This window comes from Schistocerca gregaria, chromosome X (assembly GCF_023897955.1).
Source record: "Schistocerca gregaria isolate iqSchGreg1 chromosome X, iqSchGreg1.2, whole genome shotgun sequence".
Taxonomy (NCBI): Eukaryota; Metazoa; Arthropoda; class Insecta; order Orthoptera; family Acrididae; genus Schistocerca; species Schistocerca gregaria.
In genome coordinates, this window is record NC_064931.1 from 281,226,630 (window position 1) to 281,298,718 (window position 72,089).

The window sequence follows — 72,089 nt, forward strand, 5'->3', positions numbered from 1 at the left end:
ACAGTATTTCTGTTTACCATGACTACCGCCTATGTCATTTCCCAACGTAAACCGGCTCTGCCCAATTGATAATGAAGGAATGTGATGTTTAATGCGGATTCTGGATTATAACGTCTTTCTCTTGAGGTTACCAGAGGTAAAGTAAATCTGTTTGTGCCTCTTAAGAGTAAATGCCTGAACCCACGCAATGCACCTGTGATAGTTCGTTCCACCAGAACATTGTGGCCACATTTCCCAGCCCCAGGAGTATGCTGTAACGGATGATGTGCTTAGCTTACAAAATTAGTCACGGTGGAAAAAAATGCGAGTCTATTAAATGGTTAAGTAGAAGCAATCTTCTGATGGGCAGGTTATGCTATTCTCATGTCAGCAGAATGTAAAGACACTTCTAGGGAACTTAGCCTCGATGTAAAGCCATTTTGAAATATCCACTAATTCAGCAAAATTCTTAGTTCGATAAAATCCACTGTGAAGCGCGAAGTTACCAGATAATTAGATTATTACCGTCATTGTTACTATCATTTTCTTCATACCGTTGCTGGAACACATGTGCTTGAAGATCATTTAATGTTTATTGGTCATTGTAGAAGAAGTTGCCCAAGAAGAGGTTCTTTCCCTGTCTACGGAGTCCTTTTCATGTTAATATCAAACACCAACAATTAATCGCAGATTACATTAAAACTAAAGTAGTTAATGAAGACGTTACTTGATAACAAAAACGCGCTGCCTTTATTAATTTACTTGGGCCTAGAAATGGCTGTCGAGTACTGCCAAACCAAAAGCCAAGGGATCTTACTGCCTTCCGTTATACGTCGGTGTCAGTTCTTCCACAAGATTTGGTCGACGTGACCTGTTGCAAGTTGTGTATGGCAGAGAATGTACTAGAAAGTCATTTGTTTTCCTTTGCAATAAACAGAAAGATTTTAATTCTAAGCCATCCAAGTTAAAAATTTTCGCATTATTAGTTCTGATTTAATATTCACTTCTATAATTTAGGAAAGTATTTCAGAGTTGCAAAACCCGCATCCGACTCATTGACCTTATACTTTGTCGCTGACCATAAATTCTAGCTCAGAAGTTTAAGTAACTTAATGTAGCGAAGACTGTTTGCCAGTGCTCTTTTTCACCGGAAAGTATACAATTCACTCATTGGGCTCCAATAGTACACTGTAACAGTAATTTCTGTGTGTATGCAATGCATGCGGATTGTGGAATTTAGTGGTGCTCTCTCTTCCACTTCTGTATACAATATGCCTGACCTAAACGGGCCCTTTATCATTACAGGCCCTCGGCAATGCAACATTATACTGAAAACAGTAATGTGCTTATACTGACAGCCTCACTGTTCGTTTTAGCTGATTTTGTAATCATTTAAATAGAACAACATGACCTTCCACTGGGAGATATTTCGTCCCCCTTTTCCTTGTGTGAAATTTGTCAGTAAGCTTTTTGCCTTTCAACCAGCGAAATGCGGCGGAGTACAGCCAGTAAACGATTCACATAACACGATTTAGTGCCGTTAAGACGATTTCTTTAAACATTGTCGTAGCTGAAGGAATTTAGCTTGTTCTTAAATCGTCTTATGCAGCAACGTTCACAGATATCTCAAATAGGAAAAGCTCTTTATCCAGGTACGAAGGTTGTGAGACAAACTTCCCACAGTTTGTGTCAGGTTGATCGTTTCGTCTGGTAGCACTGCATAAATATTTTCTATAAGAGGTATCACAAGTAGTGTTCCTGTAGGTGGGGAAATCATTGGTTGAAAATGAGTTTAACGCCAATGGGGACAGTACTGCTAAATATTCGGAATGATTATCAATCTATCAATCTGTCTGAGTTCATCCACAAACTGAGGCGTATTTATAATACTGTAGCTAGACTGTGTATCGTTGTCTTCCTTGAGTGGGCATTACACACACGCATACAATACTATGAATACTTCGAACGCTATAGCTATCGTTGCTCTCATAAAATAATCTTGTTTTGTTAGTTTTTCTGGGTGTTCAGCGTGCAATATGTGTTGTAAATACAGTCTTAAACAAAAAAATTGTCCGCGAAGTGGGCAATACAAGCGTGCTGCCATCAGAATTCTATGTCCGGCAATATGCTCCATCTGGCTACATTGTAGACTGCGTCACTTCCTGGAGGAAGTCTTGAGTGCAGTCTGAGTGCACCATTTTTCACTGCGACTGTAGTCTTGAGGTAAAACGCAGGACTAGCTTGTACGACATCTGCCAACCGAGAGCACACGTCGACATAATTTTTATCACACCTTTCCTCTCGGTGCTGACGCTATGAGTGTATTTCAAGCGAATCTACAAAATATTTCACTTTCTGTCACATTGGTAATAACAGTTTGGTTCAACAATATTTTAGCGAGAGATTTCTTGGCCGACCATCCGCCTCTGAACACCGCATACGTCTAAGTTCTCTGGGACCTGTTTTCTGCCTACCGGCGGGGGGTGAGGCACCGCGCTGCCTTCTGACGGCAACGTCTGCTCCACTCCTCACTCTCGACTATGTGAAATGCTTTAATGTTGTTGAGTGGTGACCCATAAAATCTGTCTACAATTTGTGTTTCACACTATTGCAACGGAGGCACAAAACTGTTTTTATTTGGTGAGTATTTCATTACACTAGTATGCAATACATCAATGTGGCACATATTTAATTTCATTGTGATAATCAAGAGGTTCATTCCCTTCATACTTATCACCCTGGCATGTGAGTCTTATGTGACGAACAAGATTGAAATTCGTATCATTGACGGTCGATTCGACTTTCTTCAGAGACGCTTGTATTGTGAAGCAGCAGTCGGAAAGCCGAGATCTATGACCATTAACACAACTTACTGGGTCGAGCTACCAAGAGGACTTGAAGTGTAAAGTGTTTTCTTCAAATTTCGTTACAGATCTTTTTCTGGAAATTCGTAGCTCCATAAAATAAATAAGAAAAAAAGCTCGCACACGCTGGCTCCTACCACGGTTAGAACTGACGATTCATTGAGCCGTCGCGACACGAGACACGGGCTGTACCACGGGGCTACGGATACACTACTGCGAGTACTCCACTCTCATCATGGTATTGGTCGCTCAGCCTCATAACACATCGTAAAGATAATAAAGTTGTCACTTATGTGAATAACAGCATTTCTTTAGCCAAAAAAAGGAATTTTCAGTCTCAGTGTCTTAGTTTACATGAGGATTATATAGTACGAGTCATTCAAATGGAAAGGGAATATCAAGCGAATTTAGCGAGTCAGTTCAGTACCACATGTGGACGTGGTTGCACTGTCACAGTGTTGCCAAATGTTTGTGACGGTGTTGCCAATTCTCAGCTGTGCTAGGAACAGCTCTGTAGCGGGATGTGAGGAGAATCCCATGCTCATGTCATAGCATATTACGGAGAGGAGGCGTGTGGTTTGGTTAATATGCAGCGTTTTTTCCTACCAGTTGTGTCAAACATTCAGATGTACAACCTTCCATAACGATTACAGCTTCCCACAAAATATATACAAATAAAACACTTACCTTGTTACTTTGTGACAAAAGATTATTTCAGTACAATAAAAAGTTTTTGGAAATAAACTTTGCCCACCTGTCTCAAAAAGTAAGATAACAAACACTATGCACCTCGAAATCGATTGCATCTATGTGCAGTCTTGTGATCATACAGGTAGAATTTCATGAATTGAACGAGAATGTAGAAAAATGTTGGTGCGAATGAAAGCTGTCAGAAACACAGTTAACTAATTATTCTGTATCATGTAATACTCAATTCATTTGAAAATTCAGAAGAGAAGAAAGTAAAAATCATGCCCATTAAGACAGAAAGTAAAGTGCAGATCTGCGCTTTTTCATCTTCCTATCTATACAAGTAATGTGTACTAACCAGCGTACTCAATGCTTTCGTAATGTTTCCCTCTTGTTTAGTCTTCTAATGATGAACTGGATCCACACCCATGAGTCTGATTGTTTCTTTGTATCCTTCCATCTACTATATTTGTGTGTTACTGCTCGGTGTTCAAAAAGCAAAATATTACGCCTGCTCCCACGAGGTATTAGAAGGAGGTCGCAAGAACGCTAACGAATTATAATCAAAATACACCGAGACTCCAATTTGTCTGTCGTCATGGTGTTAAGTCGACAGAAATAGTGGGATATTATTGCCTGTATCACCGGCATCCCGTTGTCGTCTGCTCTTACTGAGATTTTCATATTACCCTGAACATAAGACGCCGAGAGAAATGTGTACATTCTCAGTGACGAAACATCCCACATTCCATTCATCCTGATCCATTCGTATCGTGCATCGGCGGCAGTGAGTGACAGGAAATCTGTTGTGAGGTGACGAATAACAATGACAATGGTAGTAATAAAAAATCAGTAATCAAAGACGTTTTCTGCATTACAGACGATTATTAAGGATTAACAAAATAACCAAGAAAGACTGAGTGTTTAATTGTCGCACTGCATAGGTCTTCTTACCTCTTTGTTACTGAATACTGTTCTGGTTGTTTGCAGAGAGAAAAGAAAGATCCCTGTAGCCATACATGTCACTAGTACAACGAGATACTACCTATCAACTATCCTTGCTTTACATCACGAGACGAACATGGCGTCACCGAGCTGGTATTTGAAACACATTTCTGTTTTCTGTCTCTGTCTCTCTCCCTCTCTTTATTTTTCTTTTTATTTTCTGAGAAAATCATCGAGAAGCGCGAGTAATAAGGAAGTAAGCATATAATCTATTTACAGTTATTTTCATCAAGATACATAATGCAAAAATACACATTTTAAGTGTATTATTGCGTAATTCCAATTATTGACAGTCTATTCGTGAGCTTGCTCGAATTCAGTGGGCTCAAACCTGTCACAGAAGCAAGCAGAGCACAAATATTTCTTGCACCACGTTACGAATGGATCAGGATGAATGGAATGTGGGATGTTTCGTCACTGAGAATGTACACATTTCTCTCGGCGTCTTATGTTCAGGGTAATATGAAAATCTCAGTAAGAGCAGACGACAACGTGATGCCGGTGATACAGGCAATAATATCCCACCGTTTCTGTCGACTTAACACCATGACGACGGACAAATTGGAGTCTCAGTGTATTCTGATTATAATTCGTTAGCCTTCTTGCGACCTCGTTCTAATACCTCGTGGGAGCAGGCATAATTTATTGCTTTTTGAACACCGAGCAATAACACACAAAGATAGTAGATGAAAGGTTACAAAGACTCATGGGTACGGATCCACTTCATCATTAGAAGACTAAACAAGGGGGAAACATTATGAAAGCAATGCATACGCTGATTTGTATACATTATTTGTATAGATCGGAAGAAGAAAAGGGGCAGATCTGCACAGTGCCCGCATCTGCCCTTTAGTTTCTTTCCACACCCATGAGTCTGATTGTTTCTTTGTATCCTCCCATCTACTAAAATTAGATTTGAGAGCAACGATAGCTATAGCGTTCGAAGTATTCATAGTATTGTATACGTGTGTGTAAATGTCTTCCAATGCCCACACAAAGAAGACAAGGATACACAGTATAGCTACAGTATTATAAATACGCCTCAGTTTGTGGATGAACTCAGACAGGCTGATAATCATTTTGAATATTTGGCAGTACTGTACCCATTGATGTTAAACTCGTTTTCAACCAATGATTCCCACAGCTCTCCCCCGCTAAACTTGGTGCCAGAGAAACGCACGTGCATTCCATGCCTGCGGCGGACAGTGCTCACTTTCACGCAGTAATCATAAAGCTCGGCGCTCGTCTATCGGTCACACACCCTACGTGGACAATACGCCTCCGGAATGCAGGCCGCTGGCCATTGTCCTGCTGAAGACTGCGCCGCCCTTGTGGATCGACTTTATGGGAAGAGGTCACTGCCTCTGCTCACAAACAAAGCAGTGACGCTGTTGTTGAAGCCCGGATGCTGTCCTGGTAGAACCTATGGCTGTTTCCGCCCTGGACATGTCTCCTAACCGTCCTCGCCCACACAGAAAATAATCTAGTGCCACAAATATTATTGCTAGCGGCAAACAAACTGTCATTCCCTGTCATATCTGCAATTACTCGTCCTGATGGCTCGCTTCGTAGCTGCGATGCCTTTGCAGGAACTATATAATTTAACAACGTGTGAAAGATGGCGTGCCCAAATGGTGGCGACCTTTCACTGGCTCCCACTGGCAGACATTTGTCTTGCTTAGTAAGTGTCACACTTACAGAAAGATGACATGGAAAAGGAAAAAAAGATTGAACTGCATAAAGATATTCGTGTTTGTTTTAACTAAAAGGGGAACATGCGGAGAATGCTTCGCCAATCATCTGATTCTTTTAATATCGTAATATCATCCAACATAATTTCACATGCAAGGAGATCAAATCATTCATCACTTTCTAACTTATTCTCTGAACACGTGGACTGAAGGCCATGTAGGAATCTGCGCTGAAGTAATTCATGGACCGCCTGGCCACAATAAGTACTTCGAACAAACATATTTTTATTGACAATCAAAATTAATATGAGCACACAAACGTGTCCAGCAAGACAGGACTCACTTATTGAGGTCAGTGTTGTAATTATTCCAGTACAAAAGTATTACGTTTAGAAGGATACTGAACCTTTTTTGCCAATGATTTCTCTGAAAAATACAGATCAATGCCAAGTTTACCTTTGAGTGAAGGTCCTTTCATTCCAAATACTTCACACAAAGTCACTATTGTAACTTCAGTCACTCCACATTCATACACCTAGAAATATCTTGCAATAAAATAACGAAGAATAGGTGACCAAACAGTGTAAAGAATAGTGAATGCAAGTGAACATCACCTCTGTCTGCCTCGTATGTGAGAAGGAAAGCAGAGACGTGATAGATGAAGAACAAGATTTACATAACAGATAACATGGTTACGTCGCAATTAATACAGACTATTCGAAAAACTGGCACTCGTCGATCCCTGTCACATCATTGCTCTAGAGATGGAGATAAATGTTACCGACACACGAGATTTTCGTCACTCAGACACACGATACACGACACTTGTTTTGTATCTCACTTATTTCCAGCTGTCGAAGAAAGTTGCCACTGGATGCGGTGTCAAAGGGAGAGTACAGATCTCATGGGCAGATGCAGGATCATTTGCAGTTGTGCCACAGAGTGTAAGACATTCGTAAGCAATGTGAGACATCCATCTATGGCCAAAGTTGGGTCGACTGGGCCGTGTGGCTCTCAGCAGAGGCGGGGTTGCGTATGACGTCAGGAAGCAGCGTGGCCGACGATCTGCGATGCCACACGGAAGGCTCAGCATAGGGGCTCTACATCTACATCTAATTACATACTCCGCAATCCACAATACGGTGCGTGGCGGAGTACCACAACTAGCATCTTCTCTCCCTGTTCCACTCCCAAACAGAACGAGGGAACAATGACTGCCTATATGCCTGTGTACGAGCCCTAATCTCTCTTATCTTATCTTTGTGGTCTTTCAGCGAAATGTAAGTTGGCGGCAGTAAAATTGTACTGCAGTCAGCCTCAAATGCTGGTTCTCTAAATTTCCTCAGTGGAGATTCACGAAAAGAACTCCTCCTTTCCTCTAGAGACTCCCACCCGAGTTCCTGAAGCATTTCCGTAACACTCGTGTGATGATCAAATCTGTTGTTGTTGTTGTCTTCAGTCCTAAGACTCGTTTGATGCTGCTCTAGATGCTACTCTGTCCTGTGTAAGTTTCTTCATCTCCCAGTACTTACTGCAACCTACATCCTTCTGAATCTGCTTAGTATATTCATCTCTTGGTCTCCCTTTACGATTTTTACCATCCGTGCTGCCCTCCAATGCTAAATTTGTGATCCCTTGATGCCTCAGAACATGTCCTACAAACCTGTCCCTTCTTCTTGTCAAGTTGTGCCACAAACTCCTCTTCTCCCCAATTCTATTCTGTACCTCCTCTTTAGTTATGTGATCTACCCATCTAATCTTCAGCATTCTTCTGTAGCAACAAATTTCGAAAGCTCCTATTCTCTTCTTGTCCAAACTATTTATCGTCCATGTTTGACTTCCATACAAATACTTGCAGAAACGACTTCCTAACACTTAAATCTATACTCGATGTCAACAAATTTCTCTTCTTCAGAAACGCATTCCTTGCCATTGCCAGTCTACATTTTATATCCTCTCTACTTCGACCATCATCAGTTATTTTGCTCCCCAAATAGCAAAACTCCTTTACTACTTTAAGTGTCTCATTTCCTAATCTAACTCCCTCAGCATCACCAGACTTATTTCGACTACATTGCATTATCCTCGTTTTGCTTTTGTTGATGTTCATCTTATATCCTCCTTTCAAGACATTGTCCATTCCGTTCAACTGCTCTTCCAAGTCCTTTGCTGTCTCTGACAGAATTACAATGTCATCGGCGAACCTCAACGTTTTTATTTCTTCTCCATGAATTTTAATACCTACTCCGAATTTTTCTTTGTTTCCTTTATTGCCTGCTCAATATACAGATTGAATAACATCGGGGACAGGCTACAACCCTGTCTCACTCCCTTCCCAACCGCTGCTTCCCTTTCATGCCCCTCGACTCTTATAACTGCCATATGGTTTCTGTACAAAATGTAAATAGCCTTTCGCTCCCTGTATTTTACCCCTGCCACCTTTAGAATTTGAAAGAGAGTATTCCAGTCAACATTGTCAAAAGCTTTCTCTAAGTCCACAAATGCTAGAAATGTAGGTTTGCCTTTCCTTAGTCTTTCTTCTAAGATAAGTCGTAGGGTCAGTATTGCCTCACGTGTTCCAACATTTTTGCAGAATCCAAACTGATCTTCGCCGAGGTCGGCTTCTACCAGTTTTTCCATTCGTCTGTAAAGAATTCGCGTTAGTATTTTGCAGCTGTGGCTTATTAAACTGATAGTTCGGTAATTTTCACATCTGTCAACAGCTGCTTTCTTTGGGATTGGAATTATTATATTCTTCTTGAAGTCTGAGGGTACTTCGCCTGTCTCATACATCTTGCTCACCAGATGGTAGAGTTCTGTCAGGACTGACTCTCCCAAGGCTATCAGTAGTTCCAATGGAATGTTGTCACCTCCCGGGGCCTTGTTTCGATCCAGATCTTTAGTGCTGTGTCAAACTCTTCACGCAGTATCGTATCTCCCATTTCATCTTCATCTACATCCTCTTCCATTTCCATAATATTGTCCTCAAGTGCATCGCCCTTGTATAGACCCTCTATATACTCCTTCCACCTTTCTGCTTCCCCTTCTTTGCTTAGAACTTGTAAGGTGTCAGGCAAATCCAACACCTTACATGAAAACCCTGATATGATAAGCAAATCCAGTAGTATGTCACATAGCTCCGAATAAATCGTGACATTAAATTAACCAAAGTAATACGAGTAACGAGTGAGCAAATGGAATACCACAGACTAACATAAGAATGCCTAAATGCTTGTCGTACCTTCCCACCGTGAGGCAGACGCAGTTCCGAGGGGAGAAACGAGGACAGAAGCCGAGAGCAGAACCGTGTTAAGCTAGGAGGCCCTACGATAACGGACGGAGTGGACACCCACGCCCCCTGCCTACCTGTACGACTACACAACCCGCAAGTTTTAGCGTGAGGCTTTTTCGCGTCTCAGGTACGTCAAGGACAACCCCCAACCCATGTTAAAAGCTAGAGCCCTCCAGAAAAGCAGTATAGATCTTACGATAACACAAAAAGGGCCACTACCACCCACAAGTTTTAGCGTGAGTATTTTCGCGTGTCTGTTACATTAGGATCACTCCCCAGCCCATGTTAAAAGATAGAGCCCTCCAGAAGAGCAGTATAGATCTTACGATAACGCTAAAAGGACCACACTAGCTGCAGGTTTTAGCGTGAGACTTTTTAGCGTCTCTGTTACGTTGCCAACTTTAAAAACATTGCCCCACCACGAAAAGTATAACGTTTCTCATTGGATAGACAGAATTTTTGTAGGCGGAGCTTAAGGTTAACATTGAGACCCTGATTGGTCAGATGAAAACATAGCCAGATAGTTTTTTTTAACTAACTTGGGTAAATTGTAGTAAGGAGAAGTTCGAGAGTTGGTGCCGAGACGGCGAGCTGGATTGCTGCTGCGCCGGCCGCTGCCGCCCTGACGCTGCTTAAACACCGACAAGGTAATGCACGCACGCGATGCCGCATTTTTGAGCGCATAAGGCTTCACTCAGAAATGCAGAAGTCTCATCTGTTACACCCCCTTTTTGTGTAATACTAGTGTCGATCGTTAATTAAAACGCATGGTGTTCATATTTGCCACTTGAAGTAAAAATCTGAATCGCAATGATTTCTCTGTTATAACTATTAAGAAGCCACATCAGCCACTGTAATTAACGACAAGTTAGATAAGTAATTAAAGATAATTGAGGGTCACTGTAGACCATTTTGATAGTTTTCTCTTTTGTGGAACTTCATTTAAACCTAGATTATAGATGTGATATGGCATAGGTCATCCTTCGATCGATTGTAGAACTTGGAAACCCATTTAGGGAATATTCGTTCACATTTTTGTTGAACGCAGTTGGTTTTTACCATCCTGTATTAAAACATTTCCTTTTATCAATAGTGCAATTTATAAACGATGTTTTGTGAGTAGAATAAAATTTCCAATGGTAAACTTAAATGCTTTTTCGACGTTATTTTACCAGCTAACTAAAAATAGGAAAGCCTTGAACCCTTTCCACTAAATTAAGTTAGTATTAAGATTCTTTTACAGGGAGTGCAGTGGAGCTGACGCTGAGATCATTTAGTATTTGGTTATATCATCGCTAGTCTCACTGAACTCTTCTGAATTCTACATGTCATGTGTGGTCTGGCGTCTCCTTACCAGCAACAGGTCCCAGGTTCAAACTAATTTTCGTTGCGCGAAAGTGGTAGGGAGACACGATATAGTCAAACAGACACCACCATGAATGTTTAGAAAATGGCGACCCTGCCAGGGTGGTAAAATACCATGATTGAAGGTCGACCACATGCCTAAGTAGGTCAGAAAAATATCTTGTTGAAAAATTTTTGTGAAAAAATATTTTTTTTCGTAAAGTTATACATAGTCGAAAACAGTAGCTGCAGCGATACATAGCAAAAGTATTCAAGAGAGACATTCTACCAGAAACAATAGCATAATTAAGTTATGAATTTTGGAAATTGTTAGAATTAAGTTTTCTCTCCAATGCAAGCGCGCAGGTGGCGGATACATCGTTGACAAGTTGGTTCTGACCCAACAAGTAAGTGAATGGATTGTCAGTCTTGGTAGTGTCAAGTCGTGTGAACCAAAAGGTTATGAAACGTGTGAGATCGTATGAGCGCATTTTGACGCGAAGTAGGGAGCGTGAATTGCTTTTAAAACAGAAAATAAGGGATTCGGAAAGATTAGCAATGGCAGACCGAGACCTTGACCGAATTGAGGTAGAGACCCAGCATGAAAATGGACAGAGAATAGAGGACAGTACAACAAACGATGCAGTATCGCGAGAAATAGGACAGATAACGCACCATAACGAGGATAATGTACGTAGAGGCATAGAAAACCTAGGTCAGCATACGACAGAGGAGCAGGAAAGTAGAGAGACAGTCGATGAGGATTCTAACTTGCGTCTTGAATACGTAGAACCCATAGTACAAGTAATCAGAGCTCCCTCACCACAGAGTACAAGGAATGCGAGTAGAAACGTGTCACAGCAGAGGTCAATGCAATCGGTTGCGAACCAACACTTGGGCGAAAACACAGAGCGTAGGACGTCGGAAAAAAAGGCAATAGGACCCACCTATCTGGCAGAATTATTACAACAAATTACGGAAACCATGACAAGGCAGAATAAAGACATTGCGAACCAAATGCAAATTCAGAATGCAGAAACCACGAGACAAATGCGTGAGATTAAAGAACAAAACAAAAAAATTCAGTTACACCTAAGTCATATTGAAGACGAGGCAAAAGAATCTCGAGAAGTGATAGGAAACTTAATAATAGGTCACAATCAATTGAGAACAGACATTGACAAGGTACAAGCGGACGTACAAACATTGCGTAATGACACTGAGGACGAGATCAAAACATTACGTAACAACAGCCAGGCAGAAGTCAAGAAACTAAAGAAACAGATAAACGTAATTACTAGACAAGCAGCAGGCACAGCGCGTGAAATTGTTGAAAACAGTGTGTTACACAAACGTATCACAAAAGCAGCGCTAAAAAGATATGATAACCGCATAGTCAAAATAGAAGCGCAAACGAAGCGACAATTTCAGAAATTGCGAGCAGAGTTGCTGCAAACCATTGAAGAGCGTAGTGAACAGGATCGAACAAGCACAGAGTGTGCAACTACATCCGTATCTGTAACAGCATAGGAAAAACAAGCAATTAACGAAGATATTACGCTTTTTGATTCCAATCACAGGCGGAAAGTAGCATATGTGAAATCAGACAGCCTGCACCGCGGGTACGGAAAAGTTACAGTGGACAATATCCAATGGATCTACCACAACAGGAAAGAACGACGGGAGAAATGATCAGAAACAAAAGTGGCGAAGAATCGCGAATTTCATATGGTACTATGACGAAGTACGACAACGATCATTTCCTCACAGTCAGAAAATTTCAACACTTTCGCGAAGGAAACTCATTACATCCACGAACTTTTATTGATCAATTCCGAGTAGGATTACCAGAACACTGCACGCTAGCACACAAATTAGACTTTATATGGACACACATGTCAGGAACAGTCGCAGAAACCATGCAGGATGTTGCAGCGACATGTCGATCGTACGAAGATTTCAGAGAAAAGTTTCTCTCACGATATTGGTCCAGCGAAGCACAGAACAGAGTGAAGTACGAATTATTACAGAACCCATATTTTGAAAATTCAGGAGAGAAGAGCCCCGTGAAATTTTTCGAAGTAGTGGCAAACAAAAATCAATGCTTAGATGTACCATACAGTGACGGAGAGTTGATTAAATTATGCGCGATGAAGCTACCGTTGAAATACCAGCAATCATTAGTAGGTCGCGGAGGCAATGATGTAGAAGCATTTAAAGGTATTCTAAGGGAACTGGAGTTCATATTTTCGGAAGATGACGCAAGAAAAAAACGAAGCGCACGTGAAAACGAAAGCAAAAAGCAGTGGAATCCACAAGACACAGTACGAAGAAAAAATAATTACGAACCATGTGATAACTTCGCACCAAGAAACGACCATAGATTTCAACAAAGAACCGGTTATGGATTTAGAAGAGAATATGGCAATAACTATAATTCATCAGGAACGGCAACAACTATTACAGAGGGAATAACGACAACCGGAACGGGTACTGGAGAACCAATAGACCGACAAATTATCAACAAAGAAACCACTATCAACAAGCTGAACAAGAAAAGCGAATACAGATAGAAGACGTGGAGGTAAAACCACCAAACCCCAATAAACGTTCGAGTTGACAGCTAAGCGCCCATGCCAAAGAGAATGACGCACCGACCCAGGACAATTGCAGCACCTTGAACAGAGAAGTAAAAATCTTATCACGAGAAGAGAGGAAGGAAGAAACAAATCCGCAGGGACCAGATGAAAACGAAGACAAGAAAATAAGAATATCGTGTTGGGACGAAATTAATTGGGAGAATACTGACGAGGAAGATGAATTTGCCAGAGGCATGCACAACGAATGTAGGAGGAAAGGACGAAGTAATGAGTATTGTAGAGCTATTTGAGATGAAAACCAGGAAAAGCGAATTCAATGAGGATAATGCGCAGTCGACAGAAGTTGAAAATAAGTTACGAGTGGGCACACAAACCAACGTATATAATGAAGGAAGTTATGAAGCGAGAATTAGTGCATTTAGATGCGATTATGTGGAAGTAGCGACGGAGAAGGAGAAGATAGACGAGGATGAGGAAAAAGTAGAGGATGCAGAAGAAAGCGTAAATGAAGGAAGAAATAGAGAAGAGGAAATAAAAGAGAGAGAAGTAGCAGTCGAAGCTTATCCTACAGAAAGTTCGAATTCACAAGGGAAATTCCTAAAAAGACTCATGTATGATTCAGTGGAGGATTCGTTGATGCAAGAAGAAGAAGAACAGAACCAACCCTTTCAAATTCAACCAATTGTGAAGGCCATGGTAAAGCATATGCCAGTCAATATTGTAATTGATAGCGGAAGTGAACTGACTGCGATCTCAGAAAATTTATTCATGCAGTGTAATGCCAATGAGGATTGCCAGTTCTGAAAACACGTAAGATTAAAGTAAGAGGTCCTATTAGAAACAATGCTGCGGAAGTTACGAGACAAACAAGGTTAACTCTTTCGTGCCAAGGTCAAAAGATCGAAGCCAACTTCGTGATTATACCTAAACTAACTGTAGATTTGATTATAGGTGCAGATTTTTTAATTGCGAGACGAGCGATAATAGATATGGGGAAAGGTGGCGTAACATTCCGGAATGTCACACTTCTCTTTGAGCAAAAGCTAAAACTAGAAGAGATACCAGTTATAAACAAAAAATTAAGAATGATGCGAGATAAAGAGGATGAAGAATTAGAATGGTATGCACAAAAGGGGGAATCGCCTCAACTCATGTTAGAAGTCCATAAAGAAATCGACGAAAAATTACAAGAAGTTCAAGGTATTTCGGAACACAGTAAAAGAGAATTAGAGGATATTTTACGAGATAAAGCAGAGGTACATTTACCTAAGGCTGGCAGTATTAAACACTTTCAGTACAAGTTTGAAGATTAATTTTATTACTGGTAAATAATCAGCACGATATTTCAAGATTATGTTGCAGATAAGATCGTCAGGCGAAAGAACAATGAAGAGAGAGGAAGGTGGGAAAAAGAAAGTAGTTTCAATAATAACACCAATAGTACCATAGATTAAGGTGAAGGGATAAAGCGTAGATAATCTAACAGTATGAAATACTAAAATGCTATACACCACGACACAACACAAAAATAAAAAACGAATTTGAGGATTCTTGAGTAGACGTTAAGACTCAAAATATCTTAGAATTGTAACATGGAAAAGGGCGCCGAAATTCGTAAAGCTTTTTAAGAAGGCGTATAACAAGTAGATACTAGACATATGTTAGATGATTATAAGTAAAACTTTTTGTAAGAACCATTGTAAAAACTCCAGCAAGGAAGAGATGCAACGACCCACAAGTTGCAACGCGAGATGTATCAAGAAAGAAAAGGACGTAATTAGCAAGACACGATTCCTACATAGCAGGAGCGTCGAGAGAAGGGAAAGGACGGCGAAAGGCCCTTGTAGCGAAAGTGGGCAATAAATATGCCCGCTAGGAGGAATCCTGCTGGGATGGAACACCGAGCCGCACAGTGACAGACCCCTGCTGAGACGCGGCGGGACGGCGTTGGGACTGCGAACGCCGGAAGGGTCTCCGAGCCCCGAATGAACGGAGCGAGCAAAAAACGGCCCGATGAGAAGACCTCTTGGGCAAGCCACCGCTGGCAAAAAAATATGTGTAAAAGTCACACTACTGCTATTAAACAGCACGCTGATGCACGAAACTGAAGAAGAACTTCCACAAAGTAAAAATGACGCGCCCAAACAATTTATCAAACTGTTACTAGGAGGAGAACTTCAAAGCGACTAGTTATCAATAAATATTTTCATATCCTGCCCAGAGAAGAACCAAGAAGCAAGTAAGAAGCAGAGAAAAAGCGGGAAGAGCAGAAGTTGAAGATTCGGAAGATTAAGACCAAGAAAGAAGATGGGTGAAGAATAGACGACATACCTTCCCAAATCCCTATCCTATTGTAAACTAGTCGTCTGCGAAGTATTACAAACGAAAAACGACCGCATTCAGCGACACATAACGATGACTTTCACGCATACAAAGCCAGTAAACCACGAGATTCTGCACTCACAGCTCCATTCCATTATGGGACCTCCACAACATCGACACACACTTGCAAAGCCAACAAGGAACGACAAACGAAGCTGTACATCAAATACTTGCCCACATCCATCTCGCTCAAGTCCATCACCTTCGTGCAAAAACATTCGCCAACCTCATGCTTGAACATTCATAGGATTGTGTGAATGTGTGAAATCTAATTATGTGACGTAGGAATTGCGCAAAAGAAACGTGTGAAAACTAAATAAGTTAAGCACACTAGACAGCTAATAAACTAAAAAAATAACAGTCATTGACTATGGACTTAAATAAAAAGTAGACTATCGATAAAAATAAGTCATTAGTTCTGAAATGGACAGTATATAAAAAAAACAATACGCCACTTATTTTCTCCTCATAAAAATGAAAGAATAACTATATTGTACTTATTTTCTCGTTACAAAAACAAGGAATAAAAAATTATCTTGTTGGATGTTTTCCCTTTCTTCAACATTTGTACTATTTATTAGGATAATACCTCAATACGTGTGTATGTATATTTCTTTGTCAAAGCAATTTTTTTTAGCATTTGTAAAATTTGTAAGGATAATATCTCAATACTTGTGTATGTATATTTCTTTGTCAAGGCAATTCTTGGAAATAATTCTTATTTGTTAGTGTAACAATGTTGAAATGAGTGTCTAGAAACAAAAACATTTTACTTGTACGTGATATTTAGAAAATGTGTTAGGAATAGATTTTACTTAACTACTACATTTATAAAAACAATATTTCTACGAAAATCGATGTGAAAGACTCCTCACTTTTGATACCAAACTTCTTAAAAAACAAACATCATACTTAAATAAAAAAAAGAAAGTAATTAAAAATTAATAATAGAATAAAAATATTCTTCTCTTGTCATTTTTAACTATAATGTGGAAGAATATAAAAATATAAATTAGTAATACAAACTAGCATAGAACAGAATATCGTGGCTGAACAATATGCAACAAAATTTAGATAAATTAGAAAATTTTTGACTGACTTAGACAACGATTCAATCATTGCCTAAATTCAGTGCAAAGTTCGAAGGGTGGTGATATGTAAGGTGTCAGGCAAATCCAACACCTTACATGAAAACCCTGACATGATAAGCAAATCCAGTAGTATCTCACATAGCTCCGAATAAATCGGGACATTAAATTAACCAAAGTAATACGAGTTACGAGTGAGCAAATGGAATACCACAGACTAACACAAGAATGCCTAAATGCATGTCATACTTTCCCACCGTGAGGCAGACGCAGTTCCGAGGGGAGAAACGAGGACAGAAGCCGAGAGCAGAACCGTGTTAAGCTAGGAGGCCCTACGATAACGGACGGAGTGGACACCCACGCCCCCTGCCTACCTGTACGACTATACAACCCCGCAAGTTTTAGCGTGAGGCTTTTTCGCGTCTCAGGTACGTCAAGGACAACCCCCAACCCATGTTAAAAGCTAGAGCCCTCCAGAAAAGCAGTATAGATCTTACGATAACACAAAAAGGGCCACTACCACCCACAAGTTTTAGCGTGAGTATTTTCGCGTGTCTGTTACATTAGGATCACTCCCCAGCCCATGTTAAAAGATAGAGCCCTCCAGAAGAGCAGTATAGATCTTACGATAACGCTAAAAGGACCACACTAGCTGCAGGTTTTAGCGTGAGACTTTTTAGCGTCTCTGTTACGTTGCCAACTTTAAAAACATTGCCCCACCACGAAAAGTATAACGTTTCTCATTGGATAGACAGAATTTTTGTAGGCGGAGCTTAAGGTTAACATTGAGACCCTGATTGGTCAGATGAAAACATAGCCAGATAGTTTTTTTAACTAACTTGGGTAAATTGTAGTAAGGAGAAGTTCGAGAGTTGGTTCCGAGACGGCGAGCTGGATGGCTGCTGCGCCGGCCGCTGCCGCCCTGACGCTGCTTAAACATCGACAAGGTAATGAACGCACGCGATGCCGCATTTTTGAGCGCATAAGGCTTCACTCAGAACTACAGAAGTCTCATCTGTTACACCCACTTTTTGTGTAATACTAGTGTCGATCGTTAATTAAAACGCATGGTGTTCACATTTGCCACCTGAAGTAAAAATCTGAAACAAGATGATTTCTCTGTTATAACTATTGAGAAGCCACATCAGCCACTGTAGTTAACGACAAGCTAGATAAGTAATTAAAGATAATTGAGGGTCACTGTAGACCATTTTGATAGTTTTCTCTTTTGTGAAACTTAATTTAAACCTAGATTATAGATGTGATATGGCATAGGTCATCCTTCGATCGATTGTAGAACTTGGAAACCCATTTAGGGAATATTCGTTCACATTTTTGTTGAACGCAGTTGTTTTTTACCATCCTGTATTAAAACATTTCCTTTTATCAATAGTGCAATTTATAAACGATGTTTTGTGAGTAGAATAAAATTTCCAATGGTAAACTTAACTGCTTTTTCGACGTTATTTTACCAGCTAACTAAAAATAGGAAAGCCTTGAACCCTTTCCACTAAATTAAGTTAGTATTAAGATTCTTTTACAGGAAGTGCAGTGGAGCTGACGCTGAGATCATTTAGTATTTGGTTATATCATCGCTAGTCTCACTGAACTCTTCTGAATTCTACATGTCATGTGTGGTCTGGCGTCTCCTTACCAGCAACAGGTCCCAGGTTCAAACTAATTAGTTCCCTAAAAAACACGCTCAGAGCGTCGTTGCGCGAAAGTGCTAGGGAGACACGATATAGTACAAACAGACACCACCATGAATGTTTAGAAACTGGGTTTCCATCTGAGCTCTTGATATTCATACAAGTGGCTCTCTTTTCTCCAAAGGTCTCTTTAATTTTCCTGTAGGCAGTATCTATCTTACCCCTAGTGAGATAAGCCTCTACATCCTTACATTTGTCCTCTAGCCATCCCTGCTTAGCCATTTTGCACTTCCTGTCGATCTCATTTTTGAGACGTTGGTATTCCCTTTTGCCTGCTTCATTTACTGCGTTTTTATATTTTCTCCTTTCATCAATTAAATTCAATATTTCTTCTGTTACCCAAGGATTTGTACTAGCCCTCGTCTTTTTACCTCTGCTCCCTTCACTACTTCATCCCTCAAAGCTACCCATTGTTCTTCTACTATATTTCTTTCCCCCATTCCTGTCAATTGTTCCCTTATGTTCTCCCTGAAACTCTGTGCAACCTCTGGTTTAGTCAGTTTATCCGGGTCCCATCTCCTTAAATTCCCACCTTTTTGCAGTTTCTTCAGTTTTAATATACAGGTCATAACCAATAGATTGTGGTCAGAGTCCACATCTTCCCCTGGAAATGCCTTACAATTTAAAACCTGGTTCCTATTTCTCTGTCTTACCATTATATAATCTATCTGATACCTTCTAGTATCTCCACGATCCTTCCATGTGTACAACCTTCTTTTATGATTCTTGAACCAAATGTTAGCTATGATTAAGTTGTGCTATGTGCAAAATTCTAGCAGACGGCTTCCTCTTTCATTTCTCTCCCCCAATCCATATTCACCCACTATGTTTCCTTCTCTCCCTTTTCCTACTCTCGAATACCAGTCACCCATGACTATTAAATTTTCGTCTCCCTTCACTACCTGAATAATTTCTTTTATCTCATCATACATTTCATCATCTGCAGAGCTAGTTGGCATATAAACTTGTACTACTGTAGTAGGCATAGACTTCGTGTCTATCTTGGCCACAATAATGCATTCACTACGCTGTTGGTATTAGCTTACCCGCACTCCTATTTTTTATTCATTATTAAACCTACTCCTGCATTACCCCTATTTGATTTTGTATTTATAACCCTGTATTCACCTGACCAAAAGTCTTGTTCCTCCTGCCACCGAACTTCACTAATTCCCACTATATCTAACTTCAACCTATCTATTTCCCTATTTAAATTTTCTAACCTACCTGCCCGATTGAGGGATCTGACATTCCACGCTCCGATCCATAGAACGCCAGTTTTCTTTCTCGTGATAACAAATCTAGCAGCCCGCCTCTGAATTGCATCTATGTCCTCCCTCAATTCGACCCGATAGGGATCCCAAACGCTCGAGCAGTACTCAAGAATAGTTCGTGTTAGTGTTTTATAAGCGGTTTCCTTTACAGATGAACAACATCTTCCCAAAATTCTACCAATGAACTGAAGACGACTTTCCGTCTCTTTGACAATGGCGTGACTGAGGGTTTGTTATTTCATGATGGCGTCACTGGCTTTATCTGGAAAATCTGTGTTATTTTCAACTGTCAGATGACAATGAGAAGGAGTAGTTCAAATGGTTGAAATGGCTCTGAGCACTCTGAGACTTAACATCTGAGGTGATCAGTCCCCTAGAACTACTTAAACCTAACTAACCTAAGCATATCACACAATTTCATGCCCGAGGCAGGATTCGAACCTGTGACCGTAGCGGTTGCGCGGTTCCAGACTGAAGCGCCTAGAACCGCTCGTCCACGCCGGCCGGCGAAGGAGTAGTGTACGAGCAGATAGGCAGTGGGTGGCTGGAATAGATCTTGAGGTATCAAGATACTACTAAACAATTTGACAGATGTGTTGATAGTGGTTGTCAAAAAGAACATCATTATGGCTGACAGTAAGGCATTGTTGTCCCAACGAGAAAACTGGATACAATGGAAATTCTATTCCGAGCACAGATCTGTGTAACAGTCGTGGTCTGGCTGAATGATCATTTGCATACACTCTAGGTGTGAGGATGTAATAGTGTGTCTCTATCCATCTCCGTCTAACCGATGTTTCTACAGTGGGCCTTTAGTGGAGAAACCGGTCTACATTAAATCCTTGCCTTGTCGCTGCTCGCAACTCACTCTCGTGGCGAAAGGATCTGCCGGTGAGCCGGTTCGGCACGTGGCTGTGGACGTCCCTGAGTAGGCCCGCCAGGGAGCACCTTGGCCGTCCGCCCTCCAGGAGGGCCGATTGTTGCAGAGGCCTCTGCTTGTCACCACGGCCGTGCCCTATGGGATGCCTGCTCCACTCCGCTCCCCAGGGAACCGGTTGTGTGTTGCCACCTCGTGTCGCCAGCCTCCTGGGAGTCATCGGGACAGATCTTTTGCATGGCGCATAAGTGAATGTTCTCTCACAAATCATACACATAACATAGATGATTACATTGAGATGCACCCACATACCTTGCTCATACTGTGGCATCAAGCAGTGAGGCCTGTAAGATGAGTGGTCTGCCAACCGAGTGGATTCATTCTTATTTATCAAGTAACACGAGCTCTAGTACTCACAACTAAGTTACAAATTATTCTCCTGTTTCAATATTACGCAATGGATAACTCACATCTGACTATTAGTAATTTACACAACCCTGACTGTTCACTACGCACAGGCAATACCACATTTTCTTTCTTACCCAACGGCTTTAATCAACACGTGGCCATCGCACTGAATATGAATGCGGCACACATTATAAATTCTGGATATCACGAAAACATAGTATTCGAAGGAAAAGGCCACCAATCTTTTACTTTTCAGTATCTTTTTCATTCCGATAAATTCTATAACCTAAACACACCATTACATTTTCTACAACAATTACACATGAGAAACTCCGCCCAGAGGGCTTGGCTTTACATTGGTGATTCTGTATCTTATGGTCTCGTAATTATCTAACACTACAGTGCACTTTCTGGATAGGATAGTGGATCTTTTGCTATATCTCACACTTCGACTCTCATACCCATCATCGAAAATTTCCTCCAGACCGAGCGGTACAAAAGGAACATGCATAACCCACTGCCTCTGTACCTATCTTGCTACTCTCCCATGCAAACCACACATACTTAAATTACCTGAAATACATCACACTGGCAACATGGAATACAACACAAGGAATAGTCACAACGTTATAATCACATCACTTTCAGCTTACCCACTTCATTTAGTATTCATCCCAGTTTCACACGACACTGCCCCACTTCGAAACTTTTCTTTCCTACTATGAACTCTGGAGGATATATGCATGTCTTCCGGTGCAATGCAAGCCGAGTGGCGTTGCTGGATAGACGGCTGACTCACCTTGTTTCACTCTCAGAGTATTATAGTTTGGATCAAGCGTCACACGGAAACATAACACGCAAAGTAATATTGAGAACATATTCGTCACACACGCGAGTCCTCAACTGATACCATGGACGAGTACTTCTCTTTATCCTTTGTCTCACACGCAGATTGAGACTCACACAGTACTCACCACGTGGAAGTACTCGTCTCTAATTTCAAGTCCTGCACACGCAAGTCCAACTCATAGTACACACGCCAGTAATTCAGCTTAACTTTAGCACTCGGAAGTCTTTTAACTTATTGCTATACGTGGTTTCATTGTGACCGTTGGTCACTTTCAAAGATTACTACGACCCCTTAATATTACCTGCCTGACATTTAATTCTCCCCACAAAAGTTCCTGAAATAGAGAAATTATTATTCCAAACTACTACATGCATACCATTCTATCCACTCTTTTGTCTTTACGGAGCACACCTAAGACAGGTCTTACCAACAGAAGATCCAGCGCCAGAATGCTGAAACATGGCCGATCTCGCACCTCCGCCAAGGTGGGGGAGCACCATGCTACCGTATTTTTCAGCCACATTTCAGGCGCTCAAAGCTCAGGTAAATTTCATCTCTTTGGTTCCACCAAATGTGACCAAAGGACCGGCTCAAAGATGATCATATATTGCACATTCACTATCTGCAGTTAGCAGATGACCATACATTCATTCATTTCGCAGATCTCACCAAATTGGATGTAGGGATTTATTTTGTGGGAGTGCACATGTAATGAATTAAATAAATAAATTGTCATTCTTTCCTACACTCCGGCTTCGCTGTATTAATTGAAATTGAGTTATTATTAGAAAAAATATGTTGTTCTGACAAGAATAACGAAGTATGTTGTACCTATTTTCAATGTCGGGCGGTACTGTACCCTTTCAACACGTCAAATACTGACAAATAAATTCCTTAAGGGAAAATCAAATTCATTCTTCCATGGTTATTCCTAGTTGTAATTATACGGTTAAACTGGTGCACAAGTGAAAGCTTTAAGTCATAAGAATAATAATACTAAAAGTAAAATGCGATGTGGGATAACTGTGTGTGGTATAAGAATTCGATAGTCGGTTAGTCCTAACTACGCTATCCACTAGTCCAATGTGGGTCAAAATGACCCCAGTTTCACATGCCAACATCCTAACCATCACCGTTGAAGCATTAGTGCCTTCATCATGAGTAGAAAAAATGTAGAAGAATGACAACTTAGCTTAATACGCACAAAATCAACTAAACGTAATATTAACTGGGATCTCAATGACGCACGTTTCCCCTCTTTCCACCAACTCATTGTTGTCTTCCTTGGGCAAGCCCAGGTGATTGCCTTGGTCCCCCTGCGAACAAGATAGAGCACAAAAAAAAGCAAACGAAATTGTTAATCCACATGTCATAACAGACCTCGAATGGCCTGGTCAACGTTCTACTCCTAGATCTTACTCGTCAGTGCATATTTACCGACTAAGGTGGGTGTATCATGTGCCTTGGGGTTGACTGTGGTGTGGCTACACCAGTGAAGTGTCAACTTGTATATAAGTTGACGATTTCCTCCTCATGGTACCCTCCCCCCTCTCTATTTATTAGTTTCTGAAATTCACAAGGGTACGTTAATCAGATGCTTCACATTTATAATTCAATAAGATAAAACACAGCGGTCAGACATTACATGCATAACGTTGTTCATTTGTGCGATACAGTAAATGCTGCGCGTTCCAAGCGAACCAAACCGTCGTATTCCTCCTGTTGATCGACCTATTTTTCAGTTCTTTGTTTCGTGCAGTCGGAACTAATGCCATCCTGCAGCCATAGTGCGATAAACGACGTCTGTAGCGAGAGAGACAGAGAGAGAGAGAGAGAGAGAGAGAGAGAGAGAGAGCGCCACAGTGCGATCGGCTTGCACACGTACTGCCGTGATGTTATTCTTGTAGGGACCAAGCCCTTTAGGCTCACCTCGAGTAATATCCGCTCCTATGGCAACCACTGTGACTATCAGCAAAGAACAACGAAATCTAGCCGTTTGGGCTCATCTCGCCTATTACGCTCATCCCTGGCGCACACACAACCGACGACGCCCGCGAAAATCTAAAGCACAACGCTTCAGTGACGTGGCGAAACACAACGACGCAAAAGGAACACAACGGTATCCCTAAGCGGAAAGACAAGTAAGTCATGGAGCCTAAACAGCTTGGAACACGGAATGCGAATCAGGGCAACAAATTCCCTTGTATAACACGCAGTGCAACTAGAATGTACTGGTCCACCTCACTTTCCTGAATCATCTCTCGAGAAAAGTAACAATAATGACTCCTGATTCTGATTTCAGCAACTTGACTGTTTATTTTCTCTGCATACAATGGAAAACCTATTTATCCACAATTCACGACTTCCGTGCTGATATTAATCACTTGACACACAAAATTTATTACTGAAACAATAACACACTGTCATCCATAATGCTCCAAAGAGAAACCTCAATTTTTTTTATCCCACACAAGCTTCTTAAACAATAATCTACACTACAACATACCCAAAAATTATTCTATCCACCATAATAACCAAAAATCCCACCTTTCTCCTTCTCCCTTATTCGATGAAATGTTTGTGGGGCTAATATGGTGGGCGCCGATCGACTTTCTAGATTTTAATGTTTCAGCTTCAACAGCATTGTGGTGGGCAATTCTTTTGATGATTACTGGTCGACTGTAGACAGTAAAGAATTTGTGACACAGCTGCTTCTGTTTGTTGGAGAGGCGAAACGCTTTAAGCAAAACTTTTTGTCCGATGAAAAATTCTCGCTCTCGGGCTTTCCTGTCAGAACGTTTCTTCCTTCTCCTTCCTGCAATCTGTATCTTGTGCAGTGAATCCTTTACTATCATTTTGTGCTGTTCTCGGGTTCTTGGGGGGGGGGGGGGGGATAATCTACTTCTCGTATCATGTCCTTAGGCTGCTGATTCTTAAGTGCAGTAACCGGGGACATCACTGTTATACCATGGGGTACCTCGTTCATAATATCTCGAAAATCTTTCTGGATGACATCACACATTGTGTGCTGTTCTGCGCAAAATATCTAACATAGACCGCCCAATTCCTACATCACGCGTTCCGCCAGGTTTCAGCTCAGATGATGTGATGATACACTCCTGGAAATGGAAAAAAGAACACATTGACAAAGGTGTGTCAGACCCACCATACTTGCTCCGGACACTGCGAGAGGGCTGTACAAGCAATGATCACACGCACGGCACAGCGGACACACCAGGAACCGCGGTGTTGGCCGTCGAATGGCGCTAGCTGCGCAGCATTTGTGCACCGCCGCCGTCAGTGTCAGCCAGTTTGCCGTGGCATACGGAGCTCCATCGCAGTCTTTAACACTGGTAGCATGCCGTGACAGCGTGGACGTGAACCGTATGTACAGTTGACGGACTTTGAGCGAGGGCGTATAGTGGGCATGCGGGAGGCCGAGTGGACGTACCGCGGAATTGATCAACACGTGGGGCGTGAGGTCTCCACAGTACATCGATGTTGTCGCCAGTGGTCGGCGGAAGGTGCACGTGCCCGTCGACCTGGGACCGGACCGCAGCGACGCACGGATGCACGCCAAGACCGTAGGATCCTACGCAGTGCCGTAGGGGACCGCACCGCCACTTCCCAGCAAATTAGGGACACTGTTGCTCCTGGGGTATCGGCGAGGACCATTCGCAACCGTCTCCATGAAGCTGGGCTACGGTCCCGCACACCGTTAGGCCGTCTTCCGCTCACGCCCCAACATCGTGCAGCCCGCCTCCAGTGGTGTCGCGACAGGCGTGAATGGAGGGACGAATGGAGACGTGTCGTCTTCAGCGATGAGAGTCGCTTCTGCCTTGGTGCCAATGATGGTCGTATGCGTGTTTGGCGCCGTGCAGGTGAGCGCCACAATCAGGACTGCATACGACCGAGGCACACAGGGCCAACACCCGGCATCATGGTGTGGGGAGCGATCTCCTACACTGGCCGTACACCTCTGGTGATCGTCGAGGGGACACTGAATAGTGCACAGTACATCGAAACCGTCATCGAACCCATCGTTCTGCCATTCCTAGACCGGCAAGGGAACTTGCTGTTCCAACAGGACAATGCACATCCGCAAGTATCCCGTGCCACCCAACGTGCTCTAGAAGGTGTAAGTCAACTACCCTGGCCAGCAAGATCTCCGGATCTGTCCCCCATTGAGCATGTTTGGGACTGGATGAAGCGTCGTCTCACGCAGTCTGCATGTCCAGCACGAACGCTGGTCCAACTGAGGCGCCAGGTGGAAATGGCATGGCAAGCCGTTCCACAGGACTACATCCAGCATCTCTACGATCGTCTCCATGGGAGAATAGCAGCCTGCATTGCTGCGAAAGGTGGATATACACTGTACTAGTGCTGACATTGTGCATGCTCTGTTGCCTGTGTCTATGTGCCTGTGGTTCTGTCAGCGTGATCATGTGATGTATCTGACCCCAGGAATGTGTCAATAAAGTTTCCCCTTCCTGGGACAATGAATTCACGGTGTTCTTATTTCAATTTCCAGGAGTATATATAGGACGGGTAGAGGTGATGTTCTTAAGCATCGCCTGCCACGTCTTGGATCGACATTGTGGCCCGTTGCCAGGAATTATACTGCCCACATGTCCTGCCTGACGCAGCGAATCTTTTCTTAAAGCCCTCGCTACCACTCGTCCTCTTTCCATTTTTAGAGTCATTCTGACATACTTTCATGTCAGCTCGACGACTACCACAATGTAGTGGAATCCCCGTCGCGTCTTAGGGTAGGGTCCCATCAAGCCCGTCATGGCTACCTGTTTCAATTTTTTTGGAATTATCAGATACGACGGGGATTTCAACCTCACCGTGGTGTGCTTCGCCTTACGTTTTGACAATACATTTCCTATTCTTCTTTCGATACTGTTAAAATATCATAGAGGCCACAGCTTTAGGTAACACTTTCTTGGGCCGAAATGGCCATAGCTGAGATGCGTATCCCAAATAACTTTGTTTATCAGCTCCTCTGGTATACATAGTCGCTAAACTGACTTATAAACGTTGCTCTGCTGGAACAAAACTCCCTTCCTCAAAAGGTAAAACTGCCGGATGGTGACTTGAGTCTTGTCCTTCCACTTTCGTTGCAAATACGAGAAACACATGGTCTCTGTCCTGTTCCTTCTTAATTTCCTTCATGCTGTTGGTCACATAGTCCTCAAATGCAAATTTCTGCAAATAGTATAAACTAAAATGGTTACTTTTTGCATCATCACTGTCATTTTCAACAAGGTCAACAGGCGAGAGAGATAGCGCATCCGCAAGTAAATTGCTTTTGCCTGGTACATGCGTGATCATAAAGTCGAATTCCTGGAGGACGAGAATCCACCTGGCCAGTCTTCCATGGGTTAATTTAGCAGTAAGAAGAAATTTCAAAGCCCTGTGGCTGGTGTATGATTTTGTTTTCTCTCGAATAAAAAGAATCGTAATTTCTGAAACCTCCACGCGATTGCTAGCGCTTCCAGTTCGTTTTCTGAGTAGTTCATCTCTACTTTGGTCAAAATTGCTACCGGATGCGATCGTTTTCTGTACAATGGTCCGTTCTTCTTCGTATTCTTGGGGTAACACAATTCCAAGCCCCAAATATATGCTGTCCACGACCATACAAAATTCTCAAGAAAAGTAAGGCTGGGTAAGAATCCGTGCATTAACTATCAGAGTTTTGAGAGACTGAAACTCTTGTTCTGTCTCGTTATCCCAGATCCAAGAGGTTTGTTCTCCGTGAGTTGACATAGGCAGGAAACTACTAAAGTGTCGCTACGCGGAATTAGCCGAGCGGTCTGAGGGCGCTACAGTCATGGAATGTGCGGCTGATCCCGGCGGAGGTTCGAGTCCTCCCTCGGGCATGGGTGTGTGTGTTTGTCCTTAGGATAATTTAGGTTAAGTAGTGTATAAGCTTAGGGACTGATGACCTTAGCAGTTAAGTCCCATAAGATTTCACACTCACATTTACTAAAGTGTTAATACTGACGAATCTGACGCGGCAAGTGAACCGAGAAATTTTTGTGTAACGATGCCTTCTTCTTGTCTTACACTCTGTGACTGTGTAAGACAAGACCTACCTACCTCTTACTCAAAGTTACCAAGGAAGTTCGGTCTGCATTCTTCTAACGATGTTCTGTTGAGATGGCTCGCACTGTCGAGCAAGAGTGTCGGTTGATTGGCGACTCCATGGAGAGTTGTGCGCACCACGACCAAATAGTGGATAGAATTCGAAGGTAAATCAGCATTGGCCCTATTTTGTTGTTTTATTGTCAGCAAAATCGATCTCAGTCACTTAGTGACCATCCTCAGTGCTGTAATATTCAATTAAAATTGGTAGGCACTGGTATCAAGCCGGCCGGGGTGGTCGAGCGGCGGTAGGCCCTACAGTCTGGAACCGCGCTACCGCTACGGTCGCAGGTTCGAATCCTGCATCGGGCAAGGATGTGTGTGACGTCCTTAGGTTAGTTAGGTTTAAGTAGTTCTAAGTTCTAGGGGACTGGTGACCTCAGTAGTTAAGTCGCATAATGCTCAGAGCCATTTGATTTGAACCACTGGTATCAAGCTATAACCACAAGCTTAGAGCGATCACATAAACTCATATTACAGCACTGAGGATGGTTACTAAGTGACTGAAAATCGATTTTGCTGACAATAAAAAAAAATACGGCCTATGCTGATTTTCCTTCCAAGAGTGTCGGTGTCGCTTTCTTCCTGACCTAATAAGGGTAATAAAATGTCTATGCTTCCCTACTGGCTGCTGTTGATGCTTCCGCATGATTGAGTAATGCCGCCTATTCGAACTTAATAATAATAATAAATCCATAATTATCCACTAAAATACATGTTAAAGGCTATCAATAAATCGATCATACAGTCGCGTGAAAACTTTCAAAGACTAACTATGTCACAGCAAATAGTGCTGTTTATGGTCAGTAACAAGTTAAAACAGAGCGCCTGTAAATGCATCAGCATGGGGATAGCGTTGAGTCGTAAGTTTCATTCAGCGGTTGTATTCGAAAATTCGTGATATAGCGACTTTGAAGTAATATTTTCACTAAATGAATGGAGTTGTCTATGTAGTATCTCAATAAAGATTCTTGCTTTATTCTATCGTAACACTCTCTCCCCCTCAGCGATACTAGGAGACCGTACTGTCACAGTGAGGGACTTCCCACGAACAATTAAACTGTCCAAAGAGAGATACCGCACTCATTTAAAAGAGCACGTGTTTAGAAATTTAATATATTCCAGTTATGCAGTTCAACATGCTATAGACTATCGACAAAGCTGACAGCCACATGTCTATAGACTCTACGGGAGAATGTGGAACAAAGGTCCTCACCCATCAGAAGAAACCATTGCTCAGCTCTAAGATTCATGTTGCACATCAATGTAAGAAGAAGAGGAATTAAATACAGGCATAGAACTACGATCTTCCTTAATTATCTTCATACACTTTTTTGTATGTAGGAGTTTATGAACAAAAGAAATGTAGCAATAAAGCCCTCTGTATACTAATGTGATTGTGTAATCAACACCATGACTGAGAGGATAAAGTAAACCTAACACAAGAGCCTTGTGTCCATTGACTGGATCTGCAATGTTATTGGGAACCAGTAGAAGACGAGGAATAATTCACTACTATCTGATAATGTGTGTGCTTTGATTGTCGGGCCCTCTGATTGACAGTGGTTACGGTTGAAAGTGTAACACTTTCACACAGTGAATGATGTTTATTATGCGCCATTTACTACTAGATTGCTGTTGTAAAATGGTGTAGCGTGTGTCATGTGATATTATGAGACAATATTGAAGGTGAATTGTTACACGGTACGCGAAATTCAAGTACACTGGCAGTGTGTAGGGTCATCCGTGATCAAAGTGTCAGAAGTGTGCAACTAGGAGCCTTCCAAATTTACTCGATGCACATCTAGTAATCTCGGAATTTCTAGGACCACAGTTCGAAGAATTCCACATGTAGGGAGCAGATGACGAAACTTGTCGAGCAGCTTTTGCAGTTGAGATACTACCATCAGCAATGAAAATCTTTCACTGCGATCGCAGTGGCCTTGATTAGGACATAAACACACCACCGACTCAGATACATAGTCAGTAGCTTCCCACAGCAGCAATGCGACGAATTAGAGAAAAAAATCTTTCGAAATAACTGTCGAAGTATCCGAAATACATGTTTTAAATAGTGCACAGCTGTGGAATACTATCGTAATGGAGGAGGAGGATACTTTGGGGGTGAAGACCAGACAGCGAGGTCATCGGTCTCATCGGATTAGGGAAGGATGGGGAAGGAAGTCGGCGGTGCCCTTTCGAAGGAACCATCCCGGCATTTGCCTGGAGCGATTTAGGGAAATCTTGGAAAACTTAAATCAGGATGGCTGGACGCGGGACTGAACGTGTCGTAATGTTTTCCCTCGTTAAGAAAATAATACTGTGCTGTTGCAATTCTTCATAATACACTCTGCACGATATGTGTGTGTCTGTGAAACACCACACGTAATTCACGTGGCATTGCGATGAGATACCCGACCTGCATGCTGGAGTGATGTACACATCGCACTGTTATTGCTCAACACCATGCTCTACATAGGGAGACAAAAGTAAGTTATCTTTCCGCTGATTAAACATATCTTTTAATATATGTAAGTTACTTTTAGAAATAAATGCTGTACCTATATTTTCTATACTGTTGCGTTAACTTAGTCAAGGCAGACTACAGCATTTTAAAACATTGTCGCGAATAACAACTATTCGAATATCGTACACTATACAGCACATAAGTAAATTACTGAGTGGATGTAAATGCAGTCAGTGTATTTGCTACACAACATGGCTGCTGTACCTGATGTCCAGTACACTACACACAGTAAGTGCTGAAGCACTTGATGTGTAGTATTACGACAAACGATCTATGGAAGAATGTTCTACATCTAAACAAAAACACCACAAGCTAATGCGCTGTGCATGGCGGAGAGAACATCGTACCACTTCTTACAGACAACTGAGGAGCTATGAATTCAGTGCTACTGGTATATAAGGTGCATACACACACGCTTTACTAATGTGGAATTACGATTTATATTACAATATTGTTTTTGTACTTAATTTCGTATACAAAAACAAATACGTCAAAGAGAACGATCTTACAGTTGTTTTCATATGCTAAAATTTCCCTTCGGTGGGGGTGGTGATTTTGAGGGTGGATCTATGTGTATAAATATAAACCCACCAGCTTACCTAGCCGATAGTACGATACAACTGTTCATGAGACTATTCCATCTGAGTGCCTGTGAATCGCAGCGTGTCAATGTCTGCATCTCACTTGACATTCAGTTGTAGCAGTCAATGGTTGAAACTGAGGATGTAGTACGTCGTAGGAAGGCACAAATCACGCAGATGCAATGGTTCCGTTTGAATGATAGACAATTATACATTGAGAGCCAATTAAGTAACGAGTTCAGACAAGATAACGTCAACATCAACATCAATGTCTTCACGACCAGTGAGCCTCTTAGAGCCTAAATAGTAAGTGTTTTCAGAGGCACAACACTCAATCTATTGGTTCGTATGACTACGCACTACGTATTATTAAAAAGAAGCAAAGTGTTACAAACATCCATGTGATACGTAAGTGATACGCTTCAGCGCGTATCAGATTCATCCATTAAGTGATGGTATGACGAATATATTCGATGTTGTTGTGCGAGGTATTATACAACATCGCCTGTTTGTTGGCTCTCAGTTGAGTGATTTCATAGCTGCCTACAGATGAGATTGTGTACATAGTGAATATAGTGTGCATAAAAGACAATTACTCGGTAAATTTTGCTGTATGCTACGTGGTTTTGACAAAGGAGATAAAATATGCATATATTGAAAAAAGTCAGCATAAACGAAAAATTGTAAGAAATTGCTATGGTGTGTTTTATAGAGTTACATTACATGTGTAATTTCCTTCGCTAGTAAACGAACATGCTTTGGAATAGATACATTTTGATATCGGCATTAACGTATAATAACCCAATGGAGATTCCTACAAAAATGCTCTCACTGTAGCTGAAACACATCTGCACACATTACACGCTGAACTACACCATGTTATTAGATATTCTAAAGAACTAAGATTATGATCTATTCAGTCACGTGACATGATGTCATATAGTCTTGTGGTAACCCGACCGTATTGTGATGTATTCTCACCATTAACATATACACATCAAAAAAAGTTTTGCATCACCTCGGTTCCCTGTACATAAAATTGGAATAGAGATCAACATAAACATCATTTGCACCCATTTTATTGCTCATGAAAAATACACATTGCATGTTGTACCACCATACAGTGAAACCTTCAGAGGTGGTGGTCCAGACTGCTGTACACATTAGTACGTCTAATACGCAGTAGCACGTCCTCTTGCATTAATGCATTCCTGTATTCGTCGAGGCACACTATCCACAAGTTCATCAAGGCACTGTTGGTCCAGATTTTCCCACACCTCAACGGCGATTCGGCGTAGTTCCATCAGAGTGGTTGGTCTGTCACGTCGTTAATAAACAGCCCTTTTCAATCTATCCCAGGCATGTTCAATAGGGTTCATGTCTGGAGAACATGCTGGCCACTTTAGTGGAGCGAAGTCGTTATCTTGAAGGAAGTCATTCACAAGATGGGCAAGATGGAGGCGCGAATTGTCGTCCATGAAGACGAATGCCTCGCCAATATGCTGCCGATATAGTTGCACTATAGGTCGAAGGAGGGCATTCACGTATCGTACAGCCGTTACGGCGCCTTCCATGACCACCAGCGGCGTACGTCGGCCCCAAATAACAGCAGGGAACCTCCACCTTGCTGCACTTGCTGGACAGTGTGTCTAAGGCGTTCAGCTTGACCGGGTTGCCTACAAACACATCTCCGGCGATTGTCTGGTTGAGGGCATATGTGACACTCATCGGTGAAGAGAACGTGATGCCAATCCTGAGCGGTCCATTCGGCATGTTGTTGGGCCCATCTGTACCGCGCTGCCTGGTGTCGTTGAAAGGATGGACCTCGCCATGGACGTAGCGACTGAAGTTGTTCATTATGCAGCCTATTGTGCACAGTTTGAATCGTAACACGACGTCCTGTGGGTGTACGAAAAGCATTATTCAACATAGCGGCGTTGCTGTCAGGGTTTCTCCGAGCCATAATCCGTAGGTAGCGGTCATCCACTGCAGTAGTAGCCCTTTGGCGGCATGTCATCGACAGTTCCTGTCTCTGTATCTCCTCCATTTCCGAACAACATCGCTTTGATTCACTCCGAGACACATGGACATTTCGCACAAAGTAACAATGCGGACGCGATCGGACCGTGGTTGAACTACAGACAACACGAGCCGTGTACCTCCTTCCTGGTGGAATGGCTGGAAGTGATCGGCTGTCGGACCTTCTACGTCTAATAGGCGCTGCTCATGCATGGTTGTTTACATCTTTGGGCGGGTTTAGTGACATCTCTGAACAGTCAAAGGGACTGTGTCTGTGCTACAATATCCACAGTCAACGTCTATCTTTAGGGGTTCTGGGAACCGGGATGATGCAAAACTTTTTTTGATGGGCGTAGTTCACCAGATCATCGGATCTAACATCTGCATCAAAACCACCTGTTGTATAAACGCATATCATCGCTTTTTTTAAAATTATTATGGCGATAAATTAACGACAATATGACATTCTACGTAAGGACCCCATTGTATGACTACCTTCCATTTAGATAAATGCTAAATAAATACTGCAGTATCCTCTCTGACACCGTTCAATGATATGACACATCACATTACTTCAATCATTTATTCGGTATGAAAAAATACCATGTTTTTGTCGGCAGCAATTCTTTCCGCTTGAACTATATAATACCTGGAAGAGTAGCTATAATGAATTCTCATAGGCCATTGTCTGTGACACAGCACAGAACAATAAAACCATGTCTACATCGTTCTACAGAACATCCATCTGCAACTCCAAAACTACACAATATATATTTCAGGAGTGTAGTGTGACAGTGTTGAGTCAGTTTTCTTTTAATTAGCTGTCATGGGAAAGTTTATTTGTATACTTGAGAAGAATACATCGCAATTACGCGAATATTGGGCCTAGAGGGGGGAAGCAGGCAAAGCTTTCTTTTGACAGAATTAATATTAATTTTTTGGATGCTGTATAGTTTATGTGATACAGCTTTTGCTACCACATTGATACCTACTCCTGTTGTTGAACATACCCTATGCTGTAATCTCTTAGGATGGGGAGTCCACTGGCGACAGCTTCTGTCAGTTTATGTGAGAGGAAATTTTTTCTTATAGACAATGTGAAAGTACTGACATGTGGTTACTATCGCTGTGGGCGCAGCAACATAAATCGCATTCATACTGTAGTTATTCTGAGTTTTCTGTCGTTACTTTTCAGCCGGAAGTGAAAGTTATGCACATAAGCCCTCTCTCCCCAGCAGCACCCCCACCTAAGGGATACCTTAACATATTAAAGTAAGCACAAGAACGCTATCCTTGACGAATGATTTTTCTCTATATGAAATTAAATAAAAAAGTAATATTGTAATATAAATCACAGTAAGACTCAGTTTTTACAGTTTCTAACTCACAATTCAACAAGAACTGATATTTTGATGACAGAATGGGCACATTATAAGCGAGACGGAACAGTTCAAATTCATAGGCGTTCGGATAGATAGTAAGCTGTTGTGGAAAGCCCATGTTCAGGATCTTGTTCAGAAACTGAATGCTGCTTTATTTACCATTAGAACAGTATCTGAAATATGTGACACTTCAACACGAAAAGTAGTCTACTTCGCATATATTCATACGGTTATGTCGCATGGTATTATTTTTTGGGGTAATTCTTCTGATTCAAAAAGGGTATTTTTGTCTCAAAAACGGGCTGTTCGAGCTATATGTGTTGTAAGTTCGAGAACCTCTTGTCGACCCCTATTCAATAGTCTGGGAATTCTGACATTACCCTCACAGTATATATTTTCTTTAATGTCGTTTCTTGTTAGCAATATTAGCCTATTCCTAAGAGTTAGCAGCTTTCACTCAGTTAATACTAGGCAGAAATCAAATCTGCATGTGGAATGCACTTCCTTGACTCTTGTGCACAAACGAGTGCAGTATTCTGCTGCATCCATTTTCAATAAGCTACCACAAGAACTCAAAAATCTTAGCAGTAGCCCAAACTCTTTTAAGTCTAAACTGAAGAGTTTTCTCATGGCTCACTCCTTCTGTTCTGTAGAGGAGCTCCTGGAAGAGCTAAAAAATTAAGCAAATTCTAGTGTTACATTGTTGATTTTCCTTATTTAAACTTATTCTGGAGGACGACAGTTCAATCCCGTCTTCAGCCATCCTGATTTAGGTTTTCCGTGATTTCCCTAAATCGTTTCAGGCAAATGCCGGGATGGCTCCTTTGAAAGGGCACGGGGGATTTCCTTCCCACTCCTTTCCTATACCGAGCTTGCGCTCCGTCTCTAATGACCTCGTTGTCGACGGGACGTTGAACACTAACCACCACCACCACCACCTTATTTAAACTTACGACTTGTGGCCTAAATATGTTTTTTATATTTCATTTTATCTGTTTCTACTATCGTGTTATAATTTCATGTATTGACTGGCTCCATGACCATGGAGACTTCTCCTTAATTTGGTACCACGGAACAATAAATAGATAAATAAAAATAAATAAATAAGTAACTCCACATTAGTAAAAAAATGGCTCTGAGCACTATGGGACTTAACTTCTGAGGTCATCAGTCCCCTAGAACTTAGAACTACTTAAACCTAACTAACGTAAGGATATCATACACATCCACGCCCGAGGCAGGATTCGAACCTGCGACCGTAGCGGTCGCGCGGTTCCAGACTGTAGCGCCTAGAACCGCTCGGCCACTCCAGCTGGCCCACATTAGTACAGCGTGTGTGTATGCACCTTTTCTTCCTGTAACAGTGAATTCACAGCTCCTCAGTTGACTGCAACAAGTGGTACGATGTACCTTCCGCCATGCACAGTCCGTCAGCTTGTGGGTTTTTTGTTTAGATGTAGGACATTCTTCTATATATCGTTGGTCGTAATACTACGCATCAAGTGCTTCAGCACTTACTGTTTGTAGCGTACTGGACATATGGTACAGCAGCTGAGTTTTGTAGGAAATACACTGACTGCAATTCCATCCACACAGTAATTTAGCTATGTGCTGGATGGTTTCCAATATTCGAACAATTGTTATTCGTGACAATTTTTCTAAATGCTGTACTATGCTTTGATTAAATTAGCGCTACAATATAGGAAATTTATGTACGGCATTTCTCCATTAAAAATCTTTTCTTTTGATACTGAGTAATGTCAAAAGATATGTTTAATTGTTTCATTGTTCGCTAGGAGAATTTTTTCCTGTGGGAGCATAGAGTAGAACAAGAACAGTGCGATGAGTTTGTCACTCCATCATCCCGACACTTCGCCTGAAGATGATGGAGACGCGTTCCATCGAAACGTTGCTACGAGACGACGATGCTACTCGGCTGACAACCCGTGAAGACTTCATATGTATAATTACATGTGTTCTGCCTCAGGTAATGTCTGGACTAGCTGATAATGCAAAGATAGTTCATGGTGATCCTTGGGCTCCAGGCAATGCCATCAAAATGCATGCAAGTTTATTTTATGTTGTTACTCATCTTAATGATCAGGACAATTTTTTTGGCTATTGGTCGGACCGCGTCGATAATGCGATGCCAAGAACAGCGTCTTGGTGTGTTCATGAAATCATACGCCGGCGGCCTGATGCAACTCTTAATGAAAAATGATAGCTCGTGGGTTATGCTCTCTCTCCCTCTTTCTGTCTCTGCCTCTCTCTCTTTCTCTCTTTCTTTCTTTCTTTCTCTCTCTCTCTCTGCATACGACAGATGTCAGTCGGCAAGCACCGTAAGCGCGACCGCCGAGGACAGAGTTTGGATTTGTGTTCGCAAAAAGAGTGCGCCGGCTGTGCGACGCTAGGCTCGCTGAAAAATCACTACGTGTGTGTGTGTGTGTGTGTGTGTGTGTGTGTGTGTGTGGCGAGGCCACGCATGGCGAACGCTTTCGCAAACTAGCGCGCCAGCTGCTTATAGTATTGGTGTGGCGTCATGTCCGCATCTGAAAGCAACATTGGGCAGGGGAGAGGAGGGAGGAGAGGTGGGAGTGGGCTCAGTTCAAATTGGACACCTACCTCTCCGCCCCCTCCCTCTCCTCCCCGACACTCCCCAACCCTTCATTGTAGAGCAGCAGAGCAAAAATGATGACACAACATTGACATACAGCCAAAGGAATGCAATGGAATCTTGACAGAGACCCGCACCACCGTACTAAGCAAGGTCCTCCATAGGCGGTTTGCCGTTGCCTTCCTCCGATCGTAATGGGGATTAATAATGATGATGAAGACGACACAACAACGCCCAGTCATCTCGTGGCAGGTGAACATCCTTACGCCGCCGGGAATCGAACCCTGGATCCCGTGCTCGGGAAGCGAGAACGCTACCGTGAGACCACGAGCTGCGGACTGTGAAAGGACTACAGGACCTGATATCAAACCCGGGAGGATGCCTGATTCTACCTATCTTTGTGACTTTATGGTGATAGACGTAACGCATTGTTGGCAAGACATCAGGCGAGATATAGAAGCTGCTAAGCTTGGCAAGTAAAATGTCGAAACCGACAGTATCAAAGGCACTGCTAAAAATCTAAGAAGTAAATGGTAGTTACTTTATGAAGGCAGATGTTGTGCTGTGGTCTTTACAGAAACCTGGTAGGTATTCATCTAGTAGGTTGTCTGTAGTTAAGTAGTTCCTTAGTCGGTCGTGGACTATATATTCTAAGACACTGAGCAATAAAGGAAGAATGCAAATAGGCTAGTAATCAAAGGGTGCTGCGGCAACTACTGTTTTTAGGTAGTTGATTAACTACTCCATATTTCCAGACCTCAGGGAAAACACATGTGCTTAAGGAGTGGTTATATATATCTGTTATAGTGGGTAGCAATGGGTCAAGCTTCATCTTTCGGACAGTATGTCATTAAGTCCAGTGAATACTGATCTAATACAATTCATGGCTTTTTGACCGTACTGCAAGTAACATGCTTCAGATAGAAATTTTCGTGGTTACCCTCATTTATCCCCATGAAGTAATGAATTAGCCTCTGTGTGGTTTGCAGTTCAGTTGTGGTTGTAGGTAATACGAAATACTGGTACAGTTGTTCGGCTGGAGCAATGTTATCAGTGGCAGCTTTTTTTTTACATATACTATGACCACACAAGTTTTCCATAGGGCAACTGGTCTATGTCTGTTGTCGGTTAATGTAAAGGTGTGCCTGAGTTTAGCATTTCTCACAACTTGTCCGGCTCTGTTCCGCTTCTTCTGGTAACCAATATGATTTTCATGTGTAGAGCGTAGTTTGATGGCTGACTGTGCAGCATCTCTGAGATTCTTAAGCTGATCTAGTTCATCAGTTAGCCAAGGTACATATTTCCTTCTTACTTTTCCGGTACTTAGGAAATTTTTTGTTTATGTCCAGGAAGGAAATAGAAGTCCGTAGGAATGATAGCCGGCCGCTGTGGCCGAGCTGTTCTAGGCGCTTCAGTCTGCAACCTCTCGACCGCTACGGCTCTGAGCACTATGGGACTTAACATTTATGGTCATCAGTTCCCTAGAACGTAGAACTACTTAAACATAATTAACCTAAAGACATCATACAACACCCAGTCATCACGAGGCTCGACAGCTACGGTCGCAGTTTCAAATCCTGCCTCGGGCATGGATGTGTGTGATGCCCTTAGGTTAGTTAGGCTTAAGTAGTTCTAAGTTCTAGGGGACTGATGTTAAGTCCCTGATGTTAAGTCCCATAGTGCTCAAAACCATTTGAACCTTGTCAAAAGAACCATCCAGAAATTTGCCTTAATTGATTTAGAGAAGTTATGGAGAACCTAAATCTGGATGGTCGGACGGGATTTGAACAGACGTCCTTCAGAATACCAGAATACGAGTCCATTGCTGTAGTACTTCGTTGCGTGAGTGCAGCTGCCGACCTCTCTTTCAAAATTATAACTTAGATACCAAAATTAATTGGCCAATTAAATACATAAATTGTAAATTGCCAGAGCAGCTAGTTACCCCACTAAATTGCTCCCTCCTCCCCCCCCCCCCCCACCAATTTCTGCTATTGTTATATGTAGTGTGATATTGACAGCGCATTTAATTGGGTAAATACTAATGTTGTGAAGAAGGGCGGGAAAGGCTGCCTCAGAAATCTCAGGACGATAACGCGAGCCCCAGCTTAGGCCGTTAGGCGGATGGATACGCTACAGTCCCCATAGCTGACATCGGCACTCCGTGGACACGTTGTACCAGCTGTAGAGGATGCCCACCATTGGCTTTTGCTAGAGAAGAGTCGTGGGTGATTCTTTCAGGTCACCCCCGCTTATGTTGGCAGTGGAGCAAGTGTATGAAAAGATGACGAGTCTATGTAAAACCACCAACATCCCGTTGTTATCGCCCACTTTATCTCAGTTTTCCGCACTCTTTAGTTGAGTCACCACCTGTGAGCCGGCCGAAGTGGCCGATCGATTCTCAGCGCTTCAGTCTGGAACCGCGCGACCGCTAAGGTTGCAGGTTCCAATCCTGCCTCGGGCATGGCTGTATGTGATGTCCTTAGGTTAGGTAGGTTTAAGTAGTTCTAAGTTCTAGGGGACTGATGACCTCAGATGTTAAGTCCCATAGTGCTCAGAGCCATTTGAACCACCTGTGATCCGTCTCCGCAGCCTGTGCGGCGATGCGTAAGTTGCTTCCATGAGGTACTCCCACTCGATTTAGGTCTTTCTTAAGGAGATTCGCAAGGTGAGTAGCTGCAGAAAAAGCAGGGTGATTGCCAATAAGTGTACGTGTGTGTGTGTGTGTGTGTGTGTGTGTGTGTGTGTGTGTGTGTGTGTGTGTGTGTGTGTGTGCCAGAGAACCCTCTGCCCACAGTTCGGTGATGAACATGGTTCTCGTAGTCCAACTATGTACTCTTTGCTAAAATCCGCAATAAACTTCTGGCTCTTGTTTTACAATGACAAATTTATTATCTTTTTGTGTTCAAAAGCGGCAGTAGGGAGAGGCTACTTTATTCCTTGCAAGATAGGTCACTAACAGTAAAATTTCTTCTGCAAGCGATAAAAGAAATTCGCATCTCCTGGGCAAGGGATAAATTATTTAAACGTATTAGTTGCGCTTCAGTTACAACGGGCGATCAAAACGTTTCTGTTGAGGACTTCGCTGCGGCGTGTATGCAACGTAGCGCGAACTAAGCTGGTGTATTAGCACCACCACTTAAGCTAGGGATTAGTGTGACATTCGTGTCTTTCCGACGTGCGTGCTGTAAATGCAGAACGTGAACTATGGCGATGTTATTACCAAATGCATCAAAACAGGACCATCGTGATGTTATTCTTTTCTTGGCTGCCAGACTTCCATCGGAAAATAAAGAATGTGTATGGGACAGCATGTCCGTCGGAAACCACCGTTGTAGAAAAGTGCTCAAGTTCCGTGCTGGTAGGGATCCGCCATAACGCACGTCCCCACATGGCAAATCTCATTAACTCTGAATTTACTGCAGTGCAAGTGGGAGACACTCGAGCATCTGCCCTGTAGTCTTGATCTCCCCCCATGCGATTATCACGCCTTCGGTCCCTTCAAAAAGACCTCGAAGGGTCGACGATTCCTGTCGGATGAGGATGTGCAGCAGGTAGTTACGGGTTTCTTCAAGCAGCAGGACAAGGCGTTTTACCAGACGTATGTCTTCAAACATGTGCGCCGATAGGATGATTGCGACTTCGCCTGATTGGCATACCGATTATGGACTGTACGGTCTTCGAACGGAAACATTTTTACTCGCCCCTTATAATTTCGCTTTCCCAACATTTTCACCAGTGCCATCCACATAATCGATTCTTTCTTTCCTCCACTCACACCCTCTCTACTGTTGTGTGCTCATCACTGCGTCACCTCAATCAGTGACAAGCGAACCATGTAAATTTTTATGACATTCGATGTAAAGCTATGTGGACGTGATAGCACTAAGTTTGACTTAAATTCATAATGTATATTTCGAGGTATTTTAGTTTTTCGTAAACTTTAGGACTGCTGAAACATTACCAACAAATACGTTATTTGTAGAGCGTTTACGTTTTAAAATGAAACCGTCGTGTTAAAAGATAATCTAGAAATATGTTATTGTGAAAAGTATGATTTTCTACTATAGGATGGAGAAAAACAAACTAATAATAACGTCACAGCTGGCTCGGACGTCGAATCGAATAATATCTCGTAGTTAACCATAGGTCGCAGTGTGGGGCTACGACAATCAGCGATGAGCGCACGTAAGCTTGTTCGCTAAGAGAACGTATTGGGTTGTGTCTAGCAGTGTAGTTTTGTACGACTGTATTCTAGAGAGCTCGTAAGTCATTTTCGTCAGCTTTGTAGTGATGTTGGAGGCAATAATTTTGAGCATTTGCTGTAAAAGTCGTTATCTGAGAAAAAAGAGTTAAACTTTAATTTTTATTTTCGTTTTCACCATTATCTCATTTCACTCTTCACTATTTATAATAAAAGTTCGCTCATGCTCTCTGTAAATTAGCGAGAATTGAAATATGCGGTCTTTAGATATCATTATTAACGAGTTTACACCACACAGCACCACATGTTGAATTCCTTATTATAGTGCTGTTTCTCCAGTGGAGCTTATTATCTTCACAGATTCACGACTTCACGTACTTTCAGCTTCACACAGTGACCATAATTACAAAATGCACGTCCCCATCAGCCACGAATAGGAATTTATGGTTTTCCTGGTTCTGAAATCATCTTCTTCAGCTAATTTAATTAGTAACCGAGCTATTTAAAATAATTAGCTGTGGTAGGTTAGTTCAAAAGCACAGAATTCCGCAGTGCTCGTCGATGACTGGCTGTCATTTCATGGCCGTGGCTTCACAACGAATTATTTACTGTCTGTAGTTACCGGAAAACTTTAGCTCTATTCGATTATTGTACGACTATTTTCGTTCACCCAGTATAAAACATAAAAACATGGTAGATTTAGAAATGAAATGTAACTTAGAAATTTCTGATATATATTTATAATATATACCAGCTTTGGCAATTTGGGATAGAGCGAATTTTAAACATTCAGCATCGATTTTATTTTGCAACACCCAAAAAGGGAAGTAGGAGTAATCCGCTGAATTACAAGCTCATATCACTAATGTCTATTTGCAGTAGGGTTTTGGAACATATACTGTGTTCGAACATTACGAAGTACCTCGAAGAAAACGTTTTATTGACACATAGCACAGATTCAAAAAATATCGTTCTTGTGAAACACAGCTAGCTCTTTATACTCACGAAGTAATGAGTGCTATCGAAGGGTGTGTCAAATTGATTCCATATTTTTAGATTTCCAGAAGGCTTTCGGCACCGTTCCTCACAAGAGTCTTCTAATGAAACTGCGTGCCTATGGAATATCGCCACAGTTGTGCGACTGGATTCGTGATTTCCTGTCAGAAAGGTCACAGTTCGTGGTAATAGATGGGAAGTCATCGAGTAAAACAGAAGTAATATCCGGCGCTCCCCAATGAAGTGTTATAGACCCTCTGTTGTTCCTGATCTATATTAACGACATAGGAGAAAATCTGAGTAGTCGTCTTAGATTGTTTGCAGGTGATGCTGTCATTTACCGTTTTGTAACGTCATCAGATGACCAAAACGAATTGCAAAATGATTTAGATAAGATATCTGTATGGTGGGAAAAGTGGCAATTGACTCTGAATTAAGAAAAGTGTGAAGTTATTCACATGAGTACTAAAAGAAATCCGCTAAATTTCGATTACGCGATAAGTCACACAAATCTGAAGGCTGTAAATTAAACTAAATACTTAGGGATTACAATTACAAATAACTTAAATTGGAACGATCACTTAGGTAATGTTTTGGGTAGAGCAAACCGAAGACTGCGATTCATTGGCAGAACACTTAGAAGGTGCAACGGGTTTACTAAAGAGACTGCTTACACCGCGCTTGTCCGCCCTATCCAGGAGTATTGCTGTGCGGTGTGGTATCCACATAACGTGTGACTGACGGACGACATCGAAAAAGTTCAATGAAGGGCAGCTCGTTTTGTATTATCGCGAAATAGGAGAAATAGTGCCACAGACGTGATACGTGAATTGAGTGGCAATTATTAAAACAAATGAGTTTTTCGTTGCGACGGGATCTTCTCATGAAATTTAAATCAGCAGTTTTCTCCTCCGATTGCATAAACTTCTGTTGGCACCCACCTACAGAGGGGGAATGATCATCATGATAAAACAAGAGAAATCAGGGCTCGCAGACAAAAATTTAAGTGCTCGTTTTTCTCTGCGCGCCGTTCGAGAATCTAACGGTAACAGACAACTTGAAGATGGTTCACTGAACCCTCTGCCAGGCACTTTATTGTGAAAGCAGAGTAATCACGTAGATGTAGATGTAGCAAAGCTTGCTGAAGGAGAGGGTTGGTACAGGGGCTGACAGAAATAAGGAAACACTGCGAGAAATGCGTGCTTGAACATAAATGCTGGTGGTAGCCTAGTCTGCAGGTTGCGTTGTTGTATTCGACCACGAACGGCACCTACACAATGTCCTCTGTTGTGGTCATAGCAGTGTTCTGCATTAAGGCGGAGCTAAGTGAATTCGAACTTGGGCAAATTGTTGTTGTTCGTATGGTGGGTGCTTCCATAACCAAGGTTGCCGAGCTGATTGTGTTTTTCGAGAGGCACGAGATCAAAGATTTATATGGCATACATGTGAAAGCAGAGAAAAATCATCCGATCAGTCACAAGGCCGAAGAAAATGTGTTACGTAATCGTGACAGACGGTCATGCAAGACGACTGTGACGAAACGTAAGAGGACGACATCTGCAAACGTCACTCCAGAACTGATATCGCTCTCGGGAAGCCCGTCAACAGCGAAACAACACGAAGGGAGATCCATATACAGACCGAGCTGGATACTAAAACCATTCATCAGGGATGCAAATGCACGTAAAACGAAAACGTGGTGCCGAAGCCAAAGAGCCTGGGTTATGGAGGAATGTAAGAGTAGCATTTCGTCGGATGGCTCTTGTTCCACACTGTTCCCTACTTCTGTACCAGTTAGTGTCCCAAAGTGAAACATAACAGGTGTTTGGTGATGATTTCGGAAACCATGTCGTAGTATTCGATGGCCTCCATTGGTTTCAAACTGAACTTCAGAGAGGTGTTCCGTAGAGATACGTCTCTATGAGCGCTGCAGAGACTCGAAGCCGCCTGCTATGCAGTATACGTTTCTCAACTTTTCTCAGTCCCCGTTATACAATACAATAGTCAGGCTGAGAGAGACCCAAGTGTTAGAAAAACATAGCATCGGGAATGAACGTGTTTAAATTTGCGGAGAGACATAATTGAAACGTATCGTAGGAAGAACTGTTTTACCACATGGCGAAGCATTTGTTGAAGAACAATCCGTGTGTGTTGTAGTTAAGGAACCGTGACATAATTACAGTTACTTGCCCTCAAGATATCGGGAGCTTTGCGAGTTTTACTGTGTACAACCTATATTGCATACCGCGAGGCAAGTGGATCTTGCTATCCCCTCTATGGCCATGAAACTTGTACTGAATTTACCTGCCGATAACTTTTCATTAATTATCATAGTCTTTCAGTGTATATTGAAAGAAACTGTTGAGCCAATTTTGTAAGTGGCTTTCTTGACTGTCGAAAATTTAGACGCAATACAGGATTCATTGTCCATGAAAGAGTTTTTTTATTCAGGTAAAATACTGTTAGTTATTTTAAAACAAATTTCAACCCTATTTCTCTTAGAGGTAAAATCACAACTCCTTTTTGAGTATATTATCTAAGGTGTCATCGAGTGAACAGCAGATAGTAGGTAATACGTTTTTGTAGCATTACGTGGTTACCAACCAATATTCAGCTGGCGCATGTTGAATGATGGCAAAGAAGAAATTCCTTACGAATCATGGCCGTTACTGCAATGAGAGCAACAACGTCCAATCCAAACCTCACACGAGACGTCGGTTCACAGTTTGGAGGACTGTTTTGAAAAGAATAACTAGGATCCATTCCATTTCTTGTCTTTAGTTTTAAATGGATGGGCTTAAGACTCACAAGTCCACATAAACATATGTAACAGAAATGGAAGGCACTTGGGATTGTAACATTTTTAACATTCGTATTTGCTCCCCACAGTTCCTTCTGCTGCAAAGGTCTCTTTGGAATGCTGAGGGAGACTCTCACTGCTGGACCACTTTATTTTTATTTCTGTATGAATTTATTTTGGCATGTTAGTGCCTCCAGGTCGTCTGTTACATCCAAGCAGGCATCCTTTTACAAGTTCCTCTGCAGATAAAATTACACCGTAGTTAAAAAAACTGCTTTGATAATATTAGAGGTATAATAAATCTATTGATAATGACAATAAAAATGAACTGTAATAGTGAATATATTCATTAAGAAAATGCCAGTGGTATTCTCTTAGCTGAAATACAATTTGTGACATTCCTGCGTCTTGATTGTACCTTGATTATACAGTAAACCGATCTCCATCATCTTCTCGATTTAAGCACTACGTTTTTGGAACTAACTGCCATGTGACCTGCGTATCATACTAGTATAATATTAATTGAGGATTGTAAGATATTAATAGAAAGCATGACAGCAGTAGGGGAACAATCCGATATAGAAGGAGAGTTAACTGATCTAGAAAAGAGCGAGAAAGAATAGGGAGAAGTCAACAGAAGGAAAATGATGTATAAAGCAATGAGTATAGCTAGCAGAGAAATGCAGGAGCGAAGAAAGCTGACATATGTTAAAATGAAGCAGACAGACTGGTTCCCTGTTGTACAAGAACAAGACAGCTGACATACAGCGAACGGGAAGCTACGCTGACAACAGAAGGAGCGTTAGCCTCCTCTCGAATGTAGTCTGATGATGATGATGATTGTTTGGTTTGCGGGGCGCTCAACTGCGCCGTCATCAGCGCCCGTACAAAGTCCCAGTTTTTACACCGTCCATTTTTTTCACAATCCAGTCTAGTCACTGCCACAAATGATGAAGAAGATGACGATGCAATGATGAGGACAACACAAACAGCCAGTTCCCGGCCAGAGAAAATCCCAAACCCGGTCGGTAATCGAACCCGAGACCCCGTGATCCAGAGACAGCAACACCAGCCACCAGACTCTCGAATGTAGTGTGGTTATGGATCACACGTAGGCTACAGGGAGGTTTATTCTACTGGCTTGGGGTTGCAATGGAGAAGTACCTTAAGATACTTTCAGGTGCTGTCAAAACGCCTATAGAATGATATAAGCATTTTACACCTAACTATAAAGGTTAGGAAGCGTTCTTTATGTACTGATGAAACCAAAACAACTTCCCGGCGGGGTCAGGGATTTTCTCTGCCTCGTGATGGCTGGGTGTTGTGTGATGTCCTTAGGTTAGTTAGGTTTAAGTAGTTCTAAGTTCTAGTGGACTGATGACCATAGCTGTTAATTCCCATAGTGCTCAGAGCCATTTTTTGAACCAAAACAACTAGTGAAAATTACGTCACTTATCCGGTCACCTTCATATCAACAGAACGTAATAAGAACCAACCGAAGGTTACACACATACCTTACTTTAGTATTCACGGTTGTCTCGTGACGTTTGGTTTTGCTGTATGTGGCGCGTTGCGCTATATTGTGATATTAAGGATTCAACAGCATTGTCGATTAGAGTGGTTTCTGTTTACCTTTAGATGGAAATATGAGAATGAGACAGAAGAAAGAGAGAGAGAGAGACATCCTACAGGTTGTGATAAGATGTTAACAGGCCACAACTAACGATTTCTTCGTGTTAACTTTCGCTGATTGGATATCAACAGTGGTTCGAATAAGATGTATCTTTTCAATGGTATCCATAATTATGCTTTACTCAATAACAAAGCACGAACGCAGACTGTTTTCGTACTGTCTATTTTTCATTTGCCTCTCTTTTTGTGTGGACTGCTTTTACTGAAATCTCGTAAGCACGTGCAACACATGTAGCTACTAGCTTCCATTCTTTTTTTTTTTACAGAAATGACATTTATTAATACAGGGAATTAGGCACGTATAGTTTATACATTACCTAGCAACACTGAGCCCATCCGGTTGTCGTGCTGAGACGCGGGTAAGGGCTGATGCTGAGTGCAGAGAACGATCTCCGGCGCTGACGTCACGACGCGACGGGCGCGGCCCTAATGATCCCCCGGCCTTGTTCACACGGTTTCAGGGTCGCTCGCCACTTGCCTTCCAGTTCAGCTACAGACTGGGAACCGTCATGCGCCGGCCTCACCCGCAGTAGAAGCTGCGGTAGATCTTCCCTACATAACTTGTTAACAATTCTGTATCATTGCAAATTTTACGCTATAGACCATTAAAACTGAACATTGTGGAGAAGTCCTGCAATAAACGTAAAACTGTCATGATTTGTTCTAAATACTTGGCCATGTAAATGATTAGGATTTCAGCTCAACCGCAGGAAGTTGATGCGAGTAACGTCAACTACTTTGTGCATATAAGGAAAGTTTAGCAGAGAGTTCTATTGTGACTAGGCGAAATTACTTTCGTACGACCACAGCTGTGGATCCTGTGATTATTGTGGGAGAATATATAAAAAAACTAAAAACGCGCCTCGATTGCGAAAAAAGCACCTAGTGTTAAGTGTTAACCCAGGTTTCAGCGTAGATATCTACACCTTCTTCAGAACAACAATAAAACCCACAAGTGCCTAAGAAGACCTTTGTCAATGATTAAAAGAACACCATAGCTATACATTTATAAACGAAAAAGAAAAGGAAAACACAAACAGTACATATGTGCAAAGTCAAAACCACTACTTAACTTAATGGCGTACGCTCCACCTCACACCGGCCTATGTTCGATGGGCCATGACCCGCCATAAGGCTCTTAAATTCTGGGAGAAGGCTCATCGAACTAGAACACATGAAATATTAGTTCACTTTGTTACATGAATGAATAAAAGATTTACTTAGCTTTAACACACCTCTTTCCGATAGGATTGCTTGACAAGTCACGACTGTTATTGATTAGTGAAGCATCACTTGATGCTCAGATTAACAAACGTTTCTCTTGTAGTACAGTGTTCCATATTTAAATGAACAAGTCCCTCAGATGCTTTAATTATGACATTGGTTGTATATTATGATGCTGACTCCTTCAGATGTGGTCACGTACTGGGCTGAAGTCTTGCGTGCTCAACACAATACGGATCTCAGTACGAGGGCGCTGCTGTTACTGGGAGTGAGACGCGGTCTTGGGGAGACCCTTCCAAACATCATTGTGGACTACAGCGAGCACTCGCTAATGTCCGTGTATCGATAAGCGTTGCCGACTTTGGTGCGACATTACGGTTTCGGGATGATACCACACGTTTCTCATTCAAAAATAGTATTTGAACATCGGTTGTTGGTGGAAAGATCGTGTTATGACTCGTGTAAGCACGAAAAGCGGCTACTAGCACGTGTTGGAAATTGACAGAGGAAATATCGTGGCCTATCGAGAGTACGATTTTTCGTTCCGCGATATTGCTTGCTTTGGCTGGGATTCCGCAACTGTCATGCGAGTGTGGAAACCATGTATTCAGGAGGGTCAAACTCAACGCTAAGGAGGATGTCAATGGGGTCATGAAGTTAGCACGCCGGCCGGAGCGGCCGAGAGGTTCTAGGTGCTACAGTCTGGAGCCGAGCGACCGCTACGGTCGTAGGTACGAATCGTGCCTCGGGCATGGATGTATGTGATGTCCTTAGGTTAGTTATGTTTAAGTAGTTCTAAGTTCTAGGGAACTGATGACAGAAGGTAAGTCCCATAGTGCTCAGAGCCATTTGAAACATTTTTGAAGCTAGCACCTGAGAGGCCAGACTTACTGTTCGCCCTGCCGTTTAAGATCGTACAGCCACGTCACGCACCTGTAATCAGGAAATGGGCTTAATATGAAGGTAAGTAAACACATAGACCGTGCGACGATGTCTGGAGCACCATCGGCTGTCAGCACAGGGACTCTTGTTGTGGTTTCACCATCCTTGAGGTCTCTGTGACGCTGTGTTACAACATGACAAAGCAAGACCGCCTGTGCTGTCCTGAAGTGTCTCAGCACGGAGGGGGTTCGACTGTTGTTCTGGCCTGCACTTTCTCCAGATCTCTTACTCATGAAAATATCTGATGAGTTGTCCAGAGATTGACGTGCCACCACTCGCCAGTCCGTATGAGGAACTCTGGCACAAAGCGGAAGCAGTTTGAATGACATACCCTCACCGGTTATCCCATCTTAGTTCGACTTCATGGCCAGCTCTGTGTACTAATTTCCGCATCCTTTATACCCCCCAAAATCACTTAAAACTTCATTGTGTATTTCTCCTGCTTAGCTGTATAAGCACAATAAGTAAATAAAATAAAATAAGTAAAATTCATCCTGGTGTTGCAATACACATAAGTCGACTCCCTGAACTTGTACTCCATCCAGCCAAAGCGAAATTGGTCAGTTGTAAAAACTGTGTCAAATATTTTTACCTCAAAAACGAAAGCATGGTAGAAATGAGTAAAGCTGTAGATTCAGTGCATCAGATGTGTACAAAATTAAATGCAACCACTGTCCTTAATAGTAAGTCGATCCGATTGGTATTACTTTTGAGATCCACTTTAAAGACCACGCTTTATTATGAAATAATAAGACAGAATTTGAAGACCATCCAAATGAAACTAAATTCTCGGTAGAACCAACAGACACACAGAATGAAATTTTACACACCGCACCAACAGGACGTTCCTTGAATGCCCTGGAAGCACTTGGAATCTATGGATATCATCTGAATGAACCTGCTAAAATTCTTAATCTCCAATTTGATTTCATCAATTTTGTGTACGTCAAGGATTTCGACGACGTCCTCTGACGGCTCTCTCAGTAGCAACTCTCCATGTTTACTACAGCCCCACTTGGTGAAAGGCAGCCTTAGCAGTGCGTCCCACTTGTAGGCAGCGTGGTAAGACAGTCGCCTGCATACTGAACCTCAGGCTCCCTCTGGTGAAAACACCGTGCGTTTAATATATAAGAACAAAGTCTTAATTTAATTATTAATTTTAACAAGTTGTTTCATGTAGAAATACTTTGTACATATATATCCAAACGGGTTATTAGCATTAAACACATTGTAGTTCATGTTGTAGACAATATTTTTGTTGCAGATACGTTTCTCGGGTTTGCCACTGGATAGTATTGTGGAAGTCCCACAATATTTCATCCATGCAACTGTTTGATATCTTCAAATGGTGGCAGTTGTCGATGTCACTGTTGTAAGACACCTCTTGGACTTGTGGGTCTTGGATAATATTATCCGACGGCAAACCCGGGAAGTGTATTTGCAACAGATCCGTAGTGAAAGTATGAAAAGTCGCATTTTAATAGCGTACAATATGATTTGCCTAACCATTCACCCTCCAACTCCTACACCTCCCCCTCTCCCCCTGCCATACTCAGAGAGGGATTAGTAAATGCTCGATACCGCTAAATGGCGTTAAAAGTTTTATAAATTGCTATTCCTCTTATCTTACAGTGTGTGTCTTTTCTTTTAATTCCTTTTTACTTTTCACAACTTCTGATTAATAAGGTATAATCTTACGACGTTTAAATTTTAAATATTTTAAATCTACTTATTAATGTTTAATTTTTAATTGTAGATCTGAAGATGATCATTAAGTGACTGAAACAAGTTATCGTTTATGACAGTTTGTTACTGGGACTGTTACAACAAACATGTTAAAAAATATACACAACTGTGACTTCCCTCATGATGATATGTCATCCATGATCAACAACAATCGTTGTAAACGATAAGATGGCTATTTTTCAGACCAGAGTGTCATTCCAACAGTCGCAAAGAACAAATATCGTCGACAGAGCGTAAGTCGTAGGGTGTATCAAAGGTACTTGTTCGTATCAAAAGACTATCTACCAATGTTCTACCGGTCGTAAAAAATTTCAAAGTCAACTGATGAAAAAGCTGTATTTGGCAAGTTCTGTGGAGAAGCACAAGCGTTTTCTTTTATTTTTCAAGGCGTTTCGACGTCCTCAAGAAAGATTTCCATTGGTATCCGTTTTTCGGCGTTCGTCGGCTTATGAAACTGGATATCGTTGCGTTTCTGTCAAGGTAACTTCTTCGTGGAACTGGGGCGTATTGTCAACCAGTAAGATAAAAATACTAACAGGTAAAAGGGTTACAGTGAAAATAGTAAAATTCCAGCCAAAATTTTTACGAGTGGTCTCTATTCATTTAATTTCGCCTAATATACGACTGTGGTCTATACCCACCTTTGCACATCTCAAGTCACGTTACTGTAGATGTCAATCGGCAATGCTGCATTCATGACGTTTCATACAATTTAGTGCGCCATCTTCTTTCAGTATGGGCACTGCTGCCAGCCTCGCATGTTATAGCTTTAGAATTGCAATTATATACTTAACATATCTCTAAAAAACAGAGCAAGTGAAACAAACACTGTAACAAAATCTATGTTATGCGTTTTATTGAAACTGACCACTCGTTTGACTATCGCAATTTCTTCATTTCTTCAGCTAATCTCTGCTCTGCGTCTGAAATATATTCAACAATCTGGAAATTGAAAGTAGCACGTTCTACTTTAAAATAAAATATTTTTCGACCGATAATTCTAATATATTAGAGGCAAAAAATCACTATTCCTTAACGAAAGTTATTACTCATTTTGCACAAAAGTCTATAGGACCTAGTTACTTGCGAGTATGTGTTGCAAATGACCCGTGTCCTCAGTACCTCTCCTCAGCTACATACCAGCACAACTGCACCAGCAAATCGGACACGTCCACCTTCTTGGCTGATTTGTGGGGATTGATGGCAACTACACGGCAGATTGGATTTTAGCCTTTACAGACGTGCTAGTATGCCGTAAGAGTGATGGGACATTGGGAGAGAACCCACGCACACAGATCTATATCTCATGGAATCTAGCTACCATCACCCCGCACAGACCGCCGGTGCTCTTAGTACCGTAACACATCGGGCGCACTTAATATCGGCCAATGGAAACCTCCGCGCAGAATTAGAACGCTTCAGAAGGTATTTAAACAGAATACCTACACTTCACGCCAAATAAGGAAGGCCATGCACAGCTATAATAACAAGAAGAATCGCACCGAGGACACTGGTACATATAGGTCAGACGACACGAAACGTCCAGTCAGTAATCAAAGAATCGGTGGAAATATGTCTTGCTGATAATCTTATAAATAATTACAACGGCTTTCAAGTAGATAACAATTCGAATCCTATAGTTAAAATTGTTCAGTCACATATGTACTCAGTGATTCGATACTCAATGACTATATCATCTCTCACCACCGAGAGCAGCACTCACAACTTCGTTGTCCCGCGCATGTCATCAACTGACGCATGCGCCGTAAGACGCCAGCACATTTCGCATGGGCGAGATCCGTCATAAATACGGTGAAAGCACATTGGGACATTGGGGGGGTCTTCAGTAGCTGTCTACTCGCCTGAAGATGGCCGGACGTCTAAGGGCCGAAATATCGTGGCAGAACATCACCGGATCCGGCTGCACACCCGGAAATTATTAGAAGAATAAATACGATTGAAAAATTTCAGAAGTTACATTTCACTAACATGTCTTAAATCAGAATATGAAATCCTAACAAAGTGAAAGTTGACTCAGTAACATACTATCAAGAGAAAACTTTACCACGCCGCTGAGTCGGAAACAAAGCCTTATCTTTTGTTTTGCTGAGAAATGGGAATTATTTGCGTAGTAAAGGTGTGTTAAAATATGCTGTGAGAAAGCATTTTATCTTCAAGACTTTTCCGCGGACTACATAAACCAAAGCAACGAAGTAGATTCACCGTCGTTAATGAATTAAAAGGAATTTGTAGTTTTTAGTAAGAAAGGAACCGTCACTGCACAACACGTGACTGTAGACCTCACGACACGTGCACGTGGCCCTCCAGTAGCGGTCCTAGCTATATCGAAATGCTTTGCGACTTAAAATGCTGAAAACGTGGCACAGCAACGTGAGGAATGTGCCTGCAACGTGTTCTCAGAAGCGGCTTATAAAGACGTATCCGCAGGAAGGCGGGGGACGCCGTCGTCAAAGCGGCTTTCCGACCACTTGCAGCGCAGCCGCAGCGGCAGCCACCACCCACTTAACGAGCGGCCGATCCCCCGGCCTCCACCTGCGCAGTTCGCCCTTCCACTTTGCTGCGTCTGCATCTAGGATACCAGTACCCATGCCCGCAAATTCCTCTCATTACATTTCAAAGCCATTAAAAACTCGCAGTACATAACACTTCACCGAAAAATTCTATTATAAAAACGTAACACTCACAGACGTACAAATTCTTGTCTGCTACTTATCTCGTTGTTATAATCACGATGCCTAGTTATGAATTGAAACATGTTAATAATTTCTACAAAACTAACGCATCTTTCTGTGTTTACAGGGCAAGCCACCGTCACAAGAATAACGTGGCCATTAGTTGTAGAAAAAAAAATCGCTTGAGGCAGTGTTTGGTGAAGGTGAAGGTACACATAAATTGGAGCTGACAGCCATTACGTTGTTTGGTTGATACATAAAGTATGATAGCCACACCTATGTTTCAATATATTGTGTTTGTAAGGATGTTATAAGATTGAGATTTTACTGGCTCTAAAATAGTACTCATCAGTTTATACGAGAGGGAGAAGATATACGGTTTTCTGGTCGTTGGTAGTCTACCGTGAATCGGCGTCAACTTTGTTGGGGTCTTTTCTCCTTTGCTGCCGGCCGGAGTGGCCGAGCGGTTCTAGGCGCTACAGCCTACTACTACGGTCGCAGGTTCGAATCCTGCCTCGGACATGGATGTATGTGATGTCCTTAGGTTAGTTAGGTTTAAGTAGTTCTAAGTTCTAGGGGACTGATGACCTCAGAAGTTAAGTCACATAGTGCTCAGAACCATTTGATCCATCTCCTTTGCTGAGTATCGATATGTTACGCTGTCCCAATCTAACGTAGCATTCGTGTTCTGTTATTCTGGTGATAACAGATCTCCTGGTTTGCCAGTATAGACGGCAATGCACTCCTAACATACGTTGTCTACGCGTGCAGTGGTGAGGGCTTTTACAACATCCTTGGAGGGTCCTACCAAATTCTGGGGTTACGACCAGTGCGAAAGATTGGTTTGGTGTCTGCTCGACGAAGCGCCTTGCCTACTATATCGTTAACTGTCTTGACATAAGGTACGCGCGCCATTACTGTCTTGCTTCCTGTTGAACTCTGTAGCCCTTCTTATAGTTCTGCTGTAGCTCTTTCTGCTGAGTCGCCGAGGCAGCAGTGATGTACTGTAAGACAACAAAATTCATGGGATACCTCCTAATATTGCGTCATACCTCCTTACGCCCGGCTTAATGCAGTGACATGGACTCAACAAGTCGCTGGAAGTCCCCTGCAGAAATATTGAGCCATACTGCCTCTGTTGCTGTCCGTAATTGCGAAAGAGTTGCCGGTACAGCATTTTGTGCATGAGCTGATCTCTCGCTTATGTCTCAAAACTGTTCGATGGGATTCATGTTGGGCAATCTGGGTGGTCAAATCATCCGATCGGACTGTTCAGAATGTTCTTCAACCAATCTCGAACAGTTGTGGCCCAGTGACTTGGTGCTCTGTCATCCACAAAAAATCCATCATTCTTTGGGAACATGAAGTCCACGAATGGCTGCAAACAGTCTCCAAGTAGCCGAACATAACCATTTCCAGTCAACGATCGGTTCAGTTGGACCAGAGGACCCATTCCATGAAATCGAGACTCATCTGACCAGGCCACGATTTTCCAGTCGTCTAAGGTCCAACGCATATGGTCACGCGCCCAGGACAGGCGCTGCAGGAGATGTCATGCAGTTAGTAAATGCACTCGCGTCGGTCGTCTGCTGCCATAGCCCATTAATTCCAAATTTCGCCGCATTGTCCTGACGGATACGTTCGTCGTAAGTCCTACATTAATTTCGGCGTTTGTCGTTTGTTTGTTAGCACTGACAATGCTACCCAAACGCCACTGCTTTCGGTCGTTAAGCGAAGGCCGTTGGCCGCAAAGTTGTCCATGGTGAAAGATAATGCCTAAAATTGGATGTTCTTGGCACAGTCTTGACACTGTGGATCTCGGAATATAGATTTCCCTAACGATTTCCGAAATGGAATGTCCCAAGCGTGTAGTTCCAATTACCATTCCGCGTGTAAAGCTTATTAATTCCACCGACCATAATCAGCTCGGAAAAGTTTTCACATTAATTACCGGAGTATAAGTCATAGCTCCGCCAATGCACTGCCCTTTTATACCTTGTGTAAGCGATACTACCCCCATCTTCGTATGTGTGTATCGCAGTCCCATGACTTTTGCCACTTACTGTACTTAGGTGTTGATGTGACAAGTATGATATCGCGGCATTATGAGCAATGTAATGGACTTGAGTAGCTTTTCTGTATTCTTCTTACGGTCCGCTAACTGTTGTTCTGTTCTCCTGTCATGATTAGATTAGACTAGATTAGATTAATTATTCATTCGATAGACCCATAAAAGAGGGAATCCTACTGGGTGTGGAACATGTCAGATAAACACATTACAAAAGTGTAATTAGAAAACTTGAGTTTCATTAATTTTAATGATCCTCAGTCAATAAACAGTAAAATTATATACATGAATTAAATTTAAACTTCCAAAATTGACAGGTTTAATACTTACATCTGCTTTCATTAAATCCATCATTCAGACATTTGCTAGTTTCTTGGCTATTACAACCAAATATTGTCAAAAATTAGAGTAAATTATTCATTTCAGTGATCCTCAGTTAAAACAAGTCAGATTATGTACAAGATTTAAAATTAAACTTCCACTTTTTACAGACTTAAGACTTACATCTGCTTTCCATACATCCATCATTCACACAGTAGGTAGTTACTTGGCTGTTACAACCAAGCATTGTCAAAAATTAAAGTATAATAAATCTTCATTAAAATGGTCTACTGCTCTTGTTGAGAAACTCATGGATGGAATAGAAGGAGTTGGCCACCAAAAATTCTTTTAAATTATGTTTAAATTGTGCGTTGTCTGAAACTAAAATCTTAATGGTTGCTGGTAACTTATTGAAAACATGCGTTGCTGAATATTGGACTCCTTTCTGGGCAAGAGTAAGTGATTTTAAATCTTTATGTATATTGTTCTTATTCCTAGTATTGATACTGTGTACTAACCAGTTAGTTGTAAAAAGAGATGTATTATTTACAACAAACTTCATTAAGGAACTGAGAAGCAGTGGTTAATATGCCCAATTCTTTGAATAGGTTTCGACATGATGTTCTTGGATTTACACTACTCATTACTCTTATTATACGCTTCTGTACACTAATTTTTTTTTCTCTGTTTGTGGAGTTACCCCAAAATATGATACCACGTGACACAATGGAGTGAAATAACCAAAATATTCCAGTTTTTTTATATTTATAGCTCTTATGTCTGACATCATTTGTATTGCAAGCACAGACTAGTTTAGGCGCAATAGCAGTTTGTTAGTATGTTGCTCCCAACTAAGTTTATTATCAAGTTGTAATCCCAAGAATTTTACACTCTCAACATCTCCTGTTTCCATATCATCATATTTTGTTCACACACCAGAAGGAAATCTCTTGGAAGTTCTGAACTGCATATAGTGTGTCTTTTCAAAGTTTAATGACAGTGAATTGGCTATGAACAACTTATTAATGTCAGTAAACATTTGATTAGCTGCCCTGTCTAAATTTATATTTGATTTACTATTTATTGCAATGTTTGTATCATCTGCAAATAAGACAAACTTGGCATCCGGTAATTTAACAGATTACAGGTCATTAATATAAACAAAAACAGTAGTGAACCTAGTATGGAACCTTGGGGAACACGACATGTAATTTCTTCCCAGTCAGATGATGTTTGATTGCCTACTGCTGAAATGTTACCTAATGACCCCCTTTGTTTTCTATTAGTAAGATATGACTGAAACCACTTTGCAGCACTTCAAGTGACGCCCTAATACTTTAATTTACTTAAAAGAATGCTGTGATTCACCCAGTCAAATGCCTTTGACAGGTCACAGAATAGGCCAGTTGCCTCTAATTTGTTGTCCAATGAATTAAGGAAATTTTCGCTGTAAGTGTAAATAGCTTTCTCAATATCAGAACCCTTAAGAGACCCAAACTGTAACTTTCACAGAATGTAATTTTCACTAAGGTGATTAAGTAAACGCTTGAGCATAACCTTTTCAAAGATTTTTGAAAAGCTGGCAAAAGTGACATCGGTCAGTAATTTGACCGCATTTCTTTGTCCCCTTTCTTGTGGAGAGGTATAACTTCAGCATATTTAAGCCAGTCCGGGAATGTTCCTGTGACAAGTGATTGATTACACAAATAGCTTAAGATATGACTAAGCTCATATGAACACTCATTTATTAACTTTTCACCTTTCGGTGTCTGAAGGATTCAGTTTGCAATTTTTTGTCTGTTCATGCCTGCTTGTCTATGAATTTGTTTAGTCGAGAAAGTTATGCGTTTGCGGAACAATACGCGGCTGATAATGGGAGAGATTTTTAATTGTTCTATCTGCTGTCACATTGTTAACTTATTCTGAAATGTGCAAGTACTGCTTAGCCTGTGATACTTCTACCAGCACCAGATTACAGTTGTTGCCGGTGGCTGGCAGCTCATACACTCCTGGAAATGGAAAAAAGAACACATTGACACCGGTGTGTCAGACCCACCATACTTGCTCCGGACACTGCGAGAGGGCTGTACAAGCAATGATCACACGCACGGCACAGCGGACACACCAGGAACCGCGGTGTTGGCCGTCGAATGGCGCTAGCTGCGCAGCATTTGTGCACCGCCGCCGTCAGTGTCAGCCAGTTTGCTGTGGCATACGGAGCTCCATCGCAGTCTTTAACACTGGTAATATGCCGCGACAGCGTGGACGTGAACCGTATGTGCAGTTGACGGACTTTGAGCGAGGGCGTATAGTGGGCATGCGGGAGGCCGGGTGGACGTACCGCCGAATTGCTCAACACGTGGGGCGTGAGGTCTCCACAGTACATCGATGTTTTCGCCAGTGGTCGGCGGAAGGTGCACGTGCCCGTCGACCTGGGACCGGACCGCAGCGACGCACGGATGCACGCCAAGACCGTAGGATCCTACGCAGTGCCGTAGGGGACCGCACCGCCACTTCCCAGCAAATTAGGGACACTGTTGCTCCTTGGGTATCGGCGAGGACCATTCGCTACCGTCTCCATGAAGCTGGGCTACGGTCCCGCACACCGTTAGGCCGTCTTCCGCTCACGCCCCAACATCGTGCAGCCCGCCTCCAGTGGTGTCGCGACAGGCGTGAATGGAGGGACGAATGGAGACGTGTCGTCTTGAGAAATGAGAGTCGCTTCTGCCTTGGTGCCAATGATGGTCGTATGCGTGTTTGGCGCCGTGCAGGTGAGCGCCACAATCAGGACTGCATACGACCGAGGCACACAGGGCCAACACCTGGCATCATGGTGTGGGTAGCGATCTCCTACACTGGCCGTACACCTCTGGTGATCGTCGAGGGGACACTGAATAGTGCACGGTACATCCAAACCGTCATCGAAGCCATAGTTCTACCATTCCTAGACCGGCAAGGGAACTTGCTGTTCCAACAGGACAATGCACATCCGCAAGTATCCCGTGCCACCCAGCGTGCTCTAGAAGGTGTAAGTCAACTACAAGATCTCCGGATCTGTCCCCCATTGAGCATGTTTGGGACTGGATGAAGCGTCGTCTCACGCGGTCTGCACGTCCAGCACGAACGCTGGTCCAACTGAGGCGCCAGGTGGAAATGGCATGGCAAGCCGTTCCACAGGACTACATCCAGCATCTCTACGATAGTCTCCATGGGAGAATAGCAGCCTGCATTGCTGCGAAAGGTGGATATACACTGTACTAGTGCCGACATTGTGCATGCTCTGTTGCCTGTGTCTATGTGCCTGTGGTTCTGTCAGTGTGATCATGTGATGTATCTGACCCCAGGAATGTGTCAATAAAGTTTCCCCTTCCTGGGACAATGAATTCACGGTGTTCTTATTTCAATTTCCTGGATTGTATGTTACTGTCCGTGTGCTTTTGTAGGGAGAGTAAGAAGCATATGTGTTACTAGTCTATTTTGTGTCGTGTATTCGGGAATGGGATGTTGCTCCATGGGGCGTGGTTCTGCGGTGACGTGCGATCGGGAATTAGGTACACATATGTCAATTGGTAGTCCAATTTTTAGAATTCTTCCTGCGGTCGGTATCCACAAGCCGGTTGGTAGAACGTGTATGTGTGGGGACATCGCGATCGGGAATCGGTTGTAGCTCCACTGCAAGTAACTCCACTGTGACGTGTTATAGGTAATGAGGCACACATGTGTCGTGTGCGTTTGCTAGTTCAGTCACGCTAAAGATAGAGGCGTATAATTTGGAAATTTGTGGTATGTTCCTATGGGAAAAGACTGCTGAGATCATCGGTTCCTAGGCTTACACGCTACTTAATATAACTGAAACTAACTTACGCTAAGGACAACACACACACCCGAGGGGCGACTCGAACCTCCGACGGTGGCAAGGTCCCCTAGACAGCTTGGCTACCCCCGTGGCGCATAATTTGGCCGTCGGTTGTGTTGTATTAGCTTGTGTTCAGACCGTATACCTACTATTTGAAATCTGGTTGATTCGCTGTCTTAGTGGTATGACAGGAATACTGTTTACTGACGAGGATATATTTTCCCGTTTTCGAGAGGACGACCGGAAAGTATCGCGTGTGTGCACTGTGCGCAATACCAGTCACTAACCTGAGACTGGAAGTACCACTGTTCGTTAGATATCCACTTAATGGCGTGATGTGTGGACAAGTTTTTTGTGAGAACTGTGTTTAACATTGTGTTATATTTGCGTGGTTGGAAGTTTGTTTGCAATGATCTTGTTCCTGCTTGTACGTGTGTCTGCGTGTTTAATGGTTCAAATGCTCTAAGCACCATGGGACTTAACATCTGAGGTCATCAGTCCCGGAGACTTAGAACTAATTAAACCTAACTAACCTAAGGCCATCACACTCATCCATACCCGAAGCAGGATTCGAACCTGCGACCGTAGCAGCAGCGCGGTTCCGGACTGAAGCGCCTAGAACGCTCGGCCACACCGGCCGGCTGCGTGTTTAATGGTCTCGCCGTTGTGTTTCCTTGTATTGTTTTCGTTTATTCTCGTTGTAATTTGGGATGACGTCTAAGTGATGGACGTCTGGTTTCTGAACTGATAGTGTGCATTTTGATTGCTTTTAAAAATTCGAGGGCCTTATGCTTCGTGGTATGAACATGTTTTGTGCTTGTCCATGCTGTTTATGCTATGGGCGTCTCCATACTTATTTAATTGACCTGGTGTAGTACTAAAGGAGCAACGGACGTTTGTTTGTTGTCGTCGCCGTCCACTTGTCTCATTGGCAGTCCTTATGTTTCTTTTGTAAGAGTCGTTTTCAGTTTATGGTGACTGAGCAGCCTAAGGCACACTTTACTATTATAGTGCGTTTGATTTTAAGTTACAGCTAGTGTCTGCTCAGTTATAAAGGGGTTAGGTCTCCGCCTTAAACTGAAGTCCTGGTTTAAGTTCGGCTAGTGCCTATAAGAGCAGTCATAGTTTATTCTAAGGGCCTATTGAAGACTAAGCTAATTAAGACACTAATTGTGAGTTCACTAGCTTGAGTAACCTTGGATGTGGCTTAGAGCGTCCGCTGTTTGCTTGTTATGTGTACTAATTTGGGTTACTGTCCGCCTGCTCAGCTGGGTGGTCTACATCTACATGACTACTCTGCAATTCACATTTAAGTGCTTGGCAGAGGGTTCATCGAACCACAATCATACTATCTCTCTACTATTCCACTCCCGAACAGCGAGCGGGAAAAACGAACACCTAAACCTTTCTGTTCTAGCTCTGATTTCTCTAATGATCATTCCTACCTATGTAGGTTGGGCTCAACAAAATATTTTCGCATTCGGAAGAGAAAGTTGGTGACTGAAATTTCGTAAAAAGGTCTCGCCGCGACGAAAAACGTCTATGCTGTAATGACTTCCATCCCAACTCGTGTATCATATCTGCCACACTCTCTCCCCTATAACGCGATAATACAAAACGAGCTGCCCTTTTTTGCACCCTTTCGATGTCCTCCGTCAATCCCACCTGGTAAGGATCCCACACCGCGCAGCAATATTCTAACAGAGGACGAACGAGTGTAGTGTAAGCTGTCTCTTTAGTGGACTTGATGCATCTTCTAAGTGTCCTGCCAATGAAACGCAACCTTTGGCTCGCCTTCCCGACAATATTATCTATGTGGTCTTTCCAACTGAAGTTGTTCGTAATTTTAACACCCAGGTACTTAGTTGAATTGACAGCCTTGAGAATTGTACTATTTATCGAGTAATCGAATTCCAACGGAGTTCTTTTGGAACTCGTGTGGATCATCTCACACTTTTCGTTATTTAGCGTCAACTGCCACCTGACACACCATACAGCAATCTTTTCTAAATCGCTTTGCAGCTGATACTGGTCTTCGGATGACCTTACTAGACGGTAAATTACAGCATCATCTGCGAACAGTCTAAGAGAACTGCTCAGATTGTCACCCAGGTCGTTTATATAGATCAGGAACAGTAGAGGTCCCAGGACGCTTCCCTCGGGAACACCTGATATCACTTCAGTTTTACTCGATGATTTGCCGTCTATTACTACGAACTGCGACCTTCCTGACAGGAAATCACGAATCCAGTCGCACAACTGAGACGATACCCCATAGCTCCGCAGCTTGATTAGAAGTCGCTTGTGAGGAACGGTGTCAAAAGCTTTCCGGAAATCTAGAAATACAGAATCAACTTGAGATCCCCTGTCGATAGCTGCCATTACTTCGTGCGAATAAAGAGCTAGCTGCGTTGCACAAGAGCGATGTTTTCTGAAGCCATGCTGATTACGTGTCAATAGATCGTTCCCTTCGAGGTGATTCATAATGTTTGAATACAGTATATGCTCCAAAACCCTACTGCAAACCGACGTCAATGATATAGGTCTGTAGTTAAATGGATTACTCCTACTACCCTTCTTGAACACTGGTGCGACCTGCGCAATTTTCCAATCTGTAGGTACAGATCTATCGGTGAGCGAGCGGTTGTATATGAGTGCTAAGTAGGGAGCTATAGTATCAGCGTAATCTGAAAGGAACCTAATCGGTATACAATCTGGACCTGAAGACTTGCCCGTATCAAGCGATTTGAGTTGCTTCGCAACCCCTAAGGTATCTACTTCTAAGAAACTCATGCTAGCAGATGTTCGTGTTTCAAATTCTGGAATATTCCATTCGTCTTCCCTGGTGAAGGAATTTCGGAAAACTGCGTTCAATAACTCCGCTTTAGCGGCACAGTCGTCGATAACAGTACCATCGGCACTGCGCAGCGAAGGTATTGACTGCGTCTTGCCGCTTGTGTACTTTACATACGACCAGAATTTCTTCGGATTTTCTACCAAATTTCGAGACAATGTTTCGTTGTGGAACCTATTAAAGGCATCTCGCATCGAAGTACGTGCCAAATTTCGCGCGTCTGTAAATTTTAGCCCATCTTCAGGATTTCGCGTTCTTCTGAACTTCGCACGCTTTTTCCGTTGCCTCTGCAACAGCGTTCGGACCTTTTTTGTGTACCACGGGGGATCCGTTCCATCTCTTACCAATTTATGAGGTATGAATATCTCAATTGCTGTTGCTACTATATCTTTGAATTTGAGCCACATCTCGTCTACATTCGCATAGTCAGTTCGGAAGGAATGGAAATTGTCTTTTAGGAAGGCTTCTAGTGGCACTTTATCCGCTTTTTTAAATAAAATTATTTTGCGTTTGTTTCTGATGGATTTGGAAGAAATGGTATTGAGCCTAGCTACAATGACCTTGTGATCACTAATCCCTGTATCAGTCATGATGCTCTCTATCAGCTCTGGATTGTTTGTGGCCAAGAGGTCAAGTGTGTTTTCGCAACCATTTACAATTCGCGTGGGTTCGTGGACTAACTGCTCGAAATAATTTTCGGAGAATGCATTTAGGACAATCTCGGAAGACGTTTTCTGCCTACCACCGGTTTTGAACAAGTATTTTTGTCAACATACCGAGGGTAGGTTGAAGTCCCCACCAACTATAACCGTATGAGTCGGGTATTTATTTGTTACGAGACTCAAACTTTCTCTGAACTGTTCCGCAACTGTATCATCGGAGTCTGGGGGTCGGTAGAAGGAGCCAATTATTAACTTAATTCGGCTGTTAAGTATAACCTCCACCCACACCAATTCGCACGGAGTATCTACTTCGACTTCACTACAAGATAAACCACTACTGACAGACACAAACACTCCACCACCAATTCTGCCTAATCTATCTTTCCTGAACACCGTCTGAGACTTCGTAAAAATTTCTGCAGAACTTATTTCAGGATTTAGCCAGCTTTCTGTACCTATAACGATATCAGCTTCTGTGCTTTCTATTAGCGCTTGAAGCTCAGGGACTTTTCCAGCGCAACTACAACAATTTACAACTATAATTCCGACTGTTCCTTGATCCAAGCACGTCCTGTAATTGCCAAGCACCCTTTGACATTGCAGTCCATCCCGCACTTTTCCGAGGCCTTCTAACCTAAAAAACCGCCCAGTCCACGCCACACAGCCTCCGCTACCCGTGTAGCCGCCAGCTGAGTGTAGTGAACTCCTGACCTATCCAGCGGAACCCGAAACCCCACCACCCTATGGCGCAAGTCAAGGAATCTGCAGCCAATACGGTCGCAAAACCGTCTGAGCCTCTGATTCAGACCCTCCACCCGGCTCTGCACCAAAGGTCCGCAGTCGGTTCTGTCAACGATGCTGCAGATGGTGAGCTCTGCCTTCATCTCGTAAGCAAGACCGGCAGCCTTCACCAAATCAGATAGCCGCTGGAATCCAGAGAGAATTTCCTCAGATCCAAAGCGACACACGTCATTAGTGCCGACATGTGCCACCACCTGCAGCTGGCTGCACCCTGTGCTCTTCATGGCATCCGGAAGGACCCTTTCCACATCAGGAATGACTCCTCCCGGAATGCACACGGAGTGCACACTGGATTTCTTCCCCTCCTTAGCCGCCGTATCCCTAAGGGGCCCCATTACGCGCCTAACATTGGAGCTCCCAACTACCAGTAAGCCCACCCTCTGCGATTGCCCGGACCTTGAAGGCTGAGAATGATCCTCTGAAACAGGGCAGGCAGCTGCATCTGGCTCAGTCAGAGACAGTGCCTGAAACCGGTTTGTCAGATGCACCGGGAAGGCTTTCTGATCAGCCTCCGGGGACGCCTTTCGCTGCCTGCCACGCTGGTAACGTGCTCGCCTCCCATGCAAGCGGGCCCGGGTTCGATTCCTGGCCACGTTGGAGATATTCTCCGTTCGTGGACTGGTTGTTGTGTTGACGTCATCAACATTTCATCCTGATCAGCGGCTCACAAGTCACCCCATGTGGCGTCGAGTGGAATAAGACTTGCACTTGGCAGCCGAACTTCCCCTCATGGGGTCTCCCTGCCAACGATGCCATACGCAGATTTCCATTTTGGGTTACTAACTGGGCACGTAGAAAAATGTTAGCTATATTTGATGGTGAATGCTCGCTTGCGTACATTCTGTGTGTGTGTGTGCCTGTGTGTGTGTGTGTGTGTGTGTGTGTGTGTGTGTGTGTGTGTTTGTCTTTTTTTTAATATTAAAAATTTACTGTGACCAGATTTTCATTAATGAATTTCCGGTTTACTTTTATGACAAAGTGCAACGGAATGCTCAATAAAAAATGTAAAGTCAGAACTTGTTCAGACTTTATGGCATTGCTTAAGTAATGTTTTGCTCTTTGGCTCTGCCTTTCTTTTTTAATGTCATTGGACAGTGGTGTTGTGCTTTGCAGTGTAACCCAGTCACAGATTCAGTTCTCCGTTACAGAGCAAGAGAGTTCCGTTTTCCCTGCGTCTTGCTATTTCGGCAGGGAGCCGGTGGGGAGCGTGCCATCGTTGCCACCTGTGCCGCGCCGATATCGTCGAGAGGGGTTCTTGCTTCCGGCACCTGGGTCACTGAAGGGACAGAGAACGTATAAATGGGCGGCGTATCAAGCTAACTGTTGATGTGCTTTTAGAGAAGAGATAAAAAATGAAAATAAATTAAAATCAAAGATTTGTGTCTGACCGAGGCATTTTGCTCTGATTGTTGCCAGCATCATATTTAAAGTACCATGGGAGCAGGTTGCTAGCCTTACTCAACAGATTGCAGTGCAATAAAGCAGCTGGGGTGGATGAAATTAAGTCAGAACTCATCAAATACAGTGGAATGGCAGGTCTTAAATGGCTACACAGGATAATTGAAATGGGCTGGGAGTCGGGACAGGTTCCATCAGAAACATGGAAACAGAAAAGATTGTAACAATTACAGAGGTATCTCTTTAATCAGCATTGTGGGTAAAATCTTCTCAGGTATTGTTGAAAGGAAAGTGCGAGTATTAGTTGAGGACCAATTGGATGAAAATCAGTGTGGGTTTAGGCCTCTTAGAGGTTGTCAGGACCAGATCTTTAGCTTACGGCAAATAATGGAGAAGTGTTATGAGTGGAACAGGGAATTGTATCTATGCTTTATAGATCTAGAAAAGCCATATGACCGGGTTCCTAGGAGGAAGTTATTGTCTGTTCTACGAGATTATGGAATAGGAGGGAAACTTTTGCAAGCAATTATATGTGTTTACATGGATAGTCAGCCAGCAGTTAGAGTTGACGGTAAATTGAGTTCATGGTTCAGAGTAGTTTCAGGGGTAAGACAAGGCTGCAACCTGTCTCCACTATTGTTAATAATATTATTTATGGATCATATGTTGAAAACAATAGACTGGCTGGGTGAGATTAAGATATGTGAACACAAAATAAGCAGTCTTGGATATGCGGATGACTTAGTTGTGATGGCAAATTCGATTGAAAGTTTGCAAAGTAATATTTCAGAGCTAGATCAGAAATGTAAGGACTATGGTATGAAGATTAGCATCTCCAAAACGAAAGTAATGTCAGTTGGAAATAAATATAAACGGATTGCGTGCCAAATAGGAGGAACAAAGTTAGAACAGGTGGACGGTTTCATTTACTTAGGATGCATATTCTCACAGGATGGCAACATAGTGAAAGAAAGCTACGATCTACTCTCTTCTGCAAGAAGGAAGTCAGTACCAAGACTAAGTTATCTGTGCACCGTTCAATCTTTCGACCAACTTTGTTGTATGGGAGCGAAAGCTGGGTGGATTCAGGTTACCTTATCAACAAGGTTGAGGTTACGGATATAAAAGTAGCTAGGATGATTGCAGGTACTAGTAGATGGGAACAATGGCAGGAGGGTGTCCACAATGAGGAAATCAAAGAAAAACTGGGAATGAACTCCATAGATGTAGCAGTCAGGGCGAACATGCTTAGATGGTGGGGTCATGTTACACGTATGGGAGAAGCAAGGTTACCCAAGAGACTCATGGGTTCAGCAGTAGAGGGTAGGAGGAGTCGGGGCAGACCAAGGAGAAGGTACCTGGATTCGGTTAAGAATGATTTTGAAGTAATAGGTTTAACATCAGAAGAGGCAGCACTGAATAGGGGAACATGGAGGAATTTTATAAGGGGGCTATGCTCCAGACTGAACGCTGAAAAGCATAATCAGTCTTAAATGATGATCATGATGATGATTTGTGTCTGACGTAAACACACTAAGCCGCATACACCCAGTTCTTTACGCCCCCCCCCCCCCCCCCCCCACTCACGTTCGCTGCTCGTTTCAGATCTGGCTATGATCGACACAGGCTGTGTGTCATCAGACGGGCCAGCTTAACGACTTGCTGACGGGCTGGTCCTGGTAGTTTAAATCCCGTTTCCAAGTGCTGACAGTCAAGGAAGGCCTCCTGTATCGAGGCTGCGTCGAAACATCTAAAAAATGGTTCAAATGGCTCTGAGCACTATGGGACTCAACTGCTGTGGTCATTAGTCCCCTAGAACTTAGAACTACTTAAACCTAACTAACCTAAGGACATCACACACATCCATGCCCGAGGCAGGATTCGAACCTGCGACCGTAGCAGTCGCACGCTTCCGGACTGCGCGCCTAGAACCGCGAGACCACTGCGACCGGCTCGAAACATCTGACGTGGGATCGATGGCCTGATGTGATATAGTAAGTAGGTCGGTCAATTGTTCGATGGGAGTGCTCGTGATGACCCTCACATGGAAACACCAGCTGCGGAAGCCGTGTCTGCTGACGCTGCTGACAGGAGACCGTACGAAATTCCCCTCGCCGGTTCGATTCATATTGGCACGGTGTTTAGGGGGCGACTAGTTCTTCAACATATGTAAATGGGAAGAGGTAACTCTCCACCGTTTAAGAGAAATCGAGTTTGAAAATCGTAGATGTGCTTATAGACTTTGAAGGGTCGCTAGTATCGAAGAGTCCTCAGCCGTGCGAATAAGCGCTTAGTTTCGTAAGTGCGAGGTCGCTGGATCGAATCTTACCGCCGGTATTAGCTTTTTGAGAGCTGTCTGAACCAATATTCGGTAATATGCTTCGATATGCGAGGTACGCCGCAAAATTATGGGGCAGCAGAGAACCGATTATGAATATAAACCAAGTTCGTTTTGAAATAGACACGTTAAGAAAACCCTTGTATGCGGGAAACTTCGGCTTTCATTACATTTTTTGTATATCGCAATAATTATTGTTTTCCATATTTCTACGATCAGCATCATCCTGATTTGTGTTTTGCTTCGTAAGTTATACACTACGTGATCAAAAACATCCGGCCACCCCCAAAATCATACGTTTTTCACATTAAGTGCATTGTAGTGCCACCTACTGCCAGGTACTCCATATTCAGCTACCTCAGTAGTCATTAGACTTCGTCAGAGAGCAGAACGGGGCGCTCCGCGGAACTCACGGACCTTGAACGTGGTCAGGCGATTGGGTGCCATTTGTGTCATACGTCTGTACGCGTCATTTCCATACTCTTAAACATCCCTAGGTCCACTCTTTCCGATGTGTTAGTGAAATGGAAACGGGAAGGGACACGTACAGTACAAAAGCGTACAGGCTGTCCTCGTCTGTTGACTTACAGAAACCGGCGATAGTTGAAGAGTGTCATAATGTGTAATAGGCAGACGTCTATCCAGAGAATCACACAGGAATTCCAAACTGTATCAGGATCCACTGCAAGTACTATGACAGTTAAGCGGGAGGTGAGAAAACGTGGATTTCATGGTCGAGCGGCTGCTCATAAACCACACATCACGCCGGTAAATGCCAAACGACGCCTTGCTTGGTGCAAAGATCGTAAACATTGCACTATTGAACAGTGGAAAATCGTTGTGTTGAGTGGCGAATCACGGTACACAATGCGGCGATCCGATGGCAGGGTATGAGTATGGCGAATGCCCGGTGAATGTTGTCTGCCAACGTGTGTAGTGCAAACAGTAAAATTCGGTGGCGAAAGGTGCTAAATTAAGGAAATGGGACCTCGATAGACTGAAAGAAACCAGAGGCTGTAGAGAGTTTCAGGGAGAGCATAAGGGAACAATTGACGTGTGTAGTGCCAACAGTAAAATTCGGTGGCGAAAGGTGCTAAATTAAGGAGATGGGACCTGGATAGACTGAAAGAAACCAGAGGTTGTAGAGAGTTTCAGGGAGAGCATAAGGGAACAATTGACAGGAATGGGGGAAAGAAATACAGTAGAAGAAGAATGGGTAGCTTTGAGGGATGAAGTAGTGAAGGCAGCAGACGATCAAGTAGGTAAGAAGACGAGGGCTAATAGAAATCCTTGGGTAACAGACGAGATATTGAATTTAATTGATGAAAGGAGAAAATATAAAAACGCAGTAAACGAAGCAGGCAAAAAGGAATACAAACGTCTCAAAAATGAGATCGACAGGAAGTGAAAAATGGCTAAGCTGGGATGGCTAGAGGACAAATGTAAGGATGTAGAGGCTTATCTCACTAGGGGTAAGATAGATACTGCCTACAGGAAAATTAAAGATACCTTTGGAGAGAAGAGAACCACCTGTATGAATATCAAGAGCTCAGATGGAAACCCAGTTTTAAGCAAAGAAGGGAAAGCAGAAAGGTGGAAGGAGTATATAGAGGGTTTATATATGGGCGATGTACTTGAGGACAATATTATGGAAATGGAAGAGGATGTAGATGAAGACGAAATGGGAGATAAGATACTGCGTGAAGAGTTTGACCGGGCACTGAAAGACCTGAGTCGAAACAAGGCCCCGGCAGTAGACAACATTCCATTAGAACTACTGACGGCCTTGGGAGAGCCAATCATGACAAAACTCTACCATCTGGTGAGCAAGATGTATGAGACAGGCGAAATATCCTCACACTTCAGGAAGAATATAATAATTCCAATACCAAAGAAAGCAGGTGTTGACAGATGTGAAAATTACCGAACTATCAGTTTAATAAATCACAGCTGCAAAATACTAACGCGAATTCTTTACAGACGAATGGAAAAACTGGTAGAAGCCAACCTCGGGAAAGATCAGTTTGGATTCCGTAGAAATGTTGGAACACGTGAGGCAATACTGACCCTACGACTTACCTTAGAAGAAAGATTAAGAAAAGGCAAACCTACGTTTCTAGCATTTGTAGACTTAGAGAAAGCTTTTGACAATGTTAATTGGAATACTCTCTTTCAAATTCTGAAGATGGCAGGGGTAAAATAGAGGGAGGGTAAGGCTATTTACAATTTGTACAGAAACCAGATGGCAGTTATAAGAGTCGAGGGGCATGAAAGGGAAGCAGTGGTTGGGAAGGGAGTGAGACAGGGTTGTAGCCTCTCCCCGATGTTATTCAATCTGTATATTGAACAAGCAGTAAAGGAAACAAAAGAAAAATTCGGAGTAGGTATTAAAATTCATGGAGAAGAAATAAAAACTTTGAGGTTCGCCGATGACATTGTAATTCTGTCAGAGACAGCAAAGGACTTGGAAGAGCAGTTGATCGGAATGGACAGTGTCTTGAAAGGAGGATATAAGATGAACATCAACAAAAGCAAAACGAGGATAATGGAATGCAGTCAAATAAATGGGTTGATGCTGAGGGAATTAGATTAGGAAATGAGACACTTAAAGTAGTAAAGGAGTTTTGCAATTTAGGGAGTAAAATAACTGATGATGGTCGAAATAGAGAGGATATAAAATGTAGACTGGCAATGACAAGAAAGTCGTTTCTGAAGAAGAGAAATTTGTTAACATCGAGTATAGATTTAAGTGTCAGGAAGTCGTTTCTGAAAGTATTTGTATCGAGTGTAGCCACGTATGGAAGTGAAACATGGACGATAACTAGTTTGGACAAGAAGAGAATAGAAGTTTTCGAAATGTGGTGCTACATAAGAATGCTGAAGATTAGATGGGTAGATCACATAACTAATGATGATGTATTGCATAGAATTGGAGAGAAGAGGAGTTTGTGGCACAACTTGACAAAAAGAAGGGACCGGTTGGTAGGACATGTTTTGAGGCATCAAGAGATCACAAATTTAGCATTGGAGGACAGCGTGGAGGGTAAAAATCGTAGAGGGAGACGAAGAGATGAATACACTAAGCAGATTCAGAAGGATGTAGGTTGCAGTAAGTACTGGGAGATGAAGAAGCTTGCAGAGGGTAGAGTAGCATGGAGAGGTGCATCAAACCAGTCTCAGGACTGAAGACCACAACAACAACGGACCACAACAACATGGTGTTATAGTGTGGTCGTATTTTTCATGGAGGGGGCTTGCACCTCTTGTTGCTTTGAATTGCACTACCATAGCACAGGCTATCACAGCACAGGTCTACATTGATGTTTTAAGCACCTTCTTGCTCCTCACTGTTGAAGAGCAATTCAGGGATGGAATTGCATCTTTCGACACGGTCGAGCACCTGTTCATAATACACGACCTGTAGCGGAGTGGATACACAACAATAACATCCCCGTAATGGACTGGCCTGCACAGAGTCCTGACCTGAGTTCTACAGAACACCTTTCGGATGTTTTGGAACGTCGACTTCCTCCCAGGCCTCCCCGACCGACATCGATACCTCTCCTCAGTGCAGTACTCCATGAAGAATGGGCTGCCATTCTCCAAGAAACCTTCCAGCACCTGATTGGACGTATGCCTTCGAGAGTGGAAGCTGTCATCAAGGCTAAGAGTGGGCAACCACCATACTAAATTCCAGCATTACCGATGAAGGGCACCACGAACTTTTAAGTCGTTTTCAAGTAGGTGTCCGGATACTTTTGATCACATTTTGTATGTTATACTTGTCGCAAACCTAGATAATAATACATGTATGCATACATACGGTATGCATGCGACAGCCATGCGTGCATACACGGGCTGGGAACCATATGTATGTCGAATAGAAGGGTCGTCTTAGTGTTACTATCCTACAGTACAGGATCAAAGTATGAATATTACACACTGCCAGGCGCCGGGGTGGAGCAGAGTTTGTACCTCTTTAATTCAGACGAATCTTGCATGAGAATGAGATATGCACTCGACCCCCTCCTTATCTACCAGGTAATTAATTATGTGCACAACGGTAACGGAAGGAAATGATGGTGGACCCTGCTAGTTGGTGAAATAAGAAGTGCACACTCACAATAATTTAATAAAAATCGTAATCTACTCAAAAAAGAGAACTTTA